General features: G+C 33.9%; 1 protein-coding gene across 1 annotated transcript; it reads right to left on the bottom strand.

Annotated features, from left to right (window-relative positions):
- Positions 1 to 23,947: 23,947 nt before the first annotated feature.
- Positions 23,948 to 54,746, bottom strand: LOC111052388 (ras-like protein family member 10B). The gene is made up of 4 exons (XM_039441416.1): positions 54,621 to 54,746; positions 53,798 to 53,960; positions 37,659 to 37,801; positions 23,948 to 26,535 (listed from the first exon to the last, which is right to left on the bottom strand). The coding sequence occupies exons 1-4, from the start codon at positions 54,744 to 54,746 to the stop codon at positions 25,882 to 25,884; spliced, it is 1,086 nt and encodes a 361-aa protein (XP_039297350.1). The 3' UTR covers positions 23,948 to 25,881.
- Positions 54,747 to 72,089: the final 17,343 nt, after the last annotated feature.

Genomic DNA, 72,089 nt, shown 5'->3' on the forward strand with positions numbered 1-72,089 from the left:
GAAAATACTAATTCGGATTTGAAATTCAACGTTGCATTGAGGGGTTGAGTTGAATAAATAGCTGAATCGCTAACCGCAGAAGGTTTTCATAATTTTCAGGAGAGACAAAAAACTTAATAGAACCTAAACCTGCAGTAAACGATATATTCAAAACGTCGCCATTACAATGCTTTAGTTGGACATGTTTCCTTTCTACAGTAGATGATGTATCTTACATTAAATAGTTGATTTATTGATTTTTTTTTTAAAGTTGGACATGTCTCCTTTCTGCGGTTAGCGATTCAGTTATATTGGGGTCCACGTTATAATGGCAGTGAAGAAAGATAGGAGAACAACGTTGCTGATCCTCTGTCATGACAATGCCTTCTAGATGATACAGGTTTATTGATTTAATATTAACTGCTTATTCTAGTTTAAAATAATCAATTATATTTTATTAAGCAAGAAATTATATTTTTCGTAATGAATTTTCATGAAAGATGAAATATTTTGTTGATTAATTATTAATTCTACATTGTTAAAAGACGATCTGGCAATAGAGCAAAGAGAGAAAGAGATAGCGCTATCCGCTTTGTTGAATGATAGACAAGGATAGCAATACCATTGCCAATCAAACACTGCCATTATAATGTGGACCTTACTGTAGGTACTGATGAACAAATCGACGGAGAATACCTGACATCTCCTTGTCATTTTTCTGATAAATTAATCTAACATCACCTAGATCACTCCAATTTTTATCGATCATCTATCGATCATCATTTTTATCAGTTTTTTCTATCGATCATCATTTTTATCAGTGTTCAGTTGGAACACTCGACAAACAAGAGAACGTAGCTGGAGGCTTAATGACTGTGTAATTATTTTAGTTAGATGCTATGACAAAGGATCTTATTGTAATGGAAAGTGAAATTGAAGATTACGTACAGTCTCTACCCGTGCCCTAAAAACCTCTCAAGAAACCATAACCTCTATTGCATTTTAAAAAGGCGACTCACGTTGACTTTTCACGTTGAACGGTGATCCGTTGTATTTTTTTAATTAGGAAATCGTTTTTGATAAATTTTAACAGAAATGAATGACTTTTTGTGTAGTTGAGAAGTTGATATTGTGGTAATTATTCATATTGAATGGAAAAGACTAAGAAATTGTCAAAAAACCAGAGATTTATTAATACTTAGAAATGAATGAATAACTTTCTCCTATTCAGCACCAAGTTGACTGATTTATTTCTCTAATCTCTCATGGAAAATATACTTTCTTGAATTGATATAATCTGAAATCTAAAATCTTTGTATTGTACTTCTTATTGTCTCACCTCCAATAATATATATTGAGAATTCAAGTAGGCATACTGCAGTTTAATAAGTTTAATACAATAGGAAACATATCACATTTTGGGAAGTAATAATCATTATTTACTCTTCAATTCTAACTCTATTATAGTTGAAATGAAAGTAGCTTTTCGATCATCTCTTATTTCAAAAAGGGCCAAGTAGGCTATTCAAATTAATTACAAACATTCAAGATACAGTATATTTGTATTTGTAATTGATATGAACTAGAACTTTGAGGCTATATTAAGAAACGATTCTCAAGAACATGCTTATACAAGCACGCTTCGGTTGCTAAGCAACCAGCCACTAGAAGTATCTGATTGGCTCCTGCTATACGAACCGTGTCTGGCTAAGACTATTCTTAGTGAATATTAATTATGATTAATTCAGCTTATAATGCTGGAGATTGAAATTTGTTAATGATACTTATATAAACATTTCATTACATACAATAAAACAATCAATTACAATACGTCTGTTTATTATTTAATGGACCTGATTATATTTCTTCATTTTTTTGTAACTGATTGTTCTGTTTTGATTGTTTCATAACTTAAATAGAGAAAACCTTGCTCGGTAAGCGACAATTCTACACTCACATTAATTAGATATCACTCTGGGATATTACCTTTTATTATTCACTTTGACACAAATATTTATTAAATCATAATACATTTTCATTCTAAAATTGAAATAATTTCAAACTTGATAATACATAATATTCCCTCCTGAAACTAATCAAAATTATTTATTCTTATGAAGAACACTTTATTATTAAATCCTAATACATTTTCATTCTAAAACTAAAATAATTTCAAACTCGATAATACATAATATTCCCTCCTGAAACTAATCAAAATTATTCATTCTTATGAAGAACACTTTACGTTTTGTTTGAATCTCATTTTTACTCTGTAATATTGTCAACTCTATTGGCAATGCGTTTAAAAAAAAATGCGGGATTCTGAATTCTGGAGCTCTTTTACCATAGGCATTGTTATATCCCTGGGTTCTATAATTTCTATGTCTCAATGTGTATTCTATTCCGTTCATTTCTCTATATATTCATTCTTAAGGTAGTTTCCTGACAAATCCGTGAACCTGGCTAAAGCTTCCACAGTCATAATGCCGAACAAGTGGCGTTTAACACTATTGAAAAATGTTTCTATTATTCTTTCTACGGCCCTATGCAGTGGCTTTTCTATATATTTGGGTGCTAAATTATGAATGGTGATTCCGTAGAAGAAAGTGCTCTGCACCATTGAATAGCAGACCATTCTATTACAGTGAGGTCCACGTTAAAATGGCAGTGTTTGATTAGCAATGGTATTGCTATCCTTGTCTACCATTCAACAAAGTAGATAGCGCTATCTCTCTCTAGCTTTGCGCTGTTGCCAGATTGGCTTTCAACAATGTGGAATTGATAATTAATTAACAAAATATTTCATTTTAATTATGAAAATTCATTCTAAAAATATTGAAAAATATTATTTCTTGCTTAATAAAATATAATTGATTATTTTAAGGCTGTGCAAAGGCTAAAAATAAACTTTCTACTCGTGATATTTTTCAAAGTTTTTCGATTTGTATATCATCAAGCTATCAAAATGAAAAAGTTTTCTCATGAAAAAATTTTTTTCTAATCATTAGACTACTTTTTGAGATATAAGCACCCAAAGTTTGAATTTTTGTGCCAGAACATTTCAAATTCGGTAAGAGATAAAACCATGAGATCTTAAGGATAGATTCTTCATGGTATTGTTGATCTGATAAAACAAAAATTTACTGAAAATAAAAATTTTTGAGAAAGTTATTCAATTTAACAAAAATGACTGAAAATAACTCAACTAAGAGTTATTTTCGGTCATTTTTAGTAAATCGAATAACTTTCTGAGGAAATGATATTCTCAGAACATTTTTGTTCTATTAGATCAACAATACTATGAAGAATTTATCCTTAAAATCTCATGGTTTTATTATTCACCAAACTTGAAATGTTCTGGCACAAAAATTTAAATTTTAGGCGCTCATATCTCAAAAAGTAATGATCGAAAAATAATGTTTTCCTGAGAAAACTTTCCAATTTTGATAGCTTGTTAGTATACAAATCGAAAAACTTTGAAAAATATCACCAGTAGAAAGTTTATTTTTAGCCTTTGCACAGCCTTAAACGAGAATGAACCGTTAATACTGAATCAATAAGCCTAAAAACACTTTCAATATTTTTCAATTTCAATTTCAATTTATTAAAAACACACAAAACAAGACAAAACAAAATTACAAAGAATTACGAAACAAATAAAACACAATATACTCCCATGGGCTACTTTTTAATAAATTAATAAAACAATATAAAAATCTTGAAGTTTTTTAAAGTTTTTCAAAAAAAGGGTATTTCAAGATTTTTATATTGTTTTTATTAATCAATAAGCCTGTATCAGCTGTACCGTCTATAGAAGTCATTGACAAGACAGAGGATCGGCAACGTTTTTCTCCTATGCCATTATAACGTGGACATCAGTATAGGAAAGTGATAACTAATTGAATAAAAACACAAATCTGTTGTCAAGTTCTACACTGTTTTATTTAGTACACGACCAAGGTTTCGTTGGAAATGTGACCGGTGTGGTCACGAAACCTTCAAAAACAGATTTGTGTTTTTATACAATTATGGAACGGTTCTACAATATTGACAATGACTCTTGAACATTTAGTAATATGAAAATAAAAGAGACTGGAGAAGCAATATAAATTTGAAAAAAATGAAATCAGTGTGAAATTCACGAAAACCCTGAAGCAGAAAAATACAATTGTGTGACTTGTTGCAATTTGCATGCTGTTTTACCCGAATTGTAAAATTATTATTTATGAATGAATAAGTAAAAACGCACGTGTTGATTGTTGATACAGCTGCTGAGAATAATAGGTACCGACCGCTCCACACCAACCAGAGTCCCACAACCGACTGACTACAAAAACAGCTGAGAGCTGACAGCTGATGGGTGACTGTAGAAGTGTGCTAGTTCACCTTGGCTCAGTGGGTCAAGCAACCTAGTACTGACTATTGCTAAAGTGCGGTCCACGTTATAATGACAGTATTAGATCAACATTGGTGTTGCTATCCTTGTCTATCATCCGACAAAACAGGTAGCGCTATCCCTTGCTACCTCCACAACATTCTCACATAATTCTTCAACAATGTAGAATTATACTAAATAATAACAATAAAATATTTGATATCAATCATGGAAAGGCAGATTCACTTTTGCTACCTCCACAACGTTATCACATAGTTGTCTAACAATGTAGAATTATAATAATTATTTGACCGAGCGAAGTGAGGTCTAATATTCGAGTCGACGGTTTCGCATTTCTCTTAATGTTCAAATGTTTATATGTTTTTATGTTGCGCATTTACGGCGAAACGCGGTAATAGTTTTTCTTTAAATTTGACAGGTATGTTCCTTTTTAAATTGCGCGTCGACGTGTATACAAGGTATTTGGAAATTTTGCATTTCAAGGATAATATAAAAGGAAAAAGGACCCTCCTTCATACGCCAATATTACCGTGAAAATTAGACTATAGAATTATTCATCATAAATCAGCTGACAAGTGATTACACAGATGTGTGGAGAAGCCAGTCTATTGCTTCAAGCAATTCAAGCAATTATATAATTTCCATAAGGTCTATAGTTTCAATAAGGTACTTGTGGATGAGAATACTGCGTGAGGTCTACTGTTCACAGAACTACTAGTTAACAAAATATTGAATCTCAATCATTGAAATTCAATCATTTATATATATATATATTTTTTTTTTTTTGACGAATCAAATAAAATTGACAATCTTTTTAAGAGTTAATACAGAGTGTTTCAGAGAAACGGGAAATTTTGAAAGTTGAATAATTTCAAGTAAAACAAATCTTTAAATAAAGTGTTTCATATCATTCAATAGTAAAAATAATGACATTTTAGAATAAATAATACTGTAACATTTATGTTTTGAAGATGGCATCTTGCAGGTATGTTCCTTTTCTACGCAAACATTCCTGTAGTCTCTTCATCACATTGTCCATGGTTTGACGTAACATTACAACTGGAATTTGAAATCGCTTCTCGAATCTTGGCTTTCAGTTCTCCCGTTGTTGCAGAATTGAAAGCCAAGATTCGAGAAGCGATTTCAAATTCCAGTTGTAATGTTATGTCAAACAATGTGTTATGGACAATGTGATGAAGAGACTACAGGAATGTTTGCGTGAAAAAGGAACATACCTGCAAGATGCCATCTTCAAAACATAAATGTTACGGTATTATTTATTCTGAGATGGCATTATTTTTACTATTGAATGATATGAAAAACTTAATTAAAAGATTTGTTTTACTTGAAATTATTCAACTTTCATAATTTCTCGTTTCTCTGAAACACTCTTTATTACATCACAGTATACCGGTATCAGTGATTCCTCTATAGAAGGCAGTGGCAAAGCAGAGAATCAGCAACGCTGCTCTCCTATCTTTCTCCACTGCCATTATAACGTGGAACTCACTATATAGGTAATAACTTATAAATCGAGTTGCCGTCTACTTCGCGCGCCGCAAACTTGTGCCAGTAATTTCGGAATAAAGATATTTCGAAACTGTACCAGGCTATTTACGCCTTCCTGATGTTGTAGTAGGCTCCGGCTCCTCTCCAGCCGTCATTAGAAAGGAATAGATTTGAATGAATCAAATAAATAAATACATTCACTATAGAATGGAATAGAATTGGATGATTCGATTAAAAATATGGGGGCACCGAGCTTCGCTTGTTATTTATTTATTGATAAACAGAACACAATTCTTCAAAATGATTGGGGAAGGACAAACAGGCACAGCCCAAAACTGTTTCTCCCCCGAATTTTGATTTATACACTATAAATGGTCCAAAAAGTAGGTTATGTTTCATACACTTGAATTCAGGTCCAATTTTCAGTCAAAATACTTAAAAACAGAAAAGTTCTAGTTTAGATTGTTTACAAACCAAATTGAATAACAAAATAACACTCACTAATCACTGTAAAATAATGATCAACTTTGAATATTATGATATACTCTAATTCAGAGTGATGAACCTTCTCATGTCAACAAATCAGATTATTTTGATAGAGTCTAATAAAATTTCTAGATAATATTTCTCGCGAGATACGGTAAGCTGATTGAATCATTACACAGCTGATCTCCCACACAGGCACACAAATCTTCTGTTATCGACAGACGACGAAATTATCATCTGTTCTTCCAAGGATGAATTATCCTTTTAATGTCCTTCAGCGAGTTTTCCCAGGGATGAGACCTAGTGCAATCGAATTTTTATATCATAAACCTACTATGTTCCAGATTTCGTGATAATCGTTAGAGCCGTTTTCGAGATCCGTTGAACATAAATAAGAAGATATAAAAATAACCAGATATTATAAAAAAATATAAACAGACATACAGAAATTGATCGCTTAATATAATAGGATCACAGTCACCATAGTGAGGTCCACGTTATAATCGTAGTGGAGAAGAGCGTAGCTGATTCTCTGCCTTGTGACTGCCAAAATATAGCTGATAAGGTATATCTGATGAAGTAGTGACTGTTCATTCTTGTTAAGAATTACCCATTATTCGTACTGAAACATATTTTTCAATGATAGAACTAGTAGTTCTGTGAACGAACAGTAGACCTCGCGCTCAGTAAGTTACATTGACCTGTTGTTATGTTTTCTCAAAAATTAATAAATAATTTATCAATTTGAAATGTCTAGAAAAAATCCGAAATAAACATGAACCTTTCTGTCGTATCGTACCGTGACGTGTCGTCCCAGAATGTGAGTGTGAGCGCTGTTATCAGGTCTGGCTGCCGTCGATACGCCAATCCAATCAACCCAACAGAGAACATTCTGTGTTGTCGTGTTGGCGAAAAATCGGTGTGTTGAAATTAACAAAATAAACTACCATAATGCTGATTTCCTAAAAACTTCATTTCTGACTTTTCATGATTTTAGAAATCAATTTATTTTCAATAATATTTGTTGCAATTTTAATCATTAGATTAAAAAAGAAAAATGTTTTCTATAAATAACTCCAAACTCCAAACTAAAATCATGGCCTCAGCTTAAGGAAAGACAAAGTTAGTAGACAACTGTCTCCTAACGTTGATGGAAATATACATTTTCAAGATGTTCGATGTTTTTGAACGGGTAGTATTATAGTCCACTAGACAGCTGATTTATGATGAATAATTCTATGGTCTGATTTTAACGGTAATATTGGTGTTCGAAGGAAACTCCTTTTCCTTTTGTATTATTCTTAAAATGCGAAATTTTTAAAAACCTTATGTATACGTCGACGCGAAATTCAAAAAGGAACATACCTGTCAAATTTCATGAAAATCTATTGCTGCGTTTTGCTGTAAATGCGCAACATATAAACGTTTAAACATAAAGAGAAATGCAAAACCATCGATTTGAATGGTTTCACTTCGCTCGGTCAATAATATATTAAATGCTTACATAGAATTAGAATAATGTCAACTCAAAGTTGATAATATTTAGTAATTAAATATTATCAAAAGAAAGAGTTTGGTAATTTATTTGTTGAGAGATAGATAACAGTGGGTTATCAAGCTTATATTTCATATTATACTATATCCAGTAGTTCTCCATAAATATTCCAATCTTCCGAGTGAATATTGAATTCGGGTAGTTTTCCCAAATTCAGGGAACGAACTTCCGTCGAATCCTTGTCGATTCTTTGAAGTTCTTCATTCCTTTCCTTTTCTTGTTTTTTCTCCTCGTCACCATTGTTAAGTATTCGTTTATTCACTTAAATGAGACAAAATAAAACACTAACTTGATGCCATTAGGCCAGATCAAGTACTAACTATTTATACTAAATCCCATGGTAACGTTCCAATTAAACATATGATTTCTCAATACATTACAACTTTCTATTATTAAAAACTAAATTTTCATAATTTATTGAGATAGTATAATTATTTTGTTAGTTAATTATATTTTTAAATTGTTTAAAAATTATTGGCAACGTTGCGGAGGTAGAAAACGATAGCGCTATTTGCTTTGTTGAATGATAGACAAGGATAGCAACACCAATGTTAATCCATTATAACGTGGACTTCACTATAGTTATCCATTGATCTGATTCTGTGTTATATTGAATGAAAAAGACTAAGAAATTGTCAAAAAACCACTGATTTATTGATAATTAGAAAGACCGGTTTCGGTTATTACACCATTGTCAATCTCTGATAAACTATTTTATTTCTGAGTTTATCAGAGATTGACAATGGTGTAATAACCGAAACTGGTCTTTCTAATTATCAATAAATCAGTGGTTTTTTGACAATTTCTTAGTCTTTTTCATTCAATATGAATAATTACCACAATATCAACTTCTCAACTACACAAAAAGGGAAAAATTCTGTGTTATGTTATATAAACATTCTTTTCAGATTATCAGATGCTTGCATCTGAGATATATTTTTTGTTTACAAGCGTTCTTCTTCTCGCGTTCAACTCTTGCTCCACCTGCGATTATCAATCGCTCTGCTCGAGTGACGTTCGATTGTGGAGCAGAGCGAAAGTCTGTACGCACCTTTAAGGTGCGTACGAACACGCTCCGAACATAAACGTTACGATAGATGTTACACGAGAGGTTCGCAAGAGGTTTGCAATACTGTTGACTTATAATGCTACACCAGTAAACTAACATCACTAATGTGAAATGTTCAACCCAGCTGATCGGGTGACATAACTAAATAAAATATTCCGACCAGGATTGCTGGGTAGCCTAATAAAAAAATTATATTTATATTATGAATATTATGTTTATTGCATCTATGTTGATGTTTTATTACGAAAAAAGGTTATGTCTGTCAATGTTTTGAAAGGTGAAAGACTTGGATGGGAGTTCGTCTTCTTTCTTTGCTAAATTCTAATCTGCTGGTAAACCTATTATTGAATTTTATTTTTTTTTTAATTTTGATAATTTTATTTGCTAACACAAAGATAGTAACTGATCCAACAAAAACGTTAACCGCGCATGCGAAACTATTGGTTAGTTCGGCCTTGGAACTTGCCAGCAAGCTCACGCTCTGTTCGCGTTCTGCTCTTGCTCGACCTGCGATCATCTAGCGATCTGCTCGTGTAACGTTCGTTTGCGGAAGTCTGTACGCATCTTTACGTTTATCGGTTTTTGAATGAAAAAGACGGTCGTAGAGAGAGAGAGAAAGGTGAAAGAACAGCATAGAGAGACAGTGTAGATGGAAGGAGAGGAGAAAAAACTGATTGGAAGAATGTCTCTAGATCCACTAATCAACATACAGTCACATTACCCATGCACAGGCCTGGAGCTCATGTAAGCATCACCCTCAGAAGAAAAATATGAAGAAATTCCCAGTATTTCCTTGACGATCTTATTTTTACTTTCCTAGCCCTATTACCATAGGTAAGGAAAGTATTGCTTTCCGAAAAAAATTAAGGTACCCAATTTCCAAATTTCTATACGTTTCAAGGTCCCATGATCCAAAAAAGTGGTTTTTGGGTATTGGTCTGTATGTGTGTGTGTGTGTGTGTGTGTGTGTGTGTGTGTGGTGTGTGTGTGTGTGTGTGTGTGTGTGTGTGTGTGTGTGTGTGTGTTGTGTGTGTGTGTGTTGTGTGTGTGTGTGTGTGTGTGTGTGTGTGTGTGTGTGGTGTGTGTGTGTGTGTGTGTGTGTGTGTGTGTGTGTGTGTGTGTGTGTGTGGTGTGTGTGTGTGTGTGTGTGTGTGTGTGTGGTGTGTGTGTGTGTGTGTGTGTGTGTGAGTGTGTGTGTGTGTGTGTTTATTAGTGTATGTGCGCCTGTGTACACGATATCCCATTTCCCAATTAACGGAATGACTTGAAATTTGGAACTCAAGGTCCTTACACTATAAGGATCCGACACGAACAATTTCGATCAAATGCAATTCAAGATGGCGGCTGAAATAACGAAAATTTTGTCAAATACAGGATTTTTCGTGATTTTCTCGAAAACGGCTCGAATGATTTTGATCAAATTCATACCTAAAATAGTCATTGATAAGCTCTATCAACTGCCACTAGTCCCATATCTGTAAAAATTTCAGGAGCTCCGCCCCATCTATGCAAAGTTTGATTTTAGATTCCCGATTCTCAGGCTTCAGATACAATTTAGACAAAAAAAATTCAAAAGATTGAGCATGAAAATCTCTACAATTAATGTTCAGTAACATTTTTACCTAAAATTGAAAATAAGCTTGAAATACGTGATTATTCAATTGCAAACTGTTGGCAACTGTTGATTCTATTAAATCATTCACTATAAAGAGATAGCAGACCTCCTGTGTCTCCAGCGTGATTGTCCTGTCACCAGCTGGCTTGGATCTTTGAATAGTAGTGCGTGAACACTAGCGTCAGGTGATCAATTTTCATAACGGCAAGGAAAGTTGTGTGAGTGCGCCACACCAGATTTTTATTTCTTTAAAATAATTCGTACCTAAGTACAATCTACTGTATTCTTATGATATTGCTTAATTATTGTACCATAAACCCTAGAATTGGCGGTCATTTTTACCGAAACTGGCAAGCCGAATTTGAAACGTATGCAGAGGTTATTTTGAATAATTGTAAAAATACTTCTAAAGCAAGAAATATGACTTATTTTACATCGTTTTTTTTCAGAAAATCCTAAGGAATAATAAAATGTAGGAATAAAACTCACAAAAAAATTTCTTGATTGTTTTTGAACGAATATTTGAAAAAAAATTGGATTGTTTTTTTTTCCATTTTCAACCACTCATAAGTTTTCAACATTGTTCACCACAGAAATTCTAAAATAGTCAAAACACTCCTTTTTTTTATCTAGATTCAGAATATGTAAACTTTTAGTAAGAAAAAATGCAGAATAATAGATTTATATACAAAAATCTGTAATAGTGTATGCGCGTTTTTTGCCGTAGGAGACTAACCGAATTTTGCATGTATGCAGTGGTTTGTCTGAATAATTATAGAAATACCTTCAAAGCACATATCATAAAGTATCATACATCATTTCATTCAGAAAATAGCGAGGAATAATATTAAGTAAAAATAAAACTCACCAGAGAATTCAATGTATGTATTTTATTCGAAAATTTGAAAAATATTCACTTGAAAGTTCATTTTTTTTTATTTTGAAACACTTGTAAGATATAATCACTGTTTTTCACATGAGTTCTAAATGAGCCAAAACACAACAGATTTACAATAACATAGCCTATGTTATCCAGATTCAAATGGATAGGAATTTCTTCATCTACTATATTATCACATACCAAATTATCATCTAAAGGATCAATATTATTTACTTGCAATGATTGTTCAATTTGAGGTTCATTTTCTTCGTTGTCAATGTTTTGTTCAGGAATGTTTACTAACGTCACTTTGTCACTGTCCTCACTTTCATGTGAATTGTCACTGAAATATTCATCTGATTCATCTATAAATATATCACTATCATTGTCGTTATTTTCTAAATCCAATAAACATCCACGAATATCACTGCTTCTTGATAATTCACTCATTTTAACAGTTTGCAAGACACGTAACTGTCAACAACTAACACAGTAACACTATGTTTTCATCGCTCAGAAAAAGCTAGATACTAGATCACTATGAGATATTAGAGTACTGAAAAAACATATGGACATGAAGATAAAAGCATGCTGAATCTAGTGGTATAATTCTCGAAGCGAACAGACTGCAGGGAGATGAGATATAGAAGGCTGAAATAGATCATCTCGATCAAGACGTTGCCAGTCGGCCGAGGCGTACATGAGTCGATCGAGACGATCGCCAGCTCTAGGGAAACTATATTTAGTTTTAATGTGAGTATACTATTGTATTTTATAATTGACAGAACTTAGTGAGGTCTTTGTTTTAACTCGGATTTCTTTTGTCTGTCTGTGTGTATGTAACGCTTTCACGGACAAACGCATTGGTAGAATTCGATAAGTTGTGGCAGGAATATTCCTTTTTCAACTGCGCGCGCGTCGATGTATTCACAAGGTTTTTTGAAATTTTGCATTTTAAGGATAATATGAAAATAAAAGGAATTCCTCAATACTCCGATATCACTATTTATAATCAATTCTGAAGATAGGATTGATCAGACTATAGAATTATTCATAATCAATCAGCTGACAAGTGTATTATTCATTGAATTCATTACACAGATGTCTGGAGAAGCCTTGTCTATTTCTATAAGGTCTATGGTTTCAATATTTTGTTTTGCATTCATAGTATTATTATGCGTGCCCATTAGTATTATATAAATATTCTCACATTTGAAAAAACAAATTAATTAGGTGATTGAAAATAATTAAATAAACTAAATAATGCCGAAGAAATAAAAAAAAAATTTTTTTTCAAATATTTTCATCAGATGGAATGGTTATCACGGAACTGGATGAATTATCATATGGAATATGAATTCAAACGTGAACTGAGTTTGTTAACATTTCAAAATGGTGACATCAGATACTTGTGGATGAGAAAAGTGCGTGAGGTCTACTTTTCACAGAACTACTAGTAAATAAATAATGTTTTGAAATGGCACCTGCTAAAATACCTACGGGTTTAACAGGTCTCAACATTGTATTGTATATTTTTGCCCAATAAATTGATCGATTTATTGAATACAAGCGAGGTAAGAGAAAGTTGAAGAGGAGGAGGAATGAAAAAAGACAGTGGAAGAGAAGAGAAAGAGATGAAGTGTGAAAAGAAGAAAGAGTGGACGGAAGGAAAATGGTAGAATGATGGTAGGGTGGGATTAGGAGGAGGATTGATTGATTGATTGATTGATTGAGTACTTTATTTATGTAGATTACAATATATACTGGCTTATACACTTATATACAATAGCTTACAATACAGCAAAGTTATAGATGAATTTACATAATATAGACTAAGAAAATAACTATTGAACTGTATATGATATGAAAAAGCAATTTGTAATATAATAACTGTAGATAATAATCATATTGTTATGCATCTACATAAATTGGCGGAGCTTTGGACATATCAATGTCCATTCTTTGGGAAGAATATTAAAAATATCCTCCCCACTAACTCTCTACCAAAACGTTAATTTCGTTATTTAAACTAAGGATTTATTTATTAATGGAAATATTGCAAAAGTTTTAATCAATATGAATATTGAAGAGAAAAAAAAAAAAAAACAGAAAATTGATAAAGTAAAATAATTATATAGGTAGATATGATCAAATAATTGATTAATAAAATGAAGTAGGCTGAAAGTAGATCAGGGTTATCAAATTTCAGTAATATACAGCAGTATGCAGTGGATAATTGAAATAACATGAGTTTATATAATATATATATATACAATTCGTTCTATAACATGGTTTAAAGGTTTATATTGGTGTAATGGGTGAGGGATGGTTGTCATGTGATCGTTCTAGGGCCGGACAGTTTCAGTCATTTGTTCCAAAATATGTTTTTTTAAAGTCAGGTTGAAGCTCGCTCGGCTCTCGATAGACCTGATAGAAACAGGAAGTGTATTCCATGCACGACAGGCACTGACTAAGAAGGATTTTGTGAAAATAGTAGTTCGATGATTGGGTATCCTTAAAGTACTTTCTCCGGTTCTAGTATGTGAAGCATCTATCCTCCTACCTTCAGAGACAAATTTGAAATCATCTTTAAAATAGTTCGGATTACCGTATTTCAAGATATCTCTAACAAGCTTGGCTATTCGAAAAAGCCTCTGATCGGGAAGCTTCAATGTTGAACTAGCAATGTGGGCTGGGGTGATATGATCATGGCGTTGGAGAGAGTAGACGAAACGTAGACAATAATTTTGGCAACGCTGTAGTTTATCATTCAGAGTGACTTGCATATCATTAAGAACAGAATTACAATACATTAAATGTGGGAAGATGAGAGATTGAACCAATAATAATTTAATGTTTCTAGGGAGGATATCGTGCATTTTCTTCAATGCATGCATGGCTGAGAATACCTTTTTACAAGTTTTGTTCACTTGTTCTGACCAGTCAAGAGTATTATTCATAATAATGCCTAAATTTTTAACTGAGCTACAGTAAGGAATGTCATTACCGTCTACACTAATTTTGTGAATCGATTCAAGGTCAATATTGTTTATAAGACGAGAATATCCAATTATAATGGGTTGTGTTTTGATGGGATTAAGCTTAAGGCCATTTTTCTTTGTCCATTTCCACTATCGAATTGATATCCTGATTCATTGTTAGTGGATGAGGGAGAAGAAGACGAGAAGAGAAAGAAAGTAGATGGAGACACGAAAAGAAAGACGGGAGGAGCTATTAGGAGGAAGACGAGTAGGAAGAAAAGGAGGAGAAGGAGAAGGAAGAACAGGTGGAAGAGGATTAGAAGGACGAGAATATAGGAAAGAACGAAGATCATAAAAAGAAGACTATGATAAATCGATCGACAGGTTGAGGATTGGGAAATGAATGAGAAGAAAGTGACGTATCATGATCAGGATAAGGAGGAGTGCGAGGATAGGAAGGAGAAGGTGGAGAAGGACGTGATGGTGGTGAAAAGGAGGAGGAAGAGGAGGAGAAGAAGAAGAAAACGAAGAATTGGAATGAGAAAAAGTAGCAGAAGAAGCGGTTTGCCGCAATAACATATTTCTCCTTTCCTTTTCGCAACCACAACAGTTAAAGTGCAAGGACTATGACCAATATTTTGAAATCTCATTATAGCTTTGGCAAATTTTTCCACTACTTGAAAAATATCATATACGATTTCCAATTTAGTTCTCGTTCTTGTTTTACATGTATCAAAAAATCAATCTATTCAATAAAAGCATTTAAACATTTCTAGTCCAGTCAAGGAAAGGTTATAGAGGGAAATGTTGGGAAGACAATTTTTGACCCCGCAGTTCTGTTTAGGGTAGTAAGGAGGTAAACATATCAAAGTCCCCACCACTACCCCCTGTGCAAAGGGGATGGGGGTGGTTAAAGGTACCATTTTTGGTTTCTCGCAAAAAACTCGAAAACTATGTATCCTAAGGACTTGACTGTCATATAACACATTGAAGCTTACATGATTTCCTACAATATTTATTCTACAACTTTTTTCATATCTTCTCTGGTTTCCGAGATATCCGCTCTTGAAGGTGTGAAATAAAAAAAAACAATTTTGCCACAACTTTTTTTTATTTTTGCTCTTATAACTTTTTGAAAATCAATGGGAAAAATCCATCTTGATTATGAGCTTATAGAGCATTACATTTTCTTTAATTTGATGTAGCCTATAATTCCACACTTTCACAAATTTCCCTACACCTTTTGCAGCAGCTTTAGTGTTGAGTGTGATGTCTCCATTTTCGCAACAATAGACCAATTGACAAAGGAATTTTGAGGGAATGTTTTAAACATAATTTTCGACTTTACAGCTTTGTTGAGACTAGTTGGGAGGAGAACATATCAAAAGTCCCCATTCCTAACTCATGTGCTAAGGGGATGAGGGTTACACTCGTAATAATTTGTTTTCATATTATGCATTTGTTTGTGCTGGTCGGGTCTACTAATTTTGTCTTTATTTATTGTTGTTTAAAGGTTTTCACGTCCAAATTAGGAATACTCGAGCGTATTCTCTCGACCAATGACAGTAGAGCTCAACTGTCATTGGACAACAGCAAATGGCCAATCGTGGGGCTGCATACTAAATATATCATCACTTACATAGATAAAATTATCAAATAAATTACAGAGAAGTCAACGCAATCTTTCAGCGAACTAGAGAACTAATAGTGTAACTCGTTACTGCATTGCTTGATTATGATTGGCTGGAGTTTGTGGCCTATTTGGGCTGGGCCAAGTTGGTCGACCAATCATATTGCGAGAACGACTTCGGGGTGGTGTGACTAAAAGCTTCTCTGATTGGTTTTGTTCTCCATCTTGTTATAATAATATATAGTACCTTCATAGCATGTTCAACACCTCCTCTCCATCATAGTAATTTCATAGTCGTTTCAAATTGAATTTTATCGTGCATTGTTTAAGGCTGTGCAAAGGCTTAAAATAAACTTTATACTGGTGATATTTTTCTGGTTCCCATCATAATTAATTTGTCTCCAACTCTTTTTTACAACTCTGTGTATCCTTACCTACAATTCAAAAGTTTTGAGTTTCTCAAACTTATGATGTTGAAACATGTTTGTATAATTTTTACAATAAATAAGTGATATTTTCGACAACAAACCAGTGTGTTCATTATTAGTTTATATTTTATCATACGAATGATACCAATCTATGGACATTAGATGTAATGATGCTATTTCAAGGTGTAAGTTTCATTTTATTATTAATATTGTTGAATTTGTGGAATTTTACAGAAACTTTCCCAATACGTTTGAATGTTCCAATTGTGAAGTACGGTAATAATACAGATTGCTTCAAAAAGAATGACACAATTTTTAACAGATATATTTATTTAAAAAAATTGTGCACACAAACCAATACGGTATTTTATAATTATCAAATTACTCACAGAAGTGTCAAGTTTATGATGATGATGATGATGATGTATTATGAGTGTTCTAAGTGCCCTCTTTTTGAGGCTCGGGTGACATCCAGACGGTAGCCAAATTCATCCCAGACTGTTCGCAAGATGTCTGTCTTCTCGGACTGTAGCTACTGCATCAGTTATCCTGGTTTTTAGCTCCTCAATATCAATTGCTAAGGGAGGACCATAAACACAATCTTGAAGGCTGTGCAAAAGCTAAAAATAAACTTCCTACTGGTGATATTTTTCAAAGTTTTTCGAATTGTATATCATCAAGCTATCAAAATGGAAAAGTTTTCTCTGGTAAAAATTTTTTTACTGATCATTAATTTTTGAGATATGAGCGCCTTAAGTTTAAATTTTTGGGACAGAACATTTCAAATTAGGTAAGAAATAAATCCATGAAATTTAGAGGATAGATTGATTCTTCATGGTATTGTTGATCTGGTAGAACAAAAATTTTCTGAAAATATCAATTTTTGAGAAAGTTATTCAATTTAACAAAAATACCCAAAAATAACACAACTAAATGTCATTCTTGGTTATTTTTAGTAAATTGAATAACTATCTTAAAAATTGATATTTTCAGAAAATATTTGTTCTACCAGATCAACAATACCATGAAGAATCAATCTATCTAGTATTTCTATTAGTATCTAGTATTGAAGAAATTTCTAGTATTTCCTATAGCTTTTAGTCCTGTTGTCAATATTTTTGCAGTAGCCAAAGTCTTCGGGAGGCTTACAGCATTCAACTTTGGATTATCATTTATTTTTATTATCATTTGGATTGAATTGTAATCCTTCTTGAGAGATTATTCTGTTTCTTCATAGAGGAAAGAAACGTGGAGCTTCTTTTAACTCATATTTCTATACCTCAAGTACGCGTCTGTATCCTATACTATTAAACTAGCAATTTATGTTTATATGTTTGCATGTTTTTATGTTCATATATATATCTGTATGTGACCGGATGTCGAAAACGTCTCTAACGATTCTCACGAAATTTGGAACAAAGTAGGTTTTTGATATGAAGATTCGATTGCACTAGGTCTCAACCCTGGAATAACTCGCTGAAGGACATTAAAAGGATATACAGCCTTGGAGAAACAGCTGGAAATTTTGTCGTCTGTCGATACCGTGGAAGTGAGTGAACAAGTGCATATGTGTGGGATCATCCAGCTGATCTCACGAGAAGAAAAATTCAGCGAGAGTAACTTATTTCCAAACGAAAACATTTCTCTTTTTTTAGAAAACATGTGTACTTCAGAAAGTCCAAAATAGTAACTAGATACTGTTAGTGTAGAATAGTTCATAGTATATTAACAAATATTGTAGCAAACATAGTATAATTCTAAATCGAATTCATAGTATATCTATTTGTAATTGATGATGTGTTTGTTTTTTGAAGTGTGAATAAATTGTTATTTTGATGAGTGATAGTAGCTTAACCTAGATTTTGATTTGGACTGTAGTATAAATTTGAAAAGGGACAGTTTTGGGCATAAGCCTGTTGTGCCTCCTCATATAACTGTTAAACTATTTGTACGACTGAGAAAATAAATAAATATAAACTATTAAATCAATCTTTCGTTACAAATTTTCTATGCTTTTACACTCCAGAGCAAAGCTCGGTCCCCCGATATTAAAGTTGAGACCAGAAATCGTCATTTGGGGATATAAATCTACTGTTGCTCAGGCTTAAATGTATCATACTAAAACTGAATAATGCATTGCAAACCATTACTACAAACGTAGCGACGTCTCTACTTACCCCATAATACACTTCGTGCCGGAATTTGTAGCATTTTATCTCTCCTTTTGCTCGGACTGTACACTTGTGACATGAAATAACTCGAGGAAAGTCACAAATAAAAATGCAAAGAAAGGCATTTTCCCAGAATACGTGATTCCTGAAACCCATTATAGAGCTTATTCCATCGGATAGTCGTTTTTTATAACGATATTCTTCCACGATGAATTAACAATTTCTCAGAGTTATGCAACAACTGGAAAAACATTCGATTTTGAAATACTTGTGGTTTTTTCAATAGATTGTTTAGGGGGTCAATATTGATTCTCACTTGATTTTGAAATCTTTTTTGTGATTGTTTCAATGGATTGATTAATGGGTGAATCTTGATTCTAATTGAAGACCCTATAGAAGGCGAGAAGTTCAATGGTGAAACATCTTTTACCAATATCTTTCTGATTTTTTTCTCTTCGTATTTCAAGTAACACTGTCTATCTCTCAGGCAAATAGACGTTTTGCTCAAATGACTTTCAACAGTTAGTCAATTGAACTTCAAATCATAGAGAAATTATAGCATGAGAAGATATCCCATGGTATAGGGCGTATTTGTTTTAAATTCCCCTTTTGTTCAAGCCCATATAGTTCAAGTAGTTTTCTCCGTGTAGCTATGTGACGCTGGCCGTCTCTCCATACAGAGCCATTGATATACTCTCAACCGGCCAAGACAGTAATAATCAACAATAGTCGACAGTAATCGGCTTGAGTAAACATAAAATCGGCTTGAAATTTGGAACATAAACAGCATATATCGTTGTTTCAGTAAAAATCATCGAAGTATGATAAATTTACCAGATAGTAGCACATATAAAAATATTTCAGGCCACGTTTATGCTATTTTGCATTTCCGTTTACAAAAATCTCTGGATACCCGAGAATGTTGATGATTTATAGATGGTGTTCAGTATTTTCCAAATGCAATTTTTAGACGACAGTTTTAATATTTCGCTAATGTGTTTATTTGTGCGTGAGATTGTACAGAAAAGACTGCATAAGAAAATATTCCATGGTATAGGGCGTATTTGTTTTAAATTCCCCTGTTTGTTCAAGCCCATAGTTGAAGTAGTTCTTTTTGTGTAGCTATGTGACGCTAGTAGTCTCTCCGTACTGTGCCATTCATGTACTCTCAACCGGCCAAGACAGTAATAATAACAATAGTCGACAGTAATCGGCTTGAGTAAACCATAAAATTGGCTTGAAATTTGGAACATAATCGCCCTATAACATGGGATATCTTCTTATTTATTTTATTTCTTTGACAATTACACATCATAATATTATAATATATACTATGATTGGGAGAAGACAACAGGCATAGCCCAAAACTGTCTTCTCCCAAATTTTTACAAATAAAAAAGTATGCTGGGATATCGTCTCTATTGTGAGATCATCTGGCTTTGGGCTCGGAGCGATCATATAGCGTTTGTGGTCTGACGTCATATTCAATCCGCCTATACATTCAGAACTTGAACTCATAGTGAATTTGCCATTTCTAATGAGTACTATAGCCATTAAGCTACTATTCATATGATGTGTCTGTATATGTGTGTGTGTACTTATATCTAGTGAGTATTTTTTTGTGTGCCATTTATAATTTTTGATTTGTTGAAGAATGTTAATAAATTCAATTATAATTGTTGACCGAAGCCAATCTGAGGTCTTAGTTTCGACTCGATCGGCTTTTGTCTGTTTGTTTGTTTGTTTGTACCGTAGTTACAGTCGCAGTTATTGTCCGATTTGGATGAAATTTGGTATGCAAGTTCTTTGAAACAAGGCGCAGAAACGTATGTGTAACGATTTTTGATAAAACCTCTGGGTTTTTTTGTAATATTTAAAAAACCGCGATCTAACCTCGATCCAGAAAGGATGTGTCTTTGAAGATACAGCAGTTCATTTCCATACTTTTTCGCATCAATTGTTATGAGCACATGGTGGTCGAGTCGGTTAGACCGTGGTCTATCAAACTGTGGGACCCAGGTTCAATTCTCGTTCCTGCCAGTTTTTATTTTTGCAGATAATACTAATATTGTTTTATCTTATTCTAATAATATATTATTATAAAATAAATTATTATGATTAGATAGAATAATTGAATTGAATCATCTTATTATTATTAAATTGATTTAACAAATTAATTGGATAAATTATTTAAAAAAAATCTTTATTGTATTGGAGTCCAATACTGCAGTTGTAGAGAAAAATTTGTATGTAAAGGTATAAAGGTATAATTTTTTCCCTTTTTGTGTAGTTGAGAAGTTGATATTGTGGTAATTATTAACATTAAATTAAAAAGACCAAGAAATTGTCAAAAAACACAGATTTATTGATACTTAGAAATACAGGTTTCGGTAATTACACCATTGTCAATCTCTGATAAACTCTGATAAAGACCGAAACCGGTCTTTCTGAGTATCAATAAATCTGTGGTTTTCGACAATTTCTTAGTCCATTAAAAGGTATGTTTTTGATATAAAGGTACTCCTTGATAAGTCCAGTGTCCCTGGAAACAGTGTCTCTAGCACTTTCAATGGTGAAAATAATAGATGACAATCATGGCTAAATCTTCACAATATACTGTACTTACTGTACTGGCCCTTTTCATCAGATTGGAAGTTGTATTCATGAGCGAGGTCTACTGTTCGCAGAACTACTAGTATTATAATATGTACAAAACATGAGAAAATAATCTCAATCAACTTGAAAGAACTCACTCTTCTCTCGCAGACTCAAGTCTTTGTGGAGAGTATTCACTGTTAAATGTTTAAATTAATTTTATAAATTTGTATTATGTTTTTGTGAATAAAAAGCTGTTTGATTTGATATCATAACACCATGGGGTTTAGCACGAACTTAATGGAGTCTAAGTATACATTAAATCGTTTTATTATTAATTTATCAACTCTTAATTACTAGGCTGGGTGAAAAATCACCAGGGGCTTGAGAAATTTCGATGCGCTAGGTTGGCAACGATGCCCACAGATATATAGTTCTTTGTAATCTCCTAACTAATAGGGTACTTCAAGACAGCGTGACAAGTGTTTGTGTTCCTGTGCTCGTTCTACTGTAATGTGACTCCCTGGGTGATTTTTCACCCAGCCTAGTAATAGTGTGAGTTTTTCAAATATTGTATGAATTTGTCATGAATTTTATTTTCAGACTATTGACTATTATACAATCATAGAAATCATTAATTTGTTTGGAAATATAATGAAGAATGAAGTTATAATTTGTAGAAAATAATTGTGTTTTTATTATTTTTTTGTTGATCTACCAGAAATCATCATCAAGTTTTTCAGAAAAATAGACTTATTTTCAATTATGGAAAAATATATTGAAACATTGTCAAAAAATTGGCAAGACACGTTGAAATATACTTCAAATAATAGATCATGAGATTCATTATTCATAAATAGGAATATAACTTCCAAAAAGTGAAATAAAAAAATATGGGTGAAATTCCACCCAGCCTAGTAATAGAGAGGTTGGGGAAGGTATCCTAGAAACTAAGGTTAAGGTTATGTTAGGGCGTGATCACATTGAATGCGTTTATGTGCAAGTCAATGTCAGATCATGCATGAGCCGAAAACCAAAATCTGGAAATTGCCTTTGAAACAATCATGTTGTGACTTGTATGTAGCTGTTCCTATTGCTCTTTCCAAATTTTGTTTCTCATCTGCGCGCTTGGTCATGCATAACCAAGCGTGCACTTGCGCATCGATATGATCACACCTTGAATCATTAAATCACGGAGTGATCCGTGGTCTAGTGGATAGAGTGCTTGCGTAGCAGCCTAGAGATCCCGGGTTCGAACCCTCTCATTACCAAAAAGTTTTTTTAACCAGTTCACTCCCGTATTATCGGATGGGCACGTTAAATTGTCGGTCCCGGCTGAAGTATGACATTCGTGAAGCCCATTGACGGCTTAAATTATATATTCAGGCGGGGGGACTTCCCACCAACAAAAGCCATACGAATTTACTTTACTTCATTAAAATAGCTTTGATTTGTAGGCTATGACTTCCTTGAATGATAGTTGAGATAGTTATACTCCGTTCTGCCGTTCTGAACCGGTCAGCATTCTCTAATTTCTAGTGAGTACTCAAGCACTCATGTTGAACTTACGGAGTCTCCTCTCTGGAAACCTTCAGTCGACTGACTCTTATCGACAAATTGGCAACTGCGCTTCTACCTATGACTCTATCCATCATAGTAATTGGCAAGTCTTCCTCCATTTCTCTGGGCCGCATATTCCTCCAAGTCAAAAAGTTGTTTTGTATGGAGTATAGTTGGCCACATATCAGCTGGCTATCATCATCATCAATATTGTCACTAAATCGTCACTATTATCATAATCAATGATGAATTTTTTTGAACTTCTATTACCTCTTTAACTTACCATGATAGATATCACAACCGGATGGTGACTTCTAGTTTTATAATGTTATGCTCCTACTTCCTAACTTATAGTTGACACAATAGTACTTTACGCAACAAGTCCGGTAACGATAATTTACCGCATAAGTATGATTGTTTCTGCCCGAAATATAGTTGAGGGCAGAATTATCATATGAATGGGGTAAATATGTTACTGTACAAGTTACATACAATATTTTTTGTCATACTAATCTGAGAAAGAATAATATTGCTGAGAAACAGAAACCATTACCTGCTGCTGCTCGAGCTACTGCATTCTATAAACATGACCTAGCCCGTAGCGCCTAGTTCATAACAGACAGACCCTTCGAGCTCAAATGAAATAATAAAGGCCTAAATTATAAGATTTCAGATGAGTTCTTATAACTTGAAGCTCCTTAAATGAGCTCTTTAATTATTTCAGTTGGTATATTAATTACTCAGATGTTATTAGGACACAGTAGAGTCCTAACATACTCGACTGTAAAGAGAACATATGATCTCTTTACAGTATAGTATGCTGTAATGAAAATCACACGTTTTCTTGTTCTGCAAACAGTTGTTTACTGGCTTGATTTAATGCATGGAAAACACATGCAATTGAGTGAGTATGACAAAAAATCAGTTTCGACTTGGAGGGATACAGCGGAGCAGAGAAAAGTAGGGATACAGCGGTGGCGATGTTGACGTGCTATAACTGCTCATGGTACGCTTACCTAGTTTCCTCTTAAGTCGGAACTTGTATGGACTATAGTTTCTGGCGGATAGAGGATAAATAAAACAATAATTGGGTTTTTTAGGTTTTTTAATACATACAAAAATCGAAAGATACATATATATCTTGATAAGCGTCAAGTTTATAGGGTTATATGAAATATGATAGTTATGGGGTAGATGTTAAGGTAGAGATTCTCCTTCATTGGATTATAATACTTTTTATCCTTCGGAGAATGTTCTCCCGTTCATAATCGGAAGGAATAGTAAAATTCAATCAAGAAGTATATCTTAGAAGTTAGAATAAAATTTTCAACTAATAATCATTTTCGATTTGGAAAATAAATTATTTAAAAACTTGAGTTCAATTGAAAGTAACTTGAATTACATCAAATATAAAAAAATAAACATTATAACATTATGATATAATATAGAAATTATATCAATTATAAACATTCAAAATTATGACGTAAGTAAGTAATTGATACAATATTTCAAAATCAGTATTGCAAAAAAATCAATAAATTATAAGAGTGTTACATTGACATAGAAAGTATGATATATATTCTTATGAAATAAATGTATCATAGAATAAAAATGAATTTCATCACATAAATAATAAATAATTAGAACACTGACAAATACGGTGAATTAATAAAGATTGAAGGATAGATACAGGAATAAACTGCTAAATATTACAAAATATTATGAATGTAACAACAAAGTTCATAACCGAAATATATGAACAAACGATTACATAAAAATATAAACAAACTACATCCTTAGCTATAAATTCGTATATAATGCTCTGCCAAAAATAGAATTCTTTAAATTTCGCCTGATGAAAAGCTTTATCACGACAAACACCCAATCCTGTTTTTATTTGATCCCACATTCTAAGATCGTCATTTCCTTCATTCAGTCTATTCAAATCATCAAAGGCTAGTTGAATTTATTAATCGTGTAATGTGAGCATAACTCGCAGAAAAAGAAAATATAGAAAGAAGAGAGAAAGATACTTGCAATGAAGGAGATAGTCTATGAATCTACGCTTTCATGTTCTTGAAATAAAAATGGCTCAACTTCAGATGTTGATTGAAGTTTTATCGGTGTACTCTGATAATTTAATAAAGAGAACGTTGCATCTCTTATGCCTTATAACCTAACAGAAACATCGATTCAACATCAATAATGATTACTTATTCCTAATAGCAATGTGACCGTTTAATTTCACATTGACAATATCTAGAAGCCAAATTAAGGGCCGTGCCCCTTCGATTCTTTAGAGCGTTCTTAGTCAAACTCTTTGGCGGGACTTGACCAATGAGATGAAACGATCAGAATGCGTCTAGATGTTGCTAAACCTCAGGTTGAGATCGGTTTTAAAGAATCGTGTATATATATCATATTTATATCCGTTCCAACCCTAGGTCACAGCAGGGGGCTGCGTGCTCCATGTTATTTCAATATAACAAGGAGCACACTGTTACCATTTTTATCCAACTCTATAAAAAATACTGACTTTACCGTTATTTCTCTATCACAATTAGATCACAGTCTCTGGCTTCAATGTACTCCGTAAGAGCAAAGGTGCTGCAACCTTAAGTTTTCACAGACTTTGGTATGATGTATATTATGCGGCCCTTAAAGTGGCTAACCAGAGATGATACGTTCATATCGTACCATAACATATATACTTAGTAGTAACATTCAATGAACAAGTATAGCATACTTTGGGATATTCCCAATTCAAACATCAAGCAATAATTATTTTGAAGATTCAAGACAACATTCAATGAACATGTATAGCATACTTAGGGATATTCGCAATAATTCAAACATCAAGCAATATTTTTTTAAGATTGAAGACAACATTCAATGAACATGTATAGCATACTCAGGGATATTCGCAAGCAATAAATTGTTTGAAGATTCAAGACAAGCATAACACGTAGGCCATTTTTTGGGATCTGGGATAGGGTTCATCTGGGATGTTTTTTTTGGGTTGTTCGATTACAATATTGAGCATCGGTGGCGGGGCTTATCTCTGCCCGCTCCACTTCCGCTCGCGCCTCCACTTCCGCCGGCTCCACCTCCGCCGGCTCCACCTCCGCCCGCCTCTTCAATTTCGTTCGCCTTCAGTGCCTCATACTCTGCAGCCGCGAACAGACGCCCGTTCATCTGAGCCTCGTCGATCATCTCCATCAGCTGCTTAAACACCTCGGTCACCCTCCAGTTATGCTTGGCGCTGCATTCCACGTAGCGGCTCATCCAGTGGCGTCTGACCAGAGTCGATATGGCGTCGCGTGTCTTCAACACCTCGTTATCGCGTTTGTGGCGCGCAAGATCTTCCTTGTTACCGACCACCACGAACAGCACCTCTGACTCATCCCGGCTCTCCGTGATCTGGTCTCGCATCTTGCTCACGTACTGGAAACTGTCAGTTTCATTCAGATCGAATACGAGCATATAAGCGGTGGCGCTGCGCAGACCGTAGAAACGGAAGTCGGTCCATTCATAGAAAGAATTGACCGGGAAGTACGGGATGGCCGGCAGGTCGAAGATCTTCAGCTCGTACATATGATTGTTGATAATGACAGAAGGATAGTAGGTCTGCTTCTTCTCAGTTGTCTCGTAGTGGTAAGGGAAGTCATTCCAGACGAACTGCTGCAGTTATCATGAAATCAAACAAAATATTAACATTAAGGCCTGTTTTGAATTGAATTGAATTGTTTTCACAGTATATATTTATAATTATTTATTTATTCATTTATTGTATAAAATACTATAATCATAATACAATTATGACATTGGAGGAAAAACTAGGCTGAGCCTGTACTATTTCTCTCCAAAAATTTTGATAAAATGTAAATGTTGTCCAAAAGTTAAGGTTATGTAATCACACACTGCTTCTTCACTTGATTTTCGGTCCAGGAATGATGATTTAAAATTTTGAATTTTGAAGGTTGATTTTATACTCTAAATGAATCACAGAATGTATCACAATAAATTAAAAACTTTAGAAATATTGCACTTATAAAAAAAATTTAATACAAAATCAAAAACCTACTCACTACTTATTATTCACAGCTGAAAAAAAAAATATATATAATTATATTTTCGAACACTTCATACGCTAAATTCAAGTTTATATATTACATCCCTGATTAAGCTGATTTACGACTCACACTGGCGCACAAGGAATCTTCCCTTTGCCGGTGTTTTTGCCTCACCTACTGTACTTATGCATGTGAACATAAATTGAATCTTCATTTTATAACTATTACTTATAATATAAAGGATATCATTTCGTTATTATATCTAATTAAATAAATGTATGTATCTTGGTTCAAGTGCAGTAGCATATACTTATATTTATTCTTGTAAAGCTTTTTTGTATTTTGTTTTTGGCAAAATAAATATTCATTCAAATTCAAATTCAAATTTATTTATTCCACACTCATGAATACATATACGTACATGAATCAAACAAAGCTCAACATGACAATACAATCCAACCAAAGTATAATAATAATAAACGGTAAGTGAAAAAACCACTGGCATAAGATGACTCTTGTTCGCCAGTGGGAGTAGGAGATGAAATTATAATATGCTTAACCTGATTTAAATTGATTTAGCACAGAAGCAAATAATATTTTTACAGTATAGTAAATTATGAAACGAAGAATCGAAACAAAATTCACAACAAAAAAATTAAAAAATTCTCTCGAGTATCTTAATACACTATATAACTATGGTACTCACTTATTCATAAAATAGTGATCCATAAATACAGTGTAAACAGGGTATATAGAACGCATTTCATGGTAAATGGGAAGAGGGAGAATCATAATATTCTTATAAAAAACAAAACAATTCACAAAATATTTAAATTGAAAATAAAAAAATTCTGGCAAATCGTAGTTCCCATACGAAAAAAATAACAAAATATTCAAATTGGAATAAAAATTCTGGCAAATTGTGATACTTATACGAAAAAAAAACACAAAATATTCAAATTGAAAAAAAAATTAAAAAAATCTTGGCAAATCACAATTCCTATACGAAAAAAATCACAAAATATTCATTCATTCATTCATATGAGTCCAAGCTGGGGTTTAAACCAAATCTGATGATTTTTTCACTTGTTTTAGACTTAAATAAATTCATTCATTCATTCATTCATTCATTCATTCATTCATTCATTCATATGAGTTCAAGCTGGGGTTTAAACCAAATCTGATGATTTTTTCACTTGTTTAAACTTAAATTACGTTTGTACTGCATCTCTCTGTCTCATGTTTAAACTCCAATAGTAAAGAATCAAATGAAAATCAAAAATTTTTTCGCCACAACAAAAATAATAATCTTGGATACAAAGTTGAAAAAAACATTTAAATATACACGAAAAACAACTTTGTCAAAACAAAATAACATGTTTGGCGCTGCCTGCAAAACCGAAGTTTGAGTGCTGGCAGCGAGTATCGATATGAGTTTGAATATTTTAAGGAGTTTAAAGAGTTTGAAGAGCTTGAAGAGTTCAACGAGTTCAAAGAGTTCAAATAGTACAAAGAGTTCAAAGGGTTTAAAGAGTACAAATAGTACAAAGAGTTGAAAGAGTTCACAAAGTTCAAAGAGTTCAAAGATTTCAAAAATAACAAAGAGTTGAAAGAGTTCAACGAGTTCAAAGAGTTCAAAGATTTGAAAGAGTTCAAAGAGTTCAAAGAGTTCAAAGAGTTCAAAAAGTACAAAGAGTTCAAAGAGTTCAAAGAGTTCAAAGATTTCAAAAATAACAAAGGGTTGAAAGACTTCAACGAGTTCAAATAGTACAGAGAGTTCTAAGAGTACAAAGAGTTCAAAGAATTCAAAGAGTACAAAGAGTTCAAAGAGTACAAAGAGTTCAAAGAGTTATAATGGTTTAAACTCTTTGGTAGTCAAAACTACCTAAGCAGGAGGTTTAAACCAAACAATCTACATTAACTTGACATCTGCTATGATCTGAACGGGAACATAATTATTCTTAGATGATAGTTCTCAATAATTTTCTGTAGGCAACAATATTCTGGTTATAAATTGAAAGTGAACAGTGTTTTCACGAAGGAATTGATGAAAGTTTGCAATGAGAACTATGAAGACTATGAGGTTATTTTGATAGTAAGAAATATCAGACACTGAACTAATCATTTCAATTTCTGGGATAAGAAGAAATGATTTTCACTGGATGATTCAGTACGAGCTTGAAAGGATCGTATTTATGGACAATTCTAAAGAACTTTATTTGCCAAGCTCGTTTCAGTCCTCTTAGAATACCAATCGCAATTTTTTTATTGTACTATTCTTACTGATTCTTGTGATAATTATTATTATTATTGAAAAATATTTTTTGTCTCAATAACTAAGTAGCCGAAGATCAATTCTGATCTCAAGACTAAAATAGTTGCAATTCAAAGCAGAGACTCATTCACTCTTTTCCAGATCAGAGGCTTAGAAACTTGCTTACAATATTAGTTGTACCTTTGACTATAGAAAGAATGAAAGAATTCTAAGAAAGAATTCTTTCTATAGTCAAAGGTTGTACCAAGAACTGCTGCTTTATGCATAATTTATTCTCATATGCCAGTTCTCCAACTGCAGTTGTTCCATTGCTTGTCTCCATTCTTTTGTGACCAGTCCATTGGCAGACACTACTATAGGGATTATCACCACCTTCCTTAGTTTATACATATCTTTCAGTTCAGTATTATCATCAGATAGACTCTGACTGTCGTTCAAAACAATGTCAGATAAAGTATATAAATATTAGGGTATGTAATTGTAATTACACTAACACTGATCGTGTGAAATTGCACGTGCGTTTAGTGTGAGCAGTTATTGTGAGGTCCACGTTAAAATGACAGTGTTTAATTAGCAATGGTATTGCTGTCCTTGTCTATCATTCAACAAAGCGGATAGCGCTATCTCTCTCTCGCTTTGCGCTGTTGCCAGATCGGCTTTTAACAATGTAGAATTGATAATAAATCAACAAAATATGTTATCTTAAGTATGAAATTTCATTAAAAAATTATTGAAGAATATGATTTCTTGCTTAATGAAATATAATTGATTATTTTAAATGAGAATGAACAATTAATATTGCATTAATAAACCTGTATCAGCTACTGTCAAGGAGGCATTGACAAGACAGTGAGGATCGGCAACGTTGTTCTCTTATCTTTCTCCACTGACATTATAACGTAGACCTCACTATACAGTCAAAATTTAATCACGAAGTTTTTTCTATGGCTCTTTCAAGATTTTTTTTCTCATCTGCACGCCTGGTCATGCATGTTCTTGCGTGCACTTGCTCATACGTGCATCCAATGTAATCATACCTCTAGCTACCTCGTTTTAAAAGTGATCGAGTGTGCTTGACTAACAACGTTTTCAATAATTGCTCTACAAATACGATCCTCCATGACTTGGAAATGAAGGGAAAATTGGATAGTTAACATCTTTTCGCCACACTGAACAGCTGTTTTCCAGTCCCTACGTAGATCTGAAAGACATTGTTTGCAGACGACTCTCGTCTGACGTCAGAACAGGTTTCTTTCCGGCCTAGGCCGGAAAGAGTACCCTTTCCAGCCGCTAACATGGAACTAAGAAAGGTGATCAAAAAACAGCTGATCAAAAAACTTTTCATTATTTGTGTTCATTATTCAATAATTAAAACATTTATAATAATATCATCTTATTGTCATTTGAAAGAATAAAAAAGTATAAACTTGACCTCCCACATAATTGAACATCATCTTTTAGGTTATTTAGACAAATCAGAATAAAAAATAGAAATATACTTGGACAATTTCCTGATATTCAAATTACCTCAGATTTGCTAGAGCTATCACCTTCCACTTCTGCTTTCAGAAGTAGTGCTTAGTAAACAACTATTCTCATATATATGTGATATATGATATATATGATATATATATTGTTTATTTTTGTGTGTGGCGAAAAATAGCGTTATCACCACGGGAAAAAATGTTTTTCCGGCTCTCAATCTTTTCTAGTCCTCGGCCTACGGCCTCGGACTTGAAAACCGATTTCGAGCTGGAAAAATCTCATTTTATGCTCTAGGTGCGAAATATACTATTCTGAGTGCATGAACAGCTATAGTGAGGTCCACGTTATAATGGCAGTGTACAATTGACAATCTGTTGCTGTCCTTTTCTATCATACAAAAAAAAACAGATAGCGCTATCTCTCTCTAGCTTTGTAATGTTGTCAGTTTGCCAGAATATTTTATTTTTAATTTTGACAGTGACTGTACAAAAGTAGACTAACAATTCTCAGCCGCTATTTTTCTCTTCATTCTATCAAAATACTTTGGTACACAAGTCGTATAATTGATTTAAAATATATTTTTGAAACAATGAAATGATTTTTAGACATTACCGTATAAGAAACACAAATTAAAATGACATTTTAAAAGTTGATAACTAACCATCCTAAACTTTATCCATTCTTCAGTTAGCCTACATGTTTAGGTTAGACCTACTTGTACCGGTATAAATAATAATTGAAAGGTTATTTCAGAATTATTTCCAATGAAATTATTTATTTTAAAAAGGAATTCTATACTTCTATAATTTTTGAAAGAAATTTGAATAGAATACCTACCAAATAACTCAATTTCTGTTGTTTTTAAATTCAGATTGGTGTATCACAGCTTTTTAAATTGCCGCTATTTTAGGTTTGTATAAAAATAAAAATCTGATTTCAGTTATGAAAGCAAATTTTTGAATCAAATTATGAAAAAAAATATTTTCTTGATTTATTTGAAATTAAATTGATTATTTTATTAAGGAAATGATAATTATTATTAGATCAAATTTAATGGGATGAATTGAGTAACAAGCAGCTGTGTACACTCAGTGACAAAATGGAGAGACTTGGCAACGTTTCTCTCCTATCTTTCTTCACTGCCATTATAACGTGGACCTCACTATATATTGTGTGTTATAGTTGGAATGTGAACATATGGAAAAAAAAGTATTGAGCTAACTATCCACGGGAACAGGCTTGATTAATAATCCACATTACAACTTTACTCCACAGCGGGCTATCTTGTTTGTTGCTCATATAACGGATTACATGCTGCTAATACATCATAATCCATTCAACACGGCTAAAGTTTCCAAGATTGAATAAGTTAAGGTGTAAGTAAATTTGTAGAAGAAGTCAGTTGGGAAGTTTGAAGGCTTATTCACGTCTGACGGGAGATCAGAAGGGATTAATGTTTAAATTTACAACTTTGAAAACGAAAACGAAAGCGTATACAGAAGTTTTGAACTGATTCTTTACATAGGCTTACTATGAATAGGAAATATTTACTTGGATAGTGTCTTGTATTAAGTGAGTGTTTCTTGTGTATGATAGTAAATAGTTATTTGTGCAACTAGTGCGCAAAGTGACAGTTTGCTGCACCGAAAGAAACGTTTACGCCCGAGCCGTAGTCGAGGGCAGAATGGTTTCTTGAGTGCAGCAGAGGAACTTTGCGCACGTATTTCACATTAAGTTTTTCCTACAGTTACCATTGAATATGAAAAGTGGGTAATTATGGGTAAAATTGCCTTAAGTGCATCAAATATTTTTCTGTGTAATTTTATTATTGATAAAAACCTTAATTTATTGTCAAATTGAATAAAAATGTTGTCCTTGGTTATAATATATAATAGTAATAATTAGCGCGTTGTGCTTCGTTGCACCTCTGCTCACTATAGCAGCCACAGCAGTCACTGTTACCAACTTCATTTTGATTTTGCTGCACTGTTGCTCCATATAACCTACTAAGTATTTTGCGTTGCCATGTTGCAAATCTGGAGTGCAGAAAAATTTTTCCCGCACTAGAGCGGAAAAGTGATTCTTTGCGTTCTGTAATCAGTGCAGCAATGGCCACTTTTCAACGTAACTGTAGGAAAACACATTTCCTCAAGATGTCTTATTTGAGACAATATTTATAAATTTTACTCATGTATTTATGATGATGTTTCGTACAATCCCAGTCAACAAAGTGTTATAGAGGGAAAAGTTTGGAAGGCAATTTTTGACCCCGCAGGTCTGTTTAGGGTAGTGAGGAGGTAAACATATCAAAAGTCCCACCCCCTACACACTGTGCTAAGGGGGTGGAGGTGATTCAAAGGTACCATTTATTATTGGTTTCTCACATATAAATAGAAAATTATGCATTTTACAGACATGATTATTCTATAAGAAATTAAAGCTTACATAATTTCCTACAATATTGATCTTACAACTTTTTCTATATCTCTTTCACTTTTCGAGGTATCCGCTCTAAAAGATGTGACATTTTTGAGAAAACACATTTCCCTTCAATTTTTTGCTATTTTTGCTATCTTTTTGAATATCGATGGGAGAAATCCATGCTGATCATGAGCTTATTCTCAGAGCATCAAATTCTCTCCAGAGAATCAGAGAATTTGGGTGGGGACTTTTGATATGTTTACCTCCTCACTACCCTAAACAGAGCTGCGGGGTCAAAAATTGTCTTCCAAACGTTTCCCTCTATACCCTTTTTTGAGCATTCATTGCCTGGACTATATATTGAATACGGTTTATCATATCATATCATAATATTATCATGTTATCATATTATCGTATTCAACAGTAATTCATTGGCTATTGTAAGGTCCACGTTATAATGGCAGTTGAGAAAGATAGAAGAACAGCGTTGCCGATTCTCTGCCTTGCCACTGCCCTCTACAGAGGCTAGCTGATACCGGTATATCTGATGCAAAATTAACTGTTCATTCTTTTTTAAGGTAATCAATTATGCGAACAGAAAATGTATTTTTCATTAATTAAATAATACATTTGCATTGTTGAGGTTGAATATTCTCTTAATGAGTTATATTTCAAACCGATCTGGTCACGTGGCCGAGGTAGAATCAATTATGCGACAAGAAAATGTATTTATTAATAGTTATTAAATAAGTTATTAAATAATTAGTTATAAAAGAATTATTAAATAGTAAATTTCCATAATGAAGATTGAATATTTTGGTGTTTAATTATTTTTTTACATTGTTGAAAAACGATCTGGTAACGATGCGGCGCTAGTAAAGGATAGCGCTATCTGCTTTGTCGAATGATGGACAAGGATGCAACATCAATGTTAATCAAATACTGTCATTATAACGTGGATCTCACTATAGATTGCCGGTCATTGTTAATTTCATGAGTGATATCTATATATATATATATATATATATATATATATATTATATATATATATATTATATATATATATATATATTATATTATATTTTTATTATATATACATACATATATATACATATATATGAGTGATATATATATATATATATATATATATATATATATATATATAAATAAATGAATGTATGTATGTTTGTTTGTTTCCCTATAAAAACTACTTGACAGAATGGCATGAAACTTTGGGAATATGTTGTGTGAATATTGAGGATGGTTTCTGACCAGAAATTTAAATAGAGCCCCCCTATACAATTAACAATTAATAACAATTATATTTTATTAATCAATTTTACAGACCTATGTTTTCGTACTTGCCGGCCAAACGGCTACCGAAGAACGGAAAGATGGTCATGATTCAAGATCATGTTGTGATAATATGATTTAGCATCTAAAGTTAACAGCTGTAATAAACAGGTCTCCCATGCTTAAGGCTGTGCAAAAGCTAAAGATACACTTTCTACTCGTGATATTTTTCCAAGTTTTTCGATTTGTATATCATCAAGCTATCAAAATGAAAAAGTTTTCTCAGGAGTTTTTCCGATCATTACTTTTTGAGATATGAGCGACTGAAGTTTGAATTTTTGGTACAGAACATTTGAAATTCGATACGATATAAATCCATGAGATTCAGAGGATGAATTCTTCATGGTGTTGTTGATCTAGTAATATCAAAATTTTCTGAAAATATCAATTTTTGGAAAAGTTCAATCTCATGGATTCATTTTTTACCGAATTTGAAATGTTCTGTCCCAAAAATTCAAACTTTAGGCGCTTATATCTCAAAAAGTAATGATCGGAAAAAAATTCCTGAGAAAACTTTTTCATTTTGATAGCTTTATGATATACAAATTGAAAAACATTAAAAATATCATGAGTAGAAAGTTTATTTTCAGCCTTTGCACAGCCTTAAGCACGGTAGTTTGGAGTTGTGTAGCTGAAGATAATGGTTCCTTAGAAGACCGACACAAATAATAATTATCAGTCCCCTATCATTGAGAAACTGGGAAATGTTGGTAAAAATTATTCACCTCATGAAAGAGAGCTGTTCATATTGCATTCATTTATTACTGAAGAATGACATTAGCTTAAATTTAGCTTAGCTGATATTCATCCTAAAATGGAAGATGGAAAGAATATGGAATTCTGTGTGATTCATCGTATATCGCATATCTCCTGGACAATCAACAACTATAAACGCATTTAATTCATATTTAAAACACTAATTCAACCTATCTATTTTTTTAATTCAACACTTTACTGATAGATATTACTACCAATTATTGATTGAGAAGAATATATGTTTTCGGAATAATAAATGCTACATGACTAAGCACATAGGAAATCCGTATTGAGATGTAAATGAAAATATTGATTGTCAGATAAATTTCAGGATTCACCAAATAAAGTCAAGTATGACATGAGATACATTGACGTTTTGGCGGTACGAAGTTCGCCGGGCCAGCTAGTATATTAAAAGAAGATGTTGTAGCATATTTGACTCCAATAATTTTAGATCATGCACTGTCCCAGTAGCCAATATTGCTTTATAAAGATGGATTCAAACGCAACACTTACAGTGAATAATGAAAATATAATTATTGCTATACGTTGTAATGGTATTATTTATACTCACTCGGCCGGGCTGGGTGGGAATAGTCCAATTACAACTTATGTAAATTATATTTTTACTGTTATACTGTGCTAACCCAGCTTTATTTTTTAATGTTAGTATTTATCTATTCATATGACTTTTATCGGCAGAGATATCTTTTTGGATATTCTGTCTTGCCGTATTACCCAATGTCATTTTCTATCAACACTCAAGCTTATAGGTTACGTATGTTAGTGAACATGACATCTATCTAATCAATCTAATTTTAAGAGTGATGAAGAGGTTATGGGGTGAAGAGCAAGAGAAAAAATAACGTATGATCAAAGACATTGTACTAGGAGAAAGCTATCGACCAATAAGAAGAGACTCCTGGTCTAACGCCTTCTGATTGGCTAGCATTGCCCCTTTTCTGTCACGCCGCTCCCTATTGGTCCCCCCACTTTCTGTACTCAAATTCTGTATATTGCTACAGATCGCAGCACTTCATGGGTCTTGATTTTTATGGTTAATTCAGAATATTCTTTCTCATCCCTCAAACTATCTACTCAATAACTAAAGCAGGATCCATACACACCAGTGACAGTGAAAGTGAAAATATTATTCCTAATAGACGTCAGGCTCGCTTCGTTCGCCATATCCATCTAGCCAGGAGGCTCCGCCCCTGAACCCCCGACTGGATCGTCCAAAAATGAGATCAGCGGGCTCGCTTCGCACGCCTGCATTTTTCATTTGAGCATGCTTCATTCCATCAGAAAGTCGAAGTACTGAGAAAACGCAGAAAAGCTGAGAAAAGCGTTGGAAAAACGCTGATTTTGGGCGTATCTTTGATGAAATATTAAAGTCACCTCATCACAAAATTTTTAGACCCTAACTTAACCTCTGTCTATTACTTGATGAAATAACTGAGAATACGCAAAAAACGCTAATATTGGGTGTATGTTTGGCGTTATTTCAAATTCCTTCTAACACAATATTATTACACCCCAGCTGAGCTTCTGTAGAAAATTTGAACATTTTCTGTTCATTTTTTCTCGATAAAGCTGAGAAAGCGCAAAAAACGCAGATTTTGGGCGTATCTTTGGCGTTATTACAAATTCCTTCTAACACAACACAACACTAACCCTAGCCTAGCTTCTGTACTAAATTTGAACAATATCTGTTTATTTGTTCTCGATAAATCTGAGAAAAGGCAAAAAAAAAACGCTGGAAAAACGCTAATCATGGGCGTATCTTTGGCGTTATTACAAATTCCTTCCAACAGAACATTATTACACCCTAGCCTAGCTTCTGTACTAAATTTGAACAATTTCTGTTCATTTGTTCTCGATAAATCTGAGAAAACGCTGGAAAAACGCAGATTTTGGGCGTATCTTTGGAAATTTTTCCAAATCCGTTCTTAGTGCGCTTCTAAAGGGCTAACTGAACGTTTTTGGTCCATTAGATTTTTAGTTCTGCGAGTGAGTGAGTCAGTGAGTATATATGTATGAGTATATATATATATATATATATATATTATATATATATATATATATATATATATTATATATATATATAAGCTCGAATGTGATCATTCATACTGCTAGGCCGTGCTAAGTGGGAACAGTCCAATCAAAACTCATGGAAATTATTTTTCCACTGTCACTGATGTGTGAGAAACCAGCTTTAGACGGTCGGCATAAGAAGCGACATGAGTTTCTATAGAAAACAATATAGAGTTATATAAAATGCTTCATTTAGTGACTCCAGCATAGGCCTATTGTATATATGTGAAATTTTATACGAACTAGACAAATACGTGTAGATAATTAGATAAATCCTTCAAAATTCACCTTGTAATATTACTCGCTGAATAACCCAGGTAATATGAACCAAAAGAATTCTCTCTTACCTGAATTAATGATGTTTTTCCCACTCTGGGAGCTCCCAACAAGATGACCTTCACAAGATCAATCGAGTCAGGGCTCGTTTCTACTATAGACAGCGGACGCGCTGGTCTATTTTCCCTTCTCTCCAGATAGTCCAGATCCAACTCTGAAACAAAATATTTCAATAGGATCAATTAAAAAAACTTGATATCAGAGACAAATAATCTAAATAGAATTATTTTTAACCTTCCAGTAGTCGCGCTCTAATCAATCACACGAGCAGTCGCGTGTTGTATTTTGTACAACATCCAATTTTCCATTTGTTATGTACTCTGTTTACTGTCAAAACATATAAATTAATTGTATAATTAATTTTTCCATCTTCTTGGATTATTTTACGCCTATGAACATTTGGATGATTACCATTTCATAGCCCAATAAGGTACATCAAGCAAAGCCATCAATTCTGTGTTATTGGTTCGTATACAGTTTTTCCCTATCTTATGCACTGTCGCGACTAAATTTCACCTAAAGACTGAACCATTGCTCGGTTGATACTGCAACTCAGTGGAGTGATGAGGGGAATGTTTTGAAATGCATAGATGGCTCATTCACTGACACCACCCCATTCAATAAGGTTTGAGCAGCAAAAAAACTGACACTGTTGTACTTTTTACAACAGCGCGACTGCCGGAAGGTTAATACCTTCACAATATGGAGTTTTCAATGTTGAGAGAACTGGCATGAGTTCATCGCTTAGTTGGCTTCAGTAGTTACAGTGGGCCTACGCATCCGTAGCTTTGCCCCTGTGACTTTGAAATGGCAAGGTATGGTTTGCGGGGTAATATTCATGGCATCGCAAAAACATCAGCCTTTAGAGACCCTAGGATGGAGGAAGCTCCTCACAGAGCTTCCTTGAAGAAAGCTCCCCACACACAGAGATTCTTCATGAATGAGGGAGTTGCAACAATGGAAAGAGCATGTTGAGCAAACGTCAGCTGATAGACTGAGTTGTGCTAAAAGGATGTAACTCCAAAAAGCTCCTTGTGTATCTTTTCGGATGCAACACGTTGCTTTTCAGAGGATACAAAAGGGTATCTGTTGCTTATTCAAGAATGTTAGATGCTTTTGAACGGGTAGCATACTGTTCTTGAATCTTACTTTTATATTTAGCTGTTTTCATATATACTACACTAGCCGTCAGGCTCGCTTCGCTTGCCGGATACGTCTAGCCAGGGGGCTCCACCCCCTGGACCCCCCGACTGGATCGTCCAAAAATGGGATCAGCGGGCTCGCTTCGCTCGCCTGAATTTTTCATTGGAGCATGCTTCATTCCATCAGAAAGTCAAAGTACTTCCTCGCTCGATTCAATCACCCAAACGCAAAAATACCCGCTAATTTTAGGCGTATCTTTGGCGTTATTTCAAATTCGTTCTAACACAACATTATTACACATCAGCTGATCTTCTGTACTAAATTTGAACATTTTCTGTTCATTTGTTCTCGATAAAGCTGAGAAAACGTTAAAAAACGAAGATTTTGGGCGTATCTTTGGAAATTCTTCCAAATCCGTTCTTAGTGCGCCTCTAAATGGTCAACTGATCATACCTACCAAATTTGAACGTTTTTGGTCCGGTAGATTTTTAGTTCTGCGAGTGAGTGAGTGAGTCAGTCAGTCAGTTAGTCAGTGAGTGAGTGCAATTTCAGTTCTATATATATATATATATATATAGATTGATGACTGACAACACTGTTTTCATACAATTTTGTAGGTTGGAGTTCGCCTTCAAGATTCAAGTTGATTCCAAAAGTCACACATGTTCAACATCTACAGAACATGTAGAAGGGTCTACATTGGTATAGTGGATTGTTCTTGTAAACTTTACTCCAAGTTTACAAAATACATTCATTTTATGAAAAACTTGGATTCAAGTTAACTTGACTAATGTAAATGCTCCTTTACAATATATTTATTCCGCTTCGTCACTATAGTCCAACTATATATTCCGTTCGTTTCTATAGTCCAACTTGTGATATTTTACTACAATATTTCAATGTATATTTGTAAATTTGTTCGTTTTCATAGTCCAACTTGTGATATTTTACTTATTATTGACAAAGCCTATTGCTTACATGTTTGTAATGTTGTTTTGTGGCCAATAAAATTCTTTATTCTTGATTCTTGGTCACCAGTTCCTAATAGGGTGGCATTCACTTTATTTGTGAACGCCGAAGTTTGTGTCGACGGTATACGACATAGAAAGCAAAAGCTCGCGCTTGGTCCATAGTTCTACGACTGAGGATTCAGCTCAGCGACTAAAATCGACAAGCCATGATTCTGTTAATCAATACTCATATAATAATACAAAGTATAGAACTGCTTTTTATCATGATACATGGTTTTCATTCTTTAATAAAAAATAAAACGAGATTCCGGTGTCAAAAGCATCAAAGTCGCAAGGCTTGTCTGGACTATTCATAACTTTCTCAGTATGCATTATCCACTCAGCAGTTCTAATACAAACACAGACATCAGTTTCGTTCAATTCTAAGCTTTTGATACAAAGTTTATTTTCAATTTGATTGGACAACACTTTTGGATAGATTTGAATCAACCTGAAGTTTCTCCGCTCATAATGATTTTACCAACTGAAGCAAATTTCCTGTTCGGATTTACATGACACCTTTGTTTAGATACAGAGAGTATAGAAAGTGGAATAGAATTCATGCATGTAGAACATTCATTCATTCATGTTTTACATTGTCCTGTCGGTGAGGTCTCTCATAACAAGTCTATTATAATAAGTTCTTCTTTGAATTCGAAATAATAATTCAACAGAATTGATTCACTAAACAATCAAAAGCGTTTCGCACCTGTGCTGAGTAAGCGAGTTTCAGCATCAAATATGCTTCTCAGAAATTGTTTGTTGCGGCGGGATTAGCGAAGCATAAACAAATGAATGATATTGCTTTGTTTCTGAGAGGAAAATCAGAGGATCGAGCACACGTGTGGCGAGATAATGCCAAATATTCAGACAATGCCAACAGTTCTCTTCCGTTGAGGTATTTGACGTTAATTATTATTTAAAATTATTTGCAGTGCTTTGCTTGTCTGCCGTTGGCTTATTTGATTAATGCTCGTTGAAGTGAGCATCCTCTCCACTCCAAGTTACAATATCAAACATACCAATCACATATCTGATATCAGAAGATAATCAAATATTCCAGTGGTTTCAAGTGTTTGCAGCTACGATTATAACCTACTTTGAACGTTTCTTCCAATATAGCAAACATGTATCTTATTCACTCATGCCCGGTTGCAGAGTCGTCCAGGAGCGCCATTCAGGGGGGGCAGGGGGGTGCCATTCAGTGGGGCAAGGATCAGATGAATAATGAAAATGCGGGTCTATCTACATGAATCTTTAGAATCTCATACTGATTTAATACTTTTTTAAACAGCAGAAGAATAATTTTCCTTCTACAGTATCAACAATGTAACAAAATTGCCTTGAAAGTATGTCTACGGAGTAATAAAGAATATATTTTTCTCTGTGGTATAGTTGAGGCTTAAATGTAGAATGAGTACAATTATTTATAAGGGCACAATAAGTGAGTTGTTGCATAAATTTCAACGTGAGAATTAACAAGTTGCAAGATGTCACAGTGAAAGCAAAAGAAAGGGCACAATCAGACAATGTATGTACAGAGTTGGTGAGAATTAAATCATCTCCACTCATCACCCAATAAAATAGGAGGAAAAGGAATGTTGTACAGTAAAATTCACTGAATTTCAATTGTCATTCAACAATCCAATTTATCAGGTTCAAATCGTTGAATATCACTTTAAATTCCCAGCAATTATTGACTATTTCTTTTTACAATCAGAAAAATCTATTATGAACATACAGAATAAACATTGTGCTGATCTGAATCGATCTATGGTAATAATAGGAATTGAAAGAATAGAAAATGTCATGGCATTCCAAGTAGTGATGTCTGTGTATTAGAACTGCTGAGTTGCTGAGTTGATAATGCATAGTGGAAAAAAGTCATGAATAGCTCAGACCAGCCTGGCCTATGATGAACCGGTATAAACAATTCATAGAATTCTTAGAATTCATAGGAACGGTAAAAAAATCAATTTTACGAAAATCTATGTACATGTAACTGGATTTAGAAGATCAATACGATAATGTTCTCTATCACAATTTAATCATAGAAATGTTTAAGTGAAACGTTGGGCGCAAACCTTCTGCCATGAGGAGACAAATAAATTTATGAAAAGCTTGATAGCTTGAATTCTCCAGTGATCTGATATTTGTTACACGTTTTTATTCTAAGACATAATATGTCTTAGACTAATTTTTAATGTTTCTTCAATCGGCAGGAAAACTTTGGTTTTTCAAAGTTATCTTACTCCCTTATTTTGGGGTATTTTCAGAAATCAAGATAAATAACCTACCAAATTTCCTACACGAATACAGTGTAAGTTGTATTATAATAGCTACAGTACTTACGTACTGTATAGTACAGTACCTGTTCGTTTTTACCGTATAATTATATGATAATAGAAAGCTTATTAAAAACAGCCATAACTTCCTTGTTTTCGGATATTTTCGAAAACGGGACTTACGCTTTAAAGAATTTGGGGTCGCTGAATCCAAATCCGAAATCAGAAATCTTCTATCTATATTTTTAAGGAAGTTAGACTTTGAGAAAAAGTGATGAGTCATCCTTTGAGCAAACGTCGGCGCGTAGTTGTTAGATCTTGCCTCTGCTTGCCTCGAGGGGAAAAGACGTGACAAAACGAGGTTCCTGGATAGGAGTCACCATGTGAAAGACACGATTTGACTCAATGTACTTCGACAAAAAAACGAGAACACTGTTCAGTGTTCAAGTTGCACGTCTCCTATCGTGTGAAAGAGGCCTTATGGGAACAGCTTAATGTTTCTTTAGCTTTCTAACTGAAAGTTATTTTCCAATTAGAATATGATCCCCAATGAAATTGTTGAAATTGTCATTGTAAAAGAAAAATTTATCTTTTTCCATGATTTTTAAGAAATCTGTTTCAGTGTATTCCTACTTTAGGGCCTATCTGTAGGCCTATTTTTTCTAATAAATACTTCATGATTAATTACTAATAATGTAGGCCTATATGCTTTGTATTGATACTTCAACCACATTTGTATAAAACTGGAGAAAATGAAGCATATAATAACATCTTCGAATGTAACATTTATGGGGAATCCCAGGACCCTCTATCCTTTGGGCGTATTCCTTCCCACCTCATACCTCTTGGTTTTTGCCAAACAGTTTGGTGAAATGGCGCCAATGGAGTCGTCACATAAAGTTAAAATCAGGCATTTAACTTATTTATGAAGCCAGAACTCCACTTTTCGTTGCACAGATGTCAAAGTAAACTATGGCTCCCATAAAACTAAAAACGCCCAATTAGACACATCATTTCGTTGCAGAGTCGTCAGAAAGAGCTTATTTATGTCTCCAATCGCTAAAAACGGTCATTTAAGTTATGGGCGCGTAGTCGTGCTGTTAAATCCAATATTTACTCCCACCACATGCATTTTAGAGGTTGTGCTAGCTTTTTTTGAAATATGTTTACAAAAAACCATCTGTATATAAGTAAATTATTTTTCTCTCCCTATGTTTTTCAAGTTGTTTATAAGCTCCAAATCTCTATGGCACCAAATCTATGGTGAGAAATCTCGCCCAAAGCCAAGAGTCGCCATATGGTTTATAAATTTTATGTGAGGTCTTTTAGGTATGTTCACAGTGATGTCGATTAAAACTTTCTCCGATGCCAAGACATTGTTTGGATAGAAGCATGTACGAAAATGTACAGAAAAAAATGAATATAACTGCAGTGTGACCTATGTGTGATGCTAATTCGAGATATAGCTAAATTAATGGGCTTCCGCAAACGACTGTGCAACGACCAACCATTTATACGAGTGATTTTAAACTATGTCTCACATAGCTATGTTTGATCTTATGTAACGACTCTGCAACCGGGCATCATTCTCCGATATGATGAATCGATCCATAAATTCATATTCCTCCAATCACATATCGGATACCAGAAGATAATCAAATATCCCTGTGGTTTCAAGTGTTCGCAGCTATAACCCACTTTGAACGTTTCTTCCAATATGAAAATCATTTATCTGATATAATGAATCATATTTACTCTTCGTAGTCAATTATTCTCTCGTTAATTTGATTGTATGGGAGGAAAAGATGTTTTGGTATTTATTAATTCTCAGGAAATATGGTGGTATTCGTATTGACAACATTATTAAAATCGTTTCTTCCAATATAGCAAACATTCATCTTAATTACTCATCCTTTGATATGATGAATCATAATATATACTCCTTGTAGTCGATTATTCTCTCGTCTATTTGATTGTATGGGAGGAAGAGATATTGTGTTATATTTATTAAATTTGAACAAGTATATGGATATTGACAACATAAATGTCTTACTCTTTCAATTATTCTCTCATTGTTGATTTGTTACTAGCGAGAAGTATCGGTGAATATTTAATTTTGTCTGATTAGAATCTGTTTCTTTAATTTTATCTCTAGAAGAGACGAGATTATTTATCTTAGCCTCTGAATTCAATAACTGCGGTAGAATGAATATAATATGCTGTATCAATATTCATATGCGAGTTAAGACCAATATCCGGAAATATCATACCTGGGAGGAGGAAACCCCTTTACAACAGGGTTGAATTAGCTGTTTGGACTTGGTGAATATCTGCTGTAATCTTCATGTTTATTATTTAATTTCTGTTGGGATTCAACCTGGGCCGGATTCAGAAATTTGGCGCCTCTAGGCTATCGTTTATTATGTAGGTGATATTGTAGTATTTATTTTATTCGATACAGTATGCCGGCCAGTTTGGTTTAGTGGTAAGAAGCGTTGCAATTAATTTCCGTCTACTAGCACAGCCTGGTTCGTGGGTTCGAATCCCGCCGATAGCATGAACGATTGATCATCTCATCAATTCACCAACGCACTTCCCGTAACCCACGCACAAGCAAAAAGATAATGTGGGCATCATCCGTAATAATAATAATAATCAATGACATTAAATTATTCTCTTGAAATCAGAATGTTGATAAACTATAGCAGACTATAATAAAATATGTTGATGTCTATAATAATGTTGATAGCTTGATAACTATAATGAGGTCCACGTTATAATGGCAGTGTTTGTTTGGCAATGGTATTGCTATCCGTGTCTATCATTCAACAAAGCGGATAGCTATAACTCTTTCTCGCTTGGCTCTGTTGCCAGATCGTCTTTTAACAATGTAAGATTAATCATTAATTTTTTTTTAAATAATAAAATATTTAATGTTAATTATGAAAATTTATTATGAAATTATTGAAAAATATAATTTCTTGCTCAATAAAATATAATTGATTATTTTAAACGAGAATGAACAATTAATAAACCTGTATCAGCTACCGCAGGGGTCTCCAACCTTTTTTATCCAAGGGCCAAATTGTCAATTCTTGGAAGGCTTAGAGGGCCAATAACAAGGATGTACGTGGAATCTGACTTGTGGGGTCACACAAGACGAGGGATTTAGGGAGTGTAAAATAATTATATTTCCATTAAAATAATATGAGGAGTTTCAAGCAGGTTTAATTGAAACACAGGAAGAAACAAACCAATTCATTTCATTTCAATACAAAGTCCAATTTATTGAGTGTAAAAAGGTCATAAGAAAACTTGACAATGCATGAATTTAGCAAGTTAAACAAAATGCTAATAACTTTTTTATAGTAATAAGACAACTTCACAATACACGAATTTACAGAAAGTTACCAAGCTAAAGTAGAATACTTATTTTTAGTGAGAAGATTGCATTTCTTTTCCACTTAGAATGTCCGCCCATTTAGGATCAAACTTTGTGGTTCCGATCATTAAAATTGTTTTCAAATGTTCATCTGACAAGGAAGATCTGTATTTGAACTTAACAAACTTACTTTCTGAAAATGTCTGCTCACACTTGTAGGTAGATCCAAAAAGAGAAAACATAGCTTGAGCATGGTTTTTTATGTTTTTAGAGTCTTTTTCTGGGAGAGACATGTACAGTCCGTGCAGACCATTAGCTAATAACTCGCAATGGTTGATCGCTGCTTGTTTACAGCTTATTTTACACTTATTAAGAAATGGAGTGGCTAGTAAGAGAAGAGTACTGAACTCACAGTTGTTGTCAAAAATGTGTATAGATATATATTTTTAAAAATCTGTAGCAATAACTCTCGGCGGGCCGGACAAAATCTATCCGCGGGCCGGATGTGGCCCGCGGGCCGTAGGTTGGAGAGCCCTGAGCTACAGTGTTTAGAAGGCATTGACAAGACAGAGGTTCGGCAACGTTGTTCTCCTATCTTTCCTCACTGCCATTATAATGTGGAACTCACTATATACATCCTAATTCATAATCATTGTATTTTTTGAGTAAACTTCAATGGTTTTTACACTTTGAGAGAATAATAACTCTAGCGAAGAAATACAGAACTAACTAATGATACAAAAAAGTATGGGAGTGACTATGCTAATAAAAGCCACGCCCCAAATTCAAAGAGCAGTCTCATTGGACAATGACAAGCATGTGACGTTCTCTCTTACTAGGAAAACGGATTCAGCTTGGCTGGAAATATTTTCAATACTCGTTCATGAATACGACTTTTTTCAGTCTTTCTTTCAATGATAAATATCTAAGTATCTGTCAAGCTACAACCCTTTTATCCCGTTCCTCTCTTACCCAAATCCCGCTAAAAATTTGCCACTGATACAGCAGTATACGTTACAATTGTTTCGAGTGTATTTAATTTTAAGAAAAATCAATATTCTGGATCTACAGGGATTATTTCGTGCATTTCTTGCGGAGAAAAAACGATGCTTGATATTGGAGACATGATAAATGTTTGTAAGTTTGGAAAAAGGCCAAAAGCAATCGTCAATTCATGCAAATGCTGGGGGGTGAGGCTAACTCAAACACTAGCAAGACTTTCTTTGACAGATCATTATTTTGATGATGGATTATCCAATGGAGAAGAAAGGAAGCTTTTAAAATCAAATTCTGTGCAATCTTCACATTGCTTATTTTTTCCTTCTTTAAATTCGAATCCACTCGATATAATTCTACAACTGAATAATTTTCTATTCATGTTTTGAAAGAGATCTTCATAAAAAAATCTGGTGTGGTACACTCACACAACTTTCCTTGCTCATTGAACTGAAAGCCTCATTCTTAAACAAGAATAATTTAGGGTAATGACGATTGGCGGCAACATATTTGAAACTACGATCAGACTACTGTACATGTGTGTATATTATTGTTTTCAGAGTACTTTTTCCTTCGTGTAAATTTTGAAATTCAATGATTTTTTCAAAAGTCGTCAAAACAGCTGTTCTACAGATGAAATATCTCGACTATGTGTTCTTTTTATGAACTGCTCTACCCACCTACCTCAAGCACGAGAAGGAGGTTACAAAGTAAATTTCTCAAGGATGGGGTGCACCTCCCATTAGTTTCCCAAGAAAAAGACTCATGCCAGTTGATAGAGCTGATAAATAACTATACAGGATATGAATTTGAAAAAAATCGGTCAAGTCATTTTTGAGAAAATTGTGAAAAACATTGTTTTTTAGTAATTATCTGCCATTTTTCTCAAGAGCATTACGGAGCTCCTGCAATTTTCCCAGAAATAAGACTCATGTCAGTTGATAGGGCTTATAAATAGACTTATGAATAGGCTTATAAATTTATTCATGGTATAAATTTGAAGAAATCCGTTAGAGCCGTTTTCGAGGAAACCGTGAAAAACATGGTTTTTTAGTAATTAATTATCCGCCATTTTTTCCGACATCTTGAATTGAATTTTATTGAATTCCTTATTGTCGGATCCTCATGGTATAAGGACCTTAAGTTTGAAATTTCAAGTCAATCGGTTAATTAGGAATGGAGTTATCGTGTTCACAGACATACACACACAGAGACCAACACCCAAAATCATGTTTTTGGACTCAGGGGACCTTGAAACGTATAGAAAACTTGAAAATACGGTACCTTAATTTTTTTGGAAAGCAATACTCTCCTTACCTATGGTAATAGGGCAAGGAAAGTAAAAATCTTTAAAATCATCTCATTTACTAAGAAATTATATTGAGAAAGTTAACAATGAATTCTTAAATCGGAATACGAAAAGTCCCATGTTGAAATAATATTTTTTCGATACATTACGATAGAGAAAAGTTAGCATAAAAAGATGCTATGATATAAGGCATTTGTGTTCGAAATTCCACCATCATTTTTGAAGCCGATTATATTCGATTACTGTCAACTATTGTTGATTATTACTGTCTTAGACGGGTGAGAGTGTATGAACGGCACAGTAATGATTGATTGATTGAGTATTTTATTTATGTAGATTACGATATATACTTGCTTTTACACTTATATACAAAAGCTTACAATACAGCAAAGTTTTAGATAAATTTACATAATATAAACGAAGAAAATCATTATTTAACTGTAAATTATATGAAAAAAGCAATTTTGAATAACTAAATAAATATTATCTACATAAATGACGTTTCTATTGGTCATAAATATTGGCATTATTGGCGGAGCTTTGAACATATTAATGTCCATTCTTCGGGAAAAATATTCAAAATATCCTTCCCACTTACTCTACCAAAATTGAGAGTTATCAAATAAAACTCTACCCAGTATGAGAGACTGACAGCATCACATAGCTTCACGAAAAAGAACTACATCGAGAATGACAAATTTATAGTTTCCATGTTTATTTTCAACTAAAATTGTATAGGAATTGTACGAGAAAAACTAACCTTATGTTGGACTTTGTCATCACCTAAATTTGGAAGAAAAATAGCACAAGGATTGCCTTAGTATTTCATCTACCAATTTTAAAACATCAGTGTCACTTGTATCGTAAATGAATGGAATTTGAAACATCAACGTCCTATACCATGAGGTATTTTCTTATGATATCTCTTTCCTTTATGATATTACTGAATTTAAACCCGACTTTATCCAACAAAAGATTGGATTCAAAAGACTTTATCCAAAGATTGGATTAGAACAGAAGGAGAACAAGCGCAAGAATAGTATATAGTATCCACTATCCACTATATACACTATCCTTGGAACAAGCGTAGAGTTACTAGGAGTTAAGTGTAACTTTCATAATAGTTGAAACATTCTCTACTAGATGGCGTAATAAGTCTGATGTCTTTCATTTGCTGAAACAATACTGTGTGATCATGAATGAATATCGAAGTTTCACCCCTTCATAATCAAGAGTCAAGAATAAAAATGTTTTATTGTCACAAATAGAATTGCATTCACAAACACCACTTCAACTGAATACAATAATATTGATACTAAGTACGTACAAGAAATATTTGTTACATTAAACTTATGCCCGGTTGTAGAGTTATCACATAAAGTTAAAAACAGGCAGTTAACTCATTTACGAAGCCATAAATTCACTTTTCGTTGCACAGATGTCAAAGTAAACTATAGCTCCCATAACACTAAAAACGCCCAATTAGACACATGATTACGTTGCACAGTCGTCAGAAAGAGCTTATTTATGTCTCCAATAGCTTAAGTTATGGGCCCGAAGTCGTGCTATTAAATGCAATATCTACTCCCACCAAATGCATTTTTGAGGTTGTGCTAGCTTTTTTTAAACGATGTTTACGAAAAATCATCAGTAAATAAATAAATTATTTTTTCTCTTCCTATGTTTTTTTAAAGTTGTTTATAACCTCCAAATCGCTAAATATGGTGAGAAATCTCGCCAAAATCCAAGAGTCGCCATATTCTTTATCAATTTCATGTGAGGTCTCTTAGGTCTGTTCACAGTGATGTCGATTGAAACTTTCTCCGATGCCAAGACATTGGATAGAAGCTGTACGGTAATGTACGGAAAAAAGTGAGTAGAGTTGCAGTTTGATTTATGTGTGATCCTAATTCGAGATATATCTAAATGGGCTTCGGCAAACGACTGTGCAACGACCAACCATTTATCTAAGTGATTTTAAACTATGTCTCACATAGCTATGTTTGATTTTATGTAACGTGTCTGCAATCGGACATTAGTTGAAAATTATATGTCAAGTGAAAAAGCAACTCAGTTTGTATTGTTGGCACCAGTGCGTATGTGCGTACAATATTTCCTTTAAAAATCAGCTTGAAATTCTTGAACGTCACAGGACCTGAGCCCTTAATAGGCTGTGAAGCTGCTTATAGACAGGAATTATAGATGGAAGAAGAAGATGAAGCTGAAGATGAAGAAGAAGGAAAAAAGAAGAAGAAAAAGAATTGAAGCTGTGAGATGAATGATATAATACATTAAAGACTGGAGCAACTTTCAACTGTGGGGGATGATCATAAACGATTTGAATTTGCAGTAAAATTAGTTATTGAATTAATAATTGAATACAGGGAGAATGTAAGAAAATGTGGGCATACAAGGAAAATGCACTATGTCAAATTTTTCCAAACTGTGATTTATCATTAGTTTTCAATTAATTATATAAACTACTAGCCGTCAGGCTCGCTTCGCTCGCCATATCCGTCTAGCCACCCGACTGGGTCATCCAAAAATGAGATCAGCGGGCTCGCTTCGCTCGCATGCATTTTTCATTTGATCATGCTTCAGAAACGCAGATTTTGGGCGTATATTTGGCGTTATTTCAAATTCCTTCTAACACAACATTATTACACTCTAGCTAGTCACCTCATCACAAAATTATTAGACCCTAGTTAAACCTCTGTACCAAATTCGAACATTTTCTGTCTATTACTTGATGAAAGAACTGAGAAAACGCAAAAAACCGCTAATTTTGGGCGTATATTTTGCGTTATTTCAAATTGCTTCTAACACAACATTATTACACCCCAGCTGAGCTTCTGTACTAAATTTTAAAATTTTCTGTTCATTAGTTCTCGATAAAGCTGAGAAAACGCTAACGCAGATTTTGAGAATATCTTCGGAAATTTTTCCAAATCCATTCTTAGTGCGCCTCTAAAGGGCCAACTGAACATACCTACCAAATTTGAACGTTTTTGGTCCGGTAGATTTTTAGTTCTGAGAGTGAGTGAGTGAGTGAGTGAGTGAGTGAGTGAGTGAGTGAGTCAGTCAGTCAGTCAGTGAGTGAGTGCCATTTCGCTTTTATATATATAGATGAATGTTTAATAATTAATATCAAACAAATGAAAAATATTTTTTTCTTGTAGTATTAAATTATTTTGTGAAAAATCACTATATGGAAATTTTGATTGATGTTAGATATTAGAAATTGATTTCATAAAAAAATTACTTTTATGGACTTGGTGGATTTTCCTTGTATGCCCACCTTATATCAAGATACTATCTTTTATCGTTTAGATTCATGGTTATTCTGAGTTCAGAAAGAAGTTACTATACAAAAGTGGTAATGAATCATAAATCAAGCACTTAATATACTTTAGAGCTTTTACTAGAGGAAATTCGTGAAAATGGCATCCTTAAAATGCAAAACTTCAAAAAACCGTACATATTAATCGACGCGCAATTCAAAAAGGAACACTCCTGTCAAATTTCATGAGAATCTATTGTCCCATTCCGCCGTGAATGCGGAACAAACATAGAAAATACATACATACATGAGAACAGACATATAAAGATAAATGGAAAACTGTCGAATTACATCTTAGACCTCACTTTGCTCGGCCAACTAACTGTTGGATGTACATGTATGCACTGGATTTGAATCGCTACTCAGCTATCATTAGAGGAATCATAAAGCACGTCTACTATGTTTCTGCTACCCTGGTAGAAATGCAAACATCTAGTTAGTCAGTTAATTAATTAGTTAGTTAGTTATTTTCAGAACACATTTTTTTGTTTTTGTTTTTGTTTTGTTGCGGAACAAACATAAAAAATACATACATACATGAGAACAGACATGTATATACTGTATATACATCATATACTGTTTAAAGATAGTAAAACTGTCGCTCTGATTTGTATCACACTACTCAGCTATCTAGAGGAATCATAAAACACGTCTACTATGTTTCTGCTGCCCTGGTAGAAATGCAAACATCTAGTTAGTCAGTTAATTAGTTAGTTTCAGTTAGTTCAATGCAAACATTTTAGTTATTTATAGTTTTGTTTATAGTTATAGTATACTGTTATTGTGATGTTAGGGCAAACACAGAGTAGGCTTTTTGTTGGATGAAACATCCATGAAACACGTCTACTTCTGCTGCCCTGGTAGAATTGCAAACATCTGGTTAGTTTGAATAGGAACGAGATTTTTTGAATTTAATCCTAGAGCGCGCGCAAACACAAAAAAAGCCGGCTTTTTGTTGAATGAATTTATCCATAAAACACGTCTACTATCTTTTTGCTGCCCTGGTAGAATTGCAAACTTCTGGTTAGTTTGAATGATTTTTTGAATTGAATTTGAATTGAATCTAGAGCGCGCGCGCGCTTTCCTCATATCATACAAAAAAGTACTTTTTGTTTGGATGATCCATAATACACGTCTACTTACTATCTTTCTGCTGCCCTGGTAGAATTGCAAACATCTGGCTAGTCTGAATAAGAACAGATTTTTTTAATCTAGAGCGCGAAAAACACACAAACAAACTTGCGGGTTGGGTTTTAAAAGCGGGATTTTTGAAGACGTAAATGAGCTTACTTTTATTTGCATTATGTTAACTTATGGAACAGGGAGTCATAATATATCAAGAGGTAGTAGCTAGCTGACTTGATGTTAACGCCACGAAACTCCTGACCATAGGCAACCCGCTTTACATACATACACTCCAGTTGTTAGTAATATGGAATCTGGAAGATTGGGTGAAATACCAAATCAACCTGCTATTTTCAAGTTTTGAATTCTCTCACTGAATGTGCTTGTCATCTTATTTGACAAATAGGTGTGAAACATGTATGTAGCTTTTAGATGAATTTGTGATATTTTTAGACAAGATTCTAGTGTTCCATTATGGGTGAACTGCAGTAGATTCTACTTCATATTAAACAAATTACAATTCGAAACTGAAACTTGATAATACTAATTCCACAATCTGCATAAGAGGAGAAGGAGGAAAAAAGAAGAAGAAGAAGAAGAAGAAGAAGAAGAAGAAGAAGAAGAAGAAGAAGAAGAAGAAAAAGACGATGGAGAAGAAGAAGAAGAAGAAGAAGAAGATAAAGAATAATATTATTTTTCAATGATTTGATGATTAATCTATATATACAAAAATGAATGACTGTTTGTGTGTTTGTTTGTTAGTTTGTTCCCTACAGACTCGAGAACTATTCGACAGAACGGCATGAAACTTTGGGAATATGTTGTGTGAATATTGGGGATGGTTTCTGACCAGAAATTTTAATAGGGGGGCCTAATAATAATTATATATTATTCCATTTTACAGACCTATGTTTTCGAAATTGTCGGCCGAGCGGCTAACGTAGAAGGGGAAGATCATCATGATTCAAGATCATAATGTGATAATATGATTTAGCAAGTAAACTTAACCAGCTGTAGTAAACACGTCACTCTGTGATAAAATTGTTTACTGGTATTAAAACGATAGTTTTAAGCACATTGGAAGTCCGTATTGAGATGTGAAGAAAATATTGATTGTCAGATAAATTTCATGATTCACCAAATAAAGTCAAGTGTGACATGAGATACGTTGACTTTTTGGCGGTACGAAGTTCGCCGGGTAAGCTAGTTTCATAAATGAAATTGAATAATTTTTTTAATTGATGTTATTCTAAAAATTCTAAAATGTTGAAAACCGATCTGACAACGTTTCGGAGCTAGTAAAGGATAGTGCTATCTATTTTATAGAATGATAGACAAGGTAAGCTACACAATGTTGATGAAATACTGCCATTATAACGTGGACCTCACTATAGATTGACGCTGTTCGTTCCCATTGAGACGAAAGTGTAAGAGAGGGAAGTTGTAAGGCTAGTCTGTAAGGATGAGGAATCTGTAAGGATGAGGAATCTGTAAGGATGAGGAGTCTGTAAAGCAGGGAACCCACTATGCCGTCACCGTCAGGCACCGTCCAGCACCGACCGTCACCGTCAGGCACCGTCCAGCACCGACCGTCACCGTCAGTCGCCGCCTTCACCGTCATTTTTCCGGCGATAACCCACTTGCCCGTCTGGTTAGCTCCGTCAGAAACCGGAGCTAACCAGAAGAAATGCATCAGTTGCGATGGAGAGTTCAGCAGCATGTGCTGAAGAAGAAGAGATACAGAAACGGAGGAAGCATACGTACTGGGTGCACGAAATCTTCAGAAGAAGAAACGAATATGGTGAATTTCATCATTTGTTTGACGACTTGAAAAAAGACGATGCTAAGTTCTTTTTATATTTCCGCATGACTCCAAAGAAGTTCTACGAATTGCTCGAGTTTCACTGAAATTCCCAGTGAAACACAGTAACTTCCGTGAGGTCATTGGTCCTGAGGAGCGGCTGGCCTTAACACTGAAGTAAGTAAATTTATAAATTTAATGTCATGTTACTTTTCCCATCATCTTGTGATTTGTCAAACGGCCAAAACTTTGATTTCATAATTTCGCTTACGGAATAATATTTGAAAATAACCTACCTGACATGGTATCAAACTTTTCTGAGATTTCCTGCCAAGCATTATCTTTGTTCCTGTTGTCGTGATAACTATTATCACTAGTATTATTCAAGAAGGGATACTCCCTAATAGCCTCTATCAACATTTCGTCCGTACTCATCGCTCACAGAACAAAGGCGCACTACAACAAAACTCTGGCGATGTGACTTCACTCATAGTTGAATGTCGACTGGAAGAATGATAAAAAAACGGACCGGCTATCCGGCAAGAATGCCCCAAACAGCAATGGTGGCCGACGGTGACTGACGGACACGGTCGTGGCCGGTGACGGACGGGTATAGTGGGTTGCCGTTCTTTCAAAACAATGCAAAGCAATTTTGCCGGTACGCAACGGTGACGGTCGGTGCCAGAAGGCGCCTGACGGTGACGGCATAGTGGGTTCCCTTCTTAAGGATGAGGAATCTGTAAGGATGAGGAATCTGTAAGGATGGGGCATCTGTAAGGATGAGGAGTCTGTAAGGTTGAGGAATCTGTAAGGATGAGGAATCTGTAAGGATGGGGCATCTGTAAGGATGAGGAATCTGTAAGGATGGGGCATCTGTAAGGATGGGGCATCTGTAAGGATGGGGAATCTGTAAGGATGGGGCATCTGTAAGGATGAGGAATCTGTAAGGATTAGGAATCTGTAAGGATGGGGCATCTGTAAGGATGAGGAATCTGTAAGGATGGGGCATCTGTAAGGATGGGGCATCTGTAAGGATGGGGAATCTGTAAGGATGAGGAATCTGTAAGGATGAGGAATCTGTAAGGATGAGGAATCTGTAAGGATGAGGAATCTGTAAGGATGAGGAATCTGTAAGGATAAGGAATCTGTAAGGATGAGGAATCTGTAAGGATGAGGAATCTGTAAGGATGAGGAATCTGTAAGGATGGGGCATCTGTAAGGATGAGGAATCTGCAGGGATGAGGTGTCTGTTAGGATGAGACTGTCGCCAGTTGAATCGATTGCTGTTGGCTTTCTCGTTCATCATTCCAATTCGTCGTCAGCTATCTCTTACCCTACTGATGATATTCTATTCTATTCTATTCCAAGCTTTAGTGCTTTTCAAAAAATAAATCAAAATATTCGTTCCAGTTTTCCAACTGCACTGGACCTCTCCTTTATTAAGGTCCACGCTATAATCACGGTATTAGAATAACATTGGTGCTGCCTACCTTGTATATCATTCGACAAAGCAGATAGCGTTTCGAGATCCGTCTCAACAATGTAAATAAATAAATAATTTATTGTCAAAAACATAGAAATATCATAACAACGTCATCATCTTACAGCAATATCACATTAAATATCACGTTTTAAAATAATTTATTATAATTAAAATAAAAATAAAAATAATTTATTGTCAAAAACAAAGGAATATCATAACAACGTCATCAGCTTACAGTAATATCACATTAAATATCACGTTTTATTTAATTATTTTAATCTATTTCATTTTCAAATTCAATTGTCTAGCACTCTCAAGTCAAAAAACAAACATTTACACAAATAACTTTCAAAATAATATCGTTTTCCAGCTCCGTAGAGTTGCGAGATCCGTCTCAAAATGTAAATAAATGAATAATTTATTGTCAAAAACATAGAAATGTCATAACAACGTCATCAGCTACAGTAATATCACATTTTATTTTCATTATTTTAATCTATTTCATTTTCAAATTCAATTTTCTAGCACTCTCAAGTCAAAAAACAAACATTTACACAAATAACTTTCAAAATTGAATTTCGAAAAACTCACCTACCTCACATAAACATTCACCATCGAGCAAATTCTTAAACAATCGTTTAAAACTCTCAAAGTCAATTACTCTTATCTCATTAGGGAGAGCATTAAAAAGTTTTATAGACTGCCAATTCTTTTGCGATCCTGCATACTGAAATAGTTATTTGTGCAACTAGTGCGCAAAGTGACAGTTTGCTGCACCGAAAGAAACGTTTACGCCCGAGCCGTAGGCGAGGGCGGAATGGTTTCTTGAGTGCAGCAGAGGAACTTTGCGCACGTATTTCACATTAAGTTTTTCCTACAGTTACCATTGAATATGAAAAGTGGGCAATTATGGGTAAAATTGCCTGAAATGCATCAAATGTTTTTCTGTGTAATTTTATTATTGATAAAAACCTTAATCCTAAAATCCTAAAGTCCTCGTTGTCCTTGGTTATAATATATAATTAATAATAATTAGCGCGTTGTGCTTGGTTGCACCTCTGCTCACTATAGCAGCCACAGCAGTCACTGTTACCAACTTCATTTTGATTTTGCTGCACTGTTGCTCCATATAACCTACTAAGTATTTTGCGTTGCCATGTTGCAAATCTGGAGTGCAGAAAAATTTTTCCCGCACTAGAGCGGAAAAGTGATTCTTTGCGTTCTGTAATCAGTGCAGCAATGGCCACTTTTCAACGTAACTGTAGGAAAATAATATTGACTCTAATATAATTTTGTAGAAATATAATCAATCAAAAAAATATTCAACCTCAATTATTATGGAAATGTATTACTTAATCATTGAAGAATACATTTTCTTGGTGAATTGATTATTTTAAACAAGAATGAACAGTGAATCTTACATCAGATATACCGATATGAACTATCCTCTATAGAAGGCAGTGGCAAGGCAAAGAATCGACAAATCTGCTCTCCCATCTTTTACCAGTGAGCCTCAATATATCTTTTATTATTCCTAGATTGCCACTGTCAATATTATTATCAGTGTAGAGGATTAGAAGTTTGAAAGTTCAGGTCCTTGTCTATCATTCCACAAAGCAGATAGCGGTATCTTTTTCTACCTCACAACTTTGCCAGATAATTTTTTAACTATGTAGAAATGTAATCAATTGATAAAATATTCAATGTCAATCATAGAAAAATGTATTATTTAATTGTTGAAAATACATTTTTCGAAGACTAAAATATGATTGATTATTTTAAACAAGAATGAACCTCAATCATGAAAATGTATTATTTAATTATTGAAAAATACTTTTTTCGACGAATAAAATATAAATGATTATTTTAAACAAGAATGAACAGTGCTAATCTTAAGGTGCGTACAGATTTACGCGCCGCGAACATGAACAATTCACTTTTAATCAGCTGATGCCAAGCTTTTTATATCTGTATCTTATCGTTTCTGTAAAAATACAGATATAGTCAGCTGATTAAAAGTGAATTGCTCATATTGCGTTTATATCTGATATACCATACCGATATCAGATGAAGGTTATAATGGCAGTATTAACATTGGCTTTGCTATCCATGTCTGTTGTTCGACAAAACATAGAAGGCTATCCTTTTCTAGCTCAACAACGTTGCCAGATCGTGTTTTAACCAAGAATAAGGAATTTATTTCTCACACAATATTACATCAATTTAAAAATATAATTATTGACAAAGTATTCAATTTCAATTGTTGAAAATGTATTACTAAGGGTCGTTTGCACAGTATAGATTGCTAAACTCGATTAAGTTAATCGAGTTTAAGTTAATCTGAAAGTTTAAACTTAAATCGGTTTTCTCAGTGCATTTACTAGTCCAGTTTGAGTTAAGTTAGTTTAGCGTTAAGTTGGTAATAGAATGTCATTGTTTATAATATCAGGAAGACTGATTTTTACAGGAAATTTGTTATATGTTTACAAACGATCAGTAAATTGAGGTTATGTAGCTACTATTTTCTTTTTCAAAATCCACAGAACTGTAAACTGTACGGTAATAAAAGTGAAAAGCGATCAAGAAATTCTTTAAAAACTTATGTTTAGCTGGCACCAAAAAATATATTTTAGAATGTAAGATAAAAAAGTTATATTGCTATTCTAGAATCTACTACGGTCTTTCTCGTTCATTAGAAATCTCTCAAGAGCAAAATATCTCAGTTACATGTTTTCTAATCAAATATCACTGTTAAAAATAGTCTTAATTTCTATCAAGTGGCTTATTCAAACAAATACTAATTGGCAGTTGCTTTACTCAAGCAAAACCGTTAAGAAAATTCTCTCTCATCCCAGAAATTTCAATTTATTATTCGTTTTTGTCCAATTTTTCTGTTTCAAAATTTCTTCGCATTCATCTTTTTCAATCGCATCAAAAACTTCTATCAATTCCTCCATTATAATTATTTTTACATTCAAATAATGATTCACTATAACCTAAATAATTATTATCGTCTACAGAAGCATTAAAAACAAACGTTGAAAAATAATTTACTATTAGCTGTTTCCCCATCAAATTTTACAGATGACTAGTTAATCCAAGTTATTTGGTTTAAACCTCCTGCTTGAAGGTTTAAACTTTCCCAGAGTTTAAACTCAATACAGAGTTTAAACTGATACTGTGCAAACGGAATTTTAGTTTAAACCAAAAAAAAAAATCCAGATTTGGTTTAAGCTTTAGCTTAAACTTACACTATGCAAACGGCCCTAAATCATTGAAAAACAAATTTTGTTAACGATTGAAATATTGTAAAATTGATCCTCTTCAACAAGAATGAACATCAGATACACTGGTATCAGGGAGAGACAAGGCAGAGAATCGGCATCACCGTTCTCCACTGCCATCAAAACGTGGACCTGACTATAATATGTTCTAGTTTGCCGGCTGCACTGGATCTCTCCTAGTCTCCTCAGAAATCGACTTCATTAAATGGAATGCTGCCGCTTGACTTGTCTTGAACCCAGTCGAGTATAGCCTTCGGCATAAAATATCCTTCCTTATCCTTAGTGTGTATTTGTATAAGCGATTCGAAATTGCGAATGCAGATGCTCGCGTTCCCTGCGCTACTATCAATGTAATTTCAAATCCATGTCAACATTTGCTCACGCTGAAAATGAGAATAGTCTTGGATTCTATTGCGAAGATGCTTATCGTTATATGTTTAAGGAGATACACGTGGTCCTTAATCATTCATTATCCTTGCCCATCCCCCAACCAATTCTGAATATCTCTTCTAATCTAATTCCTCATGATGTTCGGTTCTTGCAAAGATCTTTTTGTCATACTTACTCAATTGCAGCTGTTTTCCATGCATTAAATCAAGCCGGTAAACAGCTGTTCTCAGTACAAGAAAACATGTGATTTTCATTACAGCATACTATCATAGAGAAACAATAGCGTAAGTAGATATCCCATGGTATAGGGAATTTATGTCGCAACTTTTACTGTTATCTCAAGCCAATTACTGTAGATTATTGTCAATTTTTACTGTTTTGTTGGGGTGATAGTGTATGAACGGCACAATTTGAGAGACTACCAGCGTCACACAGCTGCATAGGAAAGAACTATGTGAACTATCGGCTTGGGATAACAGTAAAAGTTGCAACATAAACGCCCTATACCATGGGATATCTACTTATGCTATCGTTTCTCTATGATACTATTCTGTAAAGAGATCATATGTTCTCTTTACAGTCGAGTATGTTAGGACTCTACTGAGTCCTTATAACATCTAAGTAATTAATATACTAACTCAAATAATTAAAAAACTCATTTAAGGAGTTTCAAGCTATACGAACTCATCTGAAATCTTATAATTTAGGCCTTTATTATTTTATTTGAGCTCGAAGGGTCTGTCTGTTATGACAGGGCTGGGTCATGTTTATAGAATGCAGTAGCTCGAGCAGCAGCAGGTAATGGTTTCTGTTTCTCAGTAATATTATTCTTTCTCAGTATAAGTATGACAAAAAATATTGTACGAAACTTGTACGGTTACGTATTTACCGCATTCGTATGAAATTCTGTCCTCAACTACGTTTCGGGCAGAAACAATCATACTTATGCGGTAAATTATCGTTACCGGACTTATTACGTAAAGTAATATTATCGTTATAATTATGTTTAAGAAAATACACGTGGTCCTTCATCATTCATTATCCACCCCCTTACGCTATTCTTATGTCTTCTTATCCAATTTCCCAAGATGCTCACACCATTCTTAATCATTAACTCGGGAGTGCCTCAAATCTGCGAGATTTCAGATCTGCAAGTTTCTATCAGAGACAAACTAAAACAAATGGGACGTTGTGTTGTTCAGTTTGTACATTCTCAAAGCATCGAGTGTACGTTGCAGGCTGATTTATACACAGGGAGTCTATAGTGAGGTCCACGTTATAATGGCAGTGTTTGATTAGCAATGGTATTGCTATCCTCGTCTATTATTCAACAAAGCAGATAGCGCTATCTCTTTCTCGCTTTGCTCTGTCGCCAGATCATCCTCTAACATTGTAGAATTAATAATCAATTAACAAAATATTTCATCTTAATTATGAAATATTTGAAAAATATAATTTCTTGCTTATGGCCGTTTGCACAGTGTAAGTTTAAGCTAAAGCTTGAACCAAGTCTGGTTTTTTTGATTTAAACTAAAATTCCGTTTGCGCAGTATCAGTTTGAACTCTGTATAGAGTTTAAACTCTGGGAAAGTTTAAAACTACAAAACAGGAGGTTTAAATTTAAACCAAATAATTTGGATTAAATAGCCATCTGTAAGATTTGATGAGGAAACAGCTAATAGTAAATCATTTTTCGACGGTTGTTTTTAATGCTTCTGTAGACGATAATAATTATTTGGGTTATAGTGAATCATTATTTGAATATAAAAATAATTATAATGGAGGAATTGATAGAAGTTTTTAATGCGATTGATAAAGATGGCTGCGAAGAAATTTTGGAGCTGAGAAAAGTTGGGCAAAAAACGAATCATTTAAATTTCTGGGATGATTTAGAAATTTTTTAAGGTTTTGCTTCAGTAAAGCAAGTGTCAATTTAGTATTTGTTTGAATAAACCACTTGATAGAAAATAAGACAATATTTTTATCAGTGATCTTTGATTAGAAAGCATGTTTTTAATAACACATAACTGAGATATTTTGCTTCTGAGAGATTTCTAATAAACGAGGAAGACCGTAGTAGATTTTCATAACAAAATAAGGTTTTAATCTTACATCTTGATATTTATCGTGAAATCAGTCATGATTAAAATTTAACCGGTTCTTGTGTAACCAATACAATATGTCAATAGTTATTGAAATGTTTTTTTCAGGTTCTGTATCGATCCATAATTTGATACCGTATCATACGAATATGATACTGTATCCACAAGGCAACGGGAACTAGAGAATTTAAATTTTGCACATCTGAGAGAGATAGGCTACTCTCGATCAGCTGATTCCAGCAAATTTTAGATATCATACATATCATTCTCTCCTCCTTCCCATATTCTAAGGGCCGGTTTCCGAGCTCGGGATTTAGCTAAGTTCTAGACTTTAAACAGCTGGAGTCAGAAAATTTACTTTCCGAAACGGGGTGTAGTCGCAGTCCACGTTCAAATTAAATTTTGATAAACTAGAAAATTAAACACAAAATAAAATAAAGAGAAAATAGTGTAAAGTTTCAGCTATTTTGAGGAATGTTCCATTTCGTCAAGGAAAAACGTTTCCATTTATAGAAATGAGAAAATAAAGATTATTCTGCTGCGACTACGCCCCGTTTTAGAAAGCCAATTTTCTGACTCCAGCTGTCTAGAACTTAGCTGAATCCCGAGCTCGAAAACCGGCCCTAAATATCACTTATTATCCTATTCGCCATAATCTGCACATCATTTACATTCTTCTATTCATTCTCCTAAATGTGATTTCATTTCTAAATATCCTTTATTCTCTTAAATATCATTCTCCTAAATATCCCTGTCCTTTCTTCTAAAGATAAGGGAACACATTTTACTGGCTGAACGCTATACTTTGGGCGTTATTGATTTGCCGCTGGCTTGGAGACATCTCTGTCAGCTGATATAAAAGGATCTATAAACAGAATTGGAATGTGGAGAAGGGGACAGAACATGTGTTGGCACTTGGCATCCTGTAACAAACGTTCCAAATTCCTCTACCAATTTTTATGTGTGGTTTGAGAGTTGGAGTGATGAACGAAAACTGAAAATGTGACAGTCGTATCTTGAAATAAACATCAGCTACACAATATTTCGATTACAATGATAAGGAAAACTACACTCCATAAAAGAGTAAATGAAATACCCTATTACAACTTAATATCCAAGTAGATCTACAATAAACCTAACATTCAGCTAGAATCAGGATATTATCATTGGAATGACCTAAAAGGAAAAGCATGCTATGGATTCATAAAAACTCAAGTTTTGAAAACTTTGAAACACTAGAATATTTTCTGAAAATATCACAAATTTATTGAAACGTTATCATAAATCATGTTTCAACACCTATATAGTGTCATCTTCAGTGTAAAAATTCAAAACTATAAATTGTAGATTCAATAATATTTTTAACTTTGAAATGAGATTAAACTCATGAATGAAGTGTCTTGCAATGAAATTACTATGTGATTTGATCATCAATTTAGTTTTTGATCTTAAGAATTTTACTAATATCAACCATTGTTTTTGTCCTATATGTTCATGAGAATAATCACCATTTTTTCATTCAAATTCGTTTGCCAAATCGAAAACAAGACAATAGATTTAATTTGCTTGATAGAACACAGGAGTTATATATTTTAGATACAATTCTTATGTTTTACGACGCTTATTGGGAGCTATTTCAAGAGTGGTAGTTACCACACATTGATAGAAATTATTCGACTTTGAAAGAGAAAATGAAAATTTTTCATTCGAATTGATTTGTTCAAAAGTGGCCATGTAAGTAAGTGGTTTTGGAATATATATATATATATATATATATATATATATATATATATATATAATATATATATATATATATAATATATATATATATAAGCGAAATGTCACTCACTCACTCACTGACTCACTCACTCGCAGAACTAAAAATCTACCGGACCAAAAACGTTCAAATTTGGTAGGTATGTTCAGTTGGCCCTTTAGAGGCGCACTAAGAACGGATTTGGAAAAATTTCCAAAGATATTCCCAAAATCTGCGTTAGCGTTTTCTCATGCTTTATCGAGAACTAATGAACAGAAAATGTTCAAATTTAGTACAGGAGCTCAGCTGGGGTGTAATGATGTTGTGTTAGTAGGAATTTGCAATAACGTCAAAGATACGCCCAAAATTAGCGTTTTTCCAGCGTGTTTTTGCTTTTTCTCAGACTTATCGAGAACAAATGAACAGAAATAGTTCAAATTTAGTACAGAAGCTCAGCTGGGGTGTAATGATGTTGTGTTAGTAGGAATTTGCAATAACGTCAAAGATACTCCCAAAATTAGCGTTTTTTCCAGCGTGTTTTTGCTTTTTCTCAGACTTATCCAGAACAAATGAACAGAAATTGTTCAAATTTAGTACAGAAGCTCAGTTGGGGTGTAATAATGTTGTGTTAGTAGGAATTTGCAATAACGTCAAAGATACGCCCAAAATTAGCGTTTTTCCAGCGTGTTTTTGCTTTTTCTCAGACTTATCGAGAACAAATGAACAGAAATTGTTCAAATTTAGTACAGAAGCTCAGCTAGGGTGTAATGATGTTGTGTTAGTAGGAATTTGCAATAACGTCAAAGATACGCCCAAAATTAGCGTTTTTCCAGCGTGTTTTTGCTTTTTCTCAGACTTATCCAGAACAAATGAACAGAAATAGTTCAAATTTAGTACAGAAGCTCAGCTGGGGTGTAATAATGTTGTGTTAGAAGCAATTTGAAATAACGCCAAATATACGCCCAAAATTAGCGTTTTTTTGCGTTTTCTCAGTTTTTCCATCAAGTAATAGACAGAAAATGTTCAAATTTGGTACAGAGGTTTAGCTAGGGTCTAAAAATTTTGTGATGAGGTGACTTTAATATTTCATAAAAGATACGCCAAAAATCAGCGTTTTTCCAACGTTTTCCTCAGCTTTTCTGCGTTTTCCTACCTTCTTCAATAATTGATGGAAATATATTTAAAAAAATTCAGTACACAGGTTCAGCTGAGGTGGAAGAATTTTGTTCGCCAAAGATACGCCGATATAGTAACAGGTGTTTTACCAGCGTTTTTCTACGTTTCCTCCAATTTTCCAGATCAAATTGACATAAAACGCTCAAATTCAGTACAGAGGTTCAATCGGTGATTGAATCGAGCGAGGAAGTACTTTGACTTTCTGATGGAATGAAGCATGCTCAAATGAAAAATGCATGCGAGCGAAGCGAGCCCGCTGATCTCAGTTTTGGACGATCCAGTCGGGGGTCCAGGGGGCGGAACCACTGGCTAGACGGATATGGCGAGCGAAGCGAGCCTGACGGGCAGTATAATATATTGATTATATTAAACAGAGTGAGTCATATGTATGGGAACCCTTCAATAAGTTGGAGACTGTTATAGATATAATACTGTAACTTTCAGGATAAGTCAGGGTTGAAATCCAGTTGTACGTCAAAAGGTAGAGTATTCGACCAATAACTTATCCTAGAGGTTACAGTATTATATCTCAAACAGTCTCCAACTTATTGAGGGGTTCCCATACATATGACTCACTCATAAAAGCGAAATGACACTGATTCATTCACTCACTTATTCATAATAAACAGAGCTAAAAATCTACTGGAACAAATACGTTCAAATTTGACAGGTTTGTTCAGTTGGTCATCTAGAGGTCCTTTGTTAAATTAGAAAATCATAGAATGAATGGAACCAAAGCATATTTGATTCGATTTTAGATTGAATCGAAGGGAAGAATATTGGAAAACAACAAAGAAGTACCTTCAAGATTCAAGTCGACGGTTTTGCATTTCTGTATGTTTATTTCTTTGTATGTTTATATAATTATGTTACGCATTTACGTCGAAACACGGCAATAGATTTTCATGAAATTTGACAGGTATGTTCCTTTTTGAATTTCGCGTTGACGTATATATTAGGTTTTTTTGAAATCTTGCACTTTGAGGTTAATACAGAAGGAAAAGGAGTCTCCTTCGAACGCCAATATTACCGTTAAAATCAGACTATAGACTATTCATCATAAATCAGCTATCGAGTGGATTAATTATTGCATGCGTCATTGCAAGCAATTTTATGCACTATTAATTGCATGCAATGACGCATGCAGTTGATAACTGAAAGCAACATAGTATTTTCCCTCGACCTTTCTCTGCTTCCAACTCGGGCTGTCCTGTTGCCAGAATGTCTTGGAGGAGATTAGCTTTTGATTTTGGCATTTTTGATACACCAATCCCAACAGCCATCAGCCGTTTTCACACCGATATCTCGCCGACACGACATACGGACAGGAATTACTCTGATGGACAGTATAAGAGGAGGCTGTGTTTATAACTGCGTTATACTACTGTTCACAGAACTACTACACCTTTTCAAATTTTATTTGAGAAAGTATTAAGTTAATTTGAGAAAGTATCAATTGTATTTGAGAATAGTCACTTGTAATTGAGAGAATGTCAGATGTAGATGAGAATAGTGAATTGTATTTGAGAAATCGTCAAATGTAAATGAGAAGACATCAATTGAAAATGAAAAAATTTTCCAATTGACATGTCGTGACTCTTTCCAACGCTTTTAACATCAACTAAACCAGATAGACTGCATCCGGAGTTTTTCTTTCTGATCTGTTTTTTTCTGATTCCGTTTGAAAACCTCAACTGATTGCTGCATTGATATCAGTTTGTGACAATGCTTCAGATGTTATAGGGATGATATCTGTTCTGATCGGAAACACGGATAACAAAAGAATGTGTACCTCAAAAGAGTGTTACACTAGAAACTGTAGTAACGTACCTGTCACTTACACATACAATATTTCTTCGCTACCTTTTCCATTGCAATTCTCCCTGATACATGAGTCTCCATCACGCAAACTACAAAATAGTAAAGCTGATAGAGAGTGTGTGTGAGAGAGAGAGAGAGTGAGTGAGGGAGTGAGAGGAGGAGGAGAGAAGGAGCTTGAAAATGAAGTACGCGTACCTCCCAGATGAGTTATGAAACTGGAAGACTTGGCGGCTGGACAAATTGTTACTGCTTTTGAAGAGAAGCATCCCCTTTTTGGCGAAAGATGAATTGTTTTTCTCATTCTATTTATCACATAGTTATTGATGTTTTGGTGCAATCCATGAGAGAATTTTGTCTTCCTTGGATCCTGCAAGATCTGCCTCAACCAATCTCATGTTCCATAATTGACCGAGCGAAGTGAGGTCTAAGATTCAAGTTGACGGTTTTGCATTTCTCTTTATTGATCGTGGGAAGTGAGGTCTAAGATTCAAGTTGACGGTTTTCCATTTCTCTTTATTGACCGAGCGAAGTGAGGTCTCTAAGATTCAAGTCGACGGTTTTGCATTTCTCTTTTTGTTTATGGCTTTAAATGTTTATATGTTTAGGTGTTTATATGTTCCGCATTTAGTGAGTGTATGGATTAGGTATTCGATTTCAACCCCACATGTTAAAAGTAGTTGAATTTCTTTATTTTTCATCCCAAATTGCACAAATATTGAACTCAAGAAATGGTACTGGGTACAAGGTACCAGGAAATGGTACAAGGCTGATACACAGAACTGTTCCTATTCCAATTTGAACATTCCAAATTCATGTTATGTACTCAAGACAACATTAATATGAAACAATATGTGCACAAAATTATAACGCTAAATGGACTAGCAATGATGGCGTTCAGAGAAACTTATGTTCTCCTGACCGAAAACTACACAACACCTCAAAGAATTTGGAATTTATACAGTGTATATCTAGGCATTTGAGACTCATGAGCTATATATTTGTTGTGTATGTACCATACGCTAAATAAATATGTGCACAAATATTAAACTTACGAAATGGTTCAACAGATTAAACAAGGATATATGCTGGATGTTGCCTTTAGGATGAAGATGAGGGGGATTGATTGATTGAGTACTTTATTTATGTAGATTACAATATATACTGGCTTATACACTTGTATACAATAGCTTACAATACAGCAAAGTTATAGATGAATTTACATAATATAGACTAAGAAAATAACTATTGAACTGTATATTATATGAAAAAGCAATTTGTAATATAATAACTATAGATAATAGTCATATTGTTATGCATCTACATAAATTGGCAGAGCTTTGGACATATCAATGTCCATTCTTTGGGAAGAATATTAAAAATATCCTCCCCACTAACTCTCTACCAAAACGTTAATTTCGTTATTTAAACTAAGGATTTATTTATCAATGGAAATATTGTAAAAGTTTTAATCAATATGAATATTGAAGAGAATAGGGGATAGAAAGAGGGGATAGAGGAGCTTTAAAAGGGAGGTGAATGTTGTGGGGGGGAGATATTAGGAACGATTCAAATTTTCACAACATTACATTCCAAATTCAAGTTATGTACTTATGACAACATAAACTGTATTACAACATGAGATGAAGATAATGGATTAATTATCGTGTTAATAAATTAATCTAGTGATACAATCGGGAAATCATGAATGGAATAATTCTTGAGAATTTAGACATAAAACCAGAATACTGATTGCTCAAAAGCAGTGAGTGATGTAGAACAGCAGCGTTGGAGAAAAAAAAATGGGCAATTTAATCAGAAAATCTCCAACGGCAGATGAGAACTGAGCATAGATTGCTATCTAGGCTCGTGCAATCCATGACGGAGCAGCCACCTGCTATTTTTCCATTTGCATTCTGATTTCAATTCAACATCTCCCCAGCAACAATTTGAATTTTGTTATTCAATCTCACATGATAATCAAAATTGGCTCTGCAAGTGGTGGGAAAATTGAAGTATTTTAAAAATTCGGCTGAGTCATTGTCAATATTGTAGAACCGTTCCATAATTAAATAAAAACACACATATGTTGTCAAATTCTACACAGTTTATTTCTTCACAAATTCCTACACAAATTATAACTGTGTAGAATTTGACAACATATGTATGTTTCTATTCAAATTGAAGTATTTTACATCTGGTACGTACAGAGTAACTACATGTAATTTACTTGGGCGTGTGCAGGTGTTTGTTTAATAAATTGAAGTATTTTAATTATTATTAAACGAAAATTCAAATTAAATGCTGTAATTCACCTCGAAGACTTTTGCTACTGCAAATATTGACAACAGGGTGAACAGCTGAATGGAAATTGGGAGGTACTGGGTTCGATTCCCGGGCTGACAAATAATTTTTGAATAGTAGCGCTCATCGAATTTCCATCTAGCTGTTTATCCTGTTGGGAATATTTGCAGTAGCAGAAGTCTTCGGGGTGAATTACAGCATTTAATTTGGATTTTCGTTGAATAATTATAATTAATTTGAGTAATTGAAATATCTCAGTAATTTCCATCTGAAGTTTTTTTACATCTGGTATTTACAGCTTAGAAAGTAACTACCTACATTTATAATTCAGTTAATTGTGTGCAGGTTCAATGTTAATCTAGTTAAAAGGTGTAGACATTAAGGATTCAATATTAATAGCTCTCCTCACAGTACGTTTCGGAAACAAAAGTATTGATTCGTAATCACAGTGACTATAACAATAATACTTGATTTGTTAGAGAGAAAAAACATGTTGGAGATACAGAGTGATTCTATAGTCCTGTTACCCAGTTTTTAAAGTAATTTATAAAACGAAGATTCATATCTATCTATAACTAGCTGGCCCAGCGAACTTTGTACCGCCAAATAGTTAATGCATCTCATGACACACTTTAGCTGTATGCACACCTGAGGAGGCGCGCTGCGGCATTTTGCATCCAGGTGCTTCTTGCTGATTGGTTTGAATGGAAGAACTCACACACACTGAATCGAACATGGCGTGGAACGGTGTGATAAGGCAATCTCCATAAGATCATCACCAAGCCGCCCCTCCACAGGTGTGCTTAGCCTTAGCACTATATTTTTATGAAAATTATCCAACAATCAATATTTACATTCCAATATGGACTTGCTGTGTGCTTAGTTAGTTGTGCAGTAGTTTGTATTTTTAGATATTGTTGAATGCAGCTTGCTGGAAAATTGAATGGTATATCTCCTTGCTGCTGATTTTCCTGTGCATATTCTAAATTTACAGCATTTCGAGTTCTATGACTCAAGTTTAGACGTCGTTCGTACCGCGGCATTATTATTAGAATTGAAATTTTGTGAATCAGTGGAAAGAAAATGGAAAACAAATCTATCGACAGCTGTCGTTCGATGACGCAATGATTATAACAGCTGATTTTTATTTTTGTGTGTGGTCAACTCATAAATCTTCTCCCATAAGGATTACATATAAACTTTGAAGGACCGTAGGAGAGAGTCCTGAAGTCGGATCATAAATTTGATAGGCCATAAACCTGCTCCTGAACATAACAAACACAACTAAACAAAAATCATCAAATTCGGTGCACACATAAAAAAGTTATTGAATGTCAAAATTCGAGGCTCAGTTTTTATTTATAGAAGATATAAAAAAGGTGAGAATTGGATTATACACGTACGGAGTAGGAAATTCACGAATGACGTTTCATCACGTCTGAAGTACTCGACTGATTAACTTGAAATTTCACAGATTTTTCATCTATCGAGGATGGATATAGGCCTATTTTGAATTCTCCAAGATTTCAGGACCAAGGTCAAGTTCTGTTTTCAGTTTGTCAAGTTTTTAATTATACCCTTCCGGATCATGGATGGGTACCTGCTAGTTAGATAGTTATTTGTATATCTAGAGTGAAAAGTGCTGTTTTTTCTCCCTGAGGGAAAAGTTTGAAGCCCGAGGCGAAGCCGAAAAACATTTTTCACTCGTGATATACACAACATTTTTCCTCCACCTACATTTTTATAAAAACTGCAAATAAAATAATTTTTAAAAACGTATGTGACCAAACAATGTGTTACAACATAATCTAAAAAGTAAACAGAAACAGCTGGCTTGTAATCACAGTTCTCCTCCAACAGCACTATCTGTCGGCTAAAGTTGTAACAACAATGACAGCCACAACAGAACTACAGCTATGATGAAGTTCCCGTTTCAAATTTGATTAGTTAATAAGTAATATTCGTTGGCTGGTATTTTGAATAACATGGATTAAAAGAAAAAATATATAATTTTTTTCTAGTATAGTGATATGAAGTTTGTAATAATAATTTCAGCATACAAACATAAATTTTATACATCGATCAAATGTCTGGTTGAGGTATTGAATTTAGTTGTTTTAATGACTACTCTATATGCTTCCTCATCTGAGCTTAGACCTTCTGACCTATTCCAAATGTACGTTTTTAAAATAGAGATGCTTCCCATGTTATTTAAATGGAGTCACTTTTACTCCCTAGGGAGTTTTTCTGTTTTTTAGTACCGAGAGCGAAAAAGTGACACTTTAGTATTATGTTTCAGGGAGTAACGTAAGTACTTTTGACAGTAGGTGGAAGAAAAATAAATTACCACATACAATTATTATTATGGGTAACAGGACTAAACAATTCTGTTCTTCTCGTATGCTGGTGATTTTGGATGATAATTGAAATGACTATATGATTGGGATAAGGCGTAGCGGGAAAAGAAGAAGAAGATGAAGACTATAGTGAGGTCCACGTTATAATGGTGGTATCTGATTGAAATTGGTGTTGCTATCCTTGTCTATCATTCGAAAAAGCAGATAGCGCTATCCTTCTCTACCTCTGCAACGTTGCCAGACCGTGTTTTAATAATGTGGAAATGTAATAATTAATTAACAAAATATTCAATGTCTATTATGGAAGCTTATTATTCAATCATTGAAAAATATTTATTATCCAGTCGCATAGAATATTATTGATTATTTTATTTATTTATTATTTATTTTTACATTGATTTCATTCTCAACTATGAATGATTGGGGAAGGAACAACAGGCTTAAAGCCCAAAACTGTTCCTTTCCCAAATTTAGATAGAAATTGTCCAAAAATAGGTTATGTTTCACTTCATGATTTTTGTCCAATTTTGAGTCCAATTTGGGAAAGGAAATATATATAAATTATGTATATATATATATATTTTTTTTTGATTACCTAAAAGAAAAAAAAATGTTTTATTATTATTATTATTATAATTTCTATATTACCTATTTCTATTATTGGGCTTGTTGATTTTTGATTCAAGAATTGATTTTGTGTGTTTATTTATACATACTTTTGGTTTTTGGTTTACTATCTTTTGGTTTGTATTTTAGAATATTATCACGGCAAATGTACCAATAATTTAAAGAATATTTTCGAACTCGTGGCTGGAGCTCAAGGCTTCTTTTTCCAGCCACACCAATGTATATTAGTTGATAAGTGTTATTTTGTAAATTTCTAGTGAATTGGTAATGAATATATATATATATATATATATATATATATATATATATATATATATATATATATATATAAACTAGGAATTTAGAATTTGAAAAAGTTGAAAACAAAAATGAACAGTTACATCAGAGATATCGGTTTTAGCTATCCTCTATAGAAGGCAGTAGTAAGGCAGAGAATAGGAACATTGTTTTCCTATTTTTCTCCAGCGCCATTATAACGTGGACCTCACTATAGCTTAGAGATGATACTGATGTTCGATATTGCATAATCAGATAACAGAATGATCGATACATACACGGTGGAAATATTAATGCAAAGGAAAACAGGTTCTAGAAGACGAGACACAAGTAATTTTCAGTTCTCATAATCTGGAAATCTCATTTCTTTGTTAAGTATTGCGGAAACTCGCTCCCTCTACGTACAATCTTATCATGTCTGTACGTGTCTGAAAAGTGGGGTAGTTGGTTCGGTGGCGTGGCACTTTCTACGGTGGCG

Source organism: Nilaparvata lugens, chromosome X, assembly GCF_014356525.2.
Source record: "Nilaparvata lugens isolate BPH chromosome X, ASM1435652v1, whole genome shotgun sequence".
In the NCBI taxonomy this organism is placed as follows: Eukaryota; Metazoa; Arthropoda; class Insecta; order Hemiptera; family Delphacidae; genus Nilaparvata; species Nilaparvata lugens.

What these genes read in the sequence shown, in the direction of transcription:
- LOC111052388 (XM_039441416.1), bottom strand. Translation starts at nt 54,746, where the DNA reads ATGCCGTCACCGTCAGGCGCCTTCTGGCACCGACCGTCACCGTTGCGT. An exon ending in GACGGTGCCTGACGGTGACG is followed by an intron (nt 37,802 to 53,797) that starts GTCGGTGCTGGA and finishes ATTTTGTTTCAG; the next exon opens with AGTTGGATCTGGACTATCTG. An exon ending in GAAAAACATCATTAATTCAG is followed by an intron (nt 26,536 to 37,658) that starts GTAAGAGAGAAT and finishes TGATAACTGCAG; the next exon opens with CAGTTCGTCTGGAATGACTT.